General features: G+C 46.0%; 3 protein-coding genes across 4 annotated transcripts in view; 1 reads left to right on the top strand and 2 right to left on the bottom strand.

Annotated features, from left to right (window-relative positions):
• Positions 1 to 755: 755 nt before the first annotated feature.
• On the bottom strand, positions 756 to 6,990 carry hccsb (holocytochrome c synthase b). 2 transcript variants are annotated; one of them, XM_069151224.1, is made up of 6 exons: positions 6,758 to 6,846; positions 6,164 to 6,287; positions 5,774 to 5,895; positions 5,497 to 5,645; positions 1,019 to 1,138; positions 756 to 937 (listed from the first exon to the last, which is right to left on the bottom strand). In XM_069151224.1, the coding sequence occupies exons 2-6, from the start codon at positions 6,279 to 6,281 to the stop codon at positions 847 to 849; spliced, it is 600 nt and encodes a 199-aa protein (XP_069007325.1). In that variant the 5' UTR covers positions 6,282 to 6,287; positions 6,758 to 6,846; the 3' UTR covers positions 756 to 846. The 2 variants fall into 2 exon arrangements, with proteins under 2 accessions (XP_069007325.1, XP_069007324.1); XM_069151223.1 differs by lacking the exon at positions 6,758 to 6,846 and adding an exon at positions 6,870 to 6,990 and having other exon boundaries at positions 760 to 937.
• A 179-nt stretch (positions 6,991 to 7,169) lies between these two features.
• LOC138199274 (protein NLRC3-like) lies at positions 7,170 to 23,871 on the top strand. Its single transcript, XM_069151219.1, has 8 exons — positions 7,170 to 7,207; positions 12,193 to 12,443; positions 12,530 to 14,531; positions 20,141 to 20,314; positions 21,036 to 21,218; positions 21,972 to 22,154; positions 22,740 to 22,922; positions 23,685 to 23,871. Exons 2-8 carry the CDS (start codon positions 12,215 to 12,217, stop codon positions 23,869 to 23,871), a joined length of 3,141 nt encoding a protein of 1,046 aa, XP_069007320.1. The 5' UTR covers positions 7,170 to 7,207; positions 12,193 to 12,214.
• Positions 23,872 to 44,278: 20,407 nt separating this feature from the next.
• Positions 44,279 to 61,434, bottom strand: part of cubn (cubilin (intrinsic factor-cobalamin receptor)) — a 70,492-nt gene continuing 53,336 nt past the window's right edge. Inside the window, exons 55-67 of the mRNA XM_069151214.1 lie at positions 57,924 to 58,080; positions 57,019 to 57,168; positions 56,734 to 56,919; positions 54,352 to 54,481; positions 54,023 to 54,240; positions 53,659 to 53,858; positions 53,195 to 53,357; positions 52,739 to 52,947; positions 52,146 to 52,290; positions 51,633 to 51,814; positions 48,216 to 48,381; positions 47,353 to 47,588; positions 44,279 to 44,386 (exon numbers count right to left, since the gene is read on the bottom strand). Coding sequence (XP_069007315.1) covers positions 44,279 to 44,386; positions 47,353 to 47,588; positions 48,216 to 48,381; positions 51,633 to 51,814; positions 52,146 to 52,290; positions 52,739 to 52,947; positions 53,195 to 53,357; positions 53,659 to 53,858; positions 54,023 to 54,240; positions 54,352 to 54,481; positions 56,734 to 56,919; positions 57,019 to 57,168; positions 57,924 to 58,080 — 2,250 coding nt within the window. The remainder of the gene's footprint in view (positions 44,387 to 47,352; positions 47,589 to 48,215; positions 48,382 to 51,632; positions 51,815 to 52,145; positions 52,291 to 52,738; positions 52,948 to 53,194; positions 53,358 to 53,658; positions 53,859 to 54,022; positions 54,241 to 54,351; positions 54,482 to 56,733; positions 56,920 to 57,018; positions 57,169 to 57,923; positions 58,081 to 61,434) is intronic.

The following is a 61,434-nucleotide window of genomic DNA, read 5'->3' as shown; positions in this document are numbered from 1 at the left end:
GTGGTGTGTGTGTGTGTTGTGTGTGTGTGTGTGTGTGTGTGTGTGTGTGTGTGATGTGGTGTGTGGTGTGTGTGTGATGTGTGTGTGTGTGTGTGTGTGTGTGTGTGTGTGTGATGTGGTGTGTGGGTGTGTGTGTGTGTGATGTGGTGTGTGGGTGTGTGTGTGTGTGTGATGTGGTGTGTGTGTGTGTGTGTGTGTGTGTGTGTGTGTGTGTGTGTGTGTGTGGTGTGGTGTGTGTGTGTGTGTGTGTGTGTGTGTGTGTGTGTGTGTGATGTGGTGTGTGTGATGTGGTGTGTGTGTGTGATGTGGTGTGTGTGTGTGTGTGTGTGTGTGTGTGTGTGTGTGTGTGTGTGTGTGTGTGTGTGATGTGGTGTGTGGGTGTGTGTGTGTGTGTGTGATGTGGTGTGTGGTGTGTGTGTGTGTGTGTGTGTGTGTGTGTGTGTGTGTGTGTGTGTGTGTGTGTGTGTGTGTGTGATGTGGTGTGTGTGTGTGTGTGTGTGTGATGTGGTGTGTGGGTGTGTGTGTGTGTGTGATGTGGTGTGTGTGTGTGTGTGTGTGTGTGTGTGTGGTGTGTGTGTGTGTGTGTGTGTGTGTGTGTGTGTGTGTGTGTGTGTGTGTGTGTGATGTGGTGTGTGTGATGTGGTGTGTGTGTGTGATGTGGTGTGTGTGTGATGTGGTGTGTGTGATGTGGTGTGTGTGTGTGATGTGGTGTGTGTGTGTGTGTGTGTGTGTGATGTGGTGTGTGTGTGTGTGTGTGTGATGTGGTGTGTGTGATGTGGTGTGTGTGTGTGATGTGGTGTGTGTGTGTGTGTGTGTGTGTGATGTGGTGTGTGTGTGTGTGTCCACTCACCCCATCCAGTGACGGAGGCGGGCTCTTGGGGAGAACTCCTTGGCCTTCCCCCCGAACCTCTTCAGGGTCGGCCCACAGGGACATTCACTGAGGACAAAGCAGGTCACGTTTACCTGCCAGGTGTTTGACGGACAGGTGGAGGTGTGACGGGGATGTGCAGAGCCTCACCCGGCGTGTAGAGCCTCCCACTTCAGGATCTCCTGCCAGGCCTGCTCGTTGTTCTTGTTGTGGATGTTGATGATGTTGGTCATGTCCGGAGCGGCGAGGTCGTCATCGCGCCAGCGCCACCTGCAGGACGGGACCACACACGGCGGGACGGGACGGTGAAGTCACATCATTGCAGACAACAGGACGTCACACTGAGCAAATCAAGTCCAAGAGGACATTTAAAACCCCGCCCTCTTTATGATGCGAATGAGACGTCGGTCAAACAAAAACAAATAACAAACACTCGTATGAAACACTCTTCAGTCTGCAATCTGCAAAACAAGCAAACATCTATCAGGACCTTCAGGATCATTACATTTATATAAATAACTGAGATTCAGGATTTAATAGCATTTTCTGTTCATTTGATGTCAAAATTATGATAAAGGACAAATCATATTTTCATAATAAACTCCAGAACAACAAGAGTCTTTTACTGGAAGAAGGCGAGATGATGTCACTCGGGAGTTCCCGTCCGCCATTGTTATCGCTGTGTACATTCCTCCATCAGCTGACGTAGAGGCAGCAGTGGACACCATCCACTCCACTGTGTCTAAACTGCAGAATCAGCATCCCGGTGCATTTTTGTTAGTTACTGGAGACTTTAACCAGTCTGGATAAAGTACTGCCAACTTTGCACCAGTATGTGAACTGCCCCACCCGGAACAATAAAACTCTGGACTTACTGGATGCTAATGCCATGGATGCATACAGTACTACTGCCCCCCCCCCTTGGTAGATCAGACCACAACCTGGTCCTGCTGACTCCCAAGTATGTTCCTCTGGTGCAGAGGCAGCCTGTAACCACCAGGACTGTGAGGAGGTGGACACAGGAGGCTAAAGACGCCCTGCAGGACTGCTTTGAGTCCACGGACTGGGATGTGCTGTGTGGACCACATGGGGAGGACATCAACAGCAGGACGGACTGTATCACAGAATACATCAAATTCTGTGAACACACCACCGTACCATCCTGGACTGTAAAATGCTTCCCCAACAACAAGCCGTGGATCACCAGTGACCTGAAGGTGCTTCTTAATCAGAAGAAAGCAGCTTTCAGGTCTGGGGACAGGGAGGAGCTCAGGAGAGTGCAGCGCCACCTGAAGGAGAAGATGAGGGAGTGCAAGGACTCCTACAGGAGGAAGCTGGAGGCCAAACTCCAGCAGAACAACGTGAAGGAGGTGTGGACCGGTATGAAGGAGATTGCTGGGTTCAAGGGGAGAGAGAGACAACCAGGGAGAACCTGGAGAGGAACGACCAGGGGGAACCTGGAGAGGAACAACCAGGGGAAACCTGGAGAGGAACAACCAGAGGAAACCTGGAGAGGAACAATCAGGGGGCTCCCTGGAGAGGAACAACCAGGGAGAACCTGGAGAGGAACAACCAGGGTTCTCCCTGGAGAGGAACAACCAGGGGGAACCTGGAGAGGGACAACCAGAGGAAACCTGGAGAGGAACAATCAGGGGGCTCCCTGGAGAGGAACAACCAGGGGGAACCTGGAGAGGAACAATCAGGGGGCTCCCTGGAGAGGAACAATCAGGGGGAACCTCGAGAGGTTTGCTGCCTTCCCCCTCCCCCCTCTGCCCCCCCTGGTGAGCTGCACAGAGCCCTCAATCTCAAAGGGCTCTTCCTCCATTGACACCTTGACCCCCCCCTCTCTCTCTGTGACTACTGGCCAGGTTAGGAGACAGCTGGAGAGAATCCACCAGCGCAAGGCTGCAGGACCTGATGGTATCAGCCCCGGGGTCCTGAAGACCTGACGGCATCAGCCCCGTGGTCCTGAAGACCAGCGCCGTCCAGCTGGCTGAGGTCCTACAACACCTCTTCAACCTGAGCCTGAAGCAGGAGGAGGTCCCGGTGCTGTGGAAGACGTCCTGTCTGGTTCCTGTCCCCAAGACGACGACTCCATCTGGCCTCAACGACTACCGACCGGTTGCCCTCACATCTCATGTGATGAAGGTGCTGGAGAGGCTGGTCTTGGCCCACCTCAGGTCGCTGGTGAAATCTTCTCTGGACCCTCTGCAATTTGCGTACCAGCCTCGTGTGGGAGTGGACGACGCCATCATCTACCTGCTGCAACGAGCTCAGTCTCACCTGGATGGAACCGGTGACTCTGTGAGAATCACTTTCTTTGATTTCTCCAGTGCATTCAACACCATCCAACCACTGCTGCTGAGTGAGAAGCTGCAGGTGGTGGGGGGTGGTGGGGGTGGATGCGTCCACCGTCTCCTGGATCACTGACTACCTGACAGGCAGACCACAGTTTGTCCGTCTGGGCAGTGTGCTGTCTGTGTGATGTCAGTGGTACTGGAGCTCCTCAGGGAACTGTTCTGTCTCCTTCCTGTTCACCTTCTACACCACTGACTTCCAGAACAACTCAGAGTCAAGACATCTGCAGAAGTTCTCTGATGACTCTGCAGTGGTAGGATGTATAAGGGATGGACGGGAGGAGGAGTCAATGGACGGTGTATAAGGGATGGACGGGAGGAGGAGTCAATGGACGTGTATAAGGGATGGACGGGAGGAGGAGTCAGTGGACGGTGTATAAGGGATGGACGGGAGGAGGAGTCAGTGGACGGTATGGACGGGAGGAGGAGTACAGGGCAGTAGTGGAGGACTTTGTGGAGTGGGCTGGTAGAAATCACCTCCTCCTGAACGTGGCCAAGACCAGAGAGATGGTGGTCGACTTCAGGAGGAAGACGACGGCTCCACAACCGCTGAGAGTTCTGGGAGAGGAGGTGGACATGGTTGAGGAGTACAAGTACCTGGTGTCTCCATGACAACAGACTGAAATGGAAGACCAACATCAACGCTGTCTACAAGAAGGTGATGAGTCGACTCTTTTTCTTGAGGAAACTTCGATCCTTCAATGTGTGCAGCAAGATGTTGGAGATGTTCTACCATGTGTTGTGGCCAGTGAACTGTACTTCTAGTAGTCTGCTGGGGGGGCAGCATTGGAGCCGGAGACACCAACAGACTTAACAAACTGGTTAAGAAGGCCGGCTCCATCATCGGCTACAAACTGGACAGTCTGGAAAAGGTGGTGGAGAGGAGGACGCTGAACAAACTATTATCCATATTGGATAATCCTGACCACCCTCTCCACCTGCTGAAGGGACAGAGGAGGACGTTCTCCAAAAGACTCCTCCAGCTCCGCTGTCACAAGGACAGATACAGGAGATCATTCCAGATACAGGAGATCATTCCAGATACAGGAGATCATTCCTGATACAGGAGATCATTCCAGATACAGGAGATCATTCCTGATACAGGAGATCATTCCAGATACAGGAGATCATTCCTGATACAGGAGATCATTCCAGATACAGGAGATCATTCCAGATACAGGAGATCATTCCTGATACAGGAGATCATTCCAGATACAGGAGATCATTCCTGATACAGGAGATCATTCCAGATACAGGAGATTGTTCCTGATACAGGAGATCATTCCTGCCGACCGCAATAAGACTGTACAATAACTCACCTCTGGCAAAATCCATCACACAACAATAACACTGTTGTCTGTTTCTTGGTTGTTTGTATATAATATATATAGATATATACTGTACTGTATATACAGTGCATTTTATATTTTATATTTATATTTTATATGTTTACTGCTATTTTATTGCTTTTCTATTGTTCTATTATTATCTTGTTGCTCCTGTATGCTGCTGTAGCGAAAAAAATTTCCCCTCGGGGATTAATAAAGTAACTACCTAACCTAACCTAACCTAACCTAACCTACAAGAGCTTCAGTCAAACCCAACCATCAGTGAGGTCATCAACCATCAGTGACATCATCATCCATCAGTGATGTCATCGTTGGTTTGTGAACATTATGAATCCTCCAGTTCAGATTCTGTCCGTCACCATCTTTACTAGTTCGGAGCGGTTTGGAGCAGGAAGTGACCATATTTGGACGAGCTGGGGGAGGAGCCAGCGGTGGATCTGACCGATCTGATTGGAAACCTGACGATACTACGTCCCGCCCACCGATAGCTGTAACCTGACTGCACCACAGGCCTGTCAATCAAACAGACACGCCCCCAAAAACAGGTCTTCTTGAATCTTCTTTTCTAATGAATGAGGGATTATTTTCAGATGGACCTCCAGAAAACTAATAAGAAGGAGTGACTTTAGCTAACAACACCGAGATAACTGATGGACACATTTTATTCACTTTGGATTTGATGAGAGAAGTTGAATGGGAGTCTATGGAGCCGGAGGCTTTTTGGAGCCGACCTCTAGTGGCACTCGCTGGTATTGCAGCTGAAGACACTTCTGCATCGGAACCATTTTACAGACCTGAAGCTACGAACTCTTTTAGAAACAGTCTGTGATCAAACGTCATCTGTTCGTCTCGTCCAGCTGTTTTATAGACATGAATCAATCCTGATGATGTCAGAACCGTTTTAGGTCTTCAGGTGACTGACCCCTTCCGCAGCATGGCGTTCCAGAACATCTGTTCAGACGGGTAGACCCAGTTCTTCTCGGCGCCGTGACGGGGAATGGTGGACTCTTGTCTGTTGATGGACAGATCGAAGGGCTGGTCTGGAGCCGGCACCTGGTTGGGAGGAGGCATCTGGACACAGGGGACGGAAGACACCATCAACACCCGGAGACGCTTCAGAGAGTGACGTCATCACGGCATGAAAGAGACTGAAGTACAATGTAGCAGAGCCCCCCCCCCCAGTGAATGGCAGCAGGTACCATGTTTGCCGGATCGATGTCGGCCGCAGCTTTCATAGGACACTCCACGAACTCGTAGGCCCGGTCCTGGTGGGCCGGACCCGCCTCGGCTCTGTGCATGGGACACTCCGGGGGGGGGGACGCTGAGAGGACAAGAACACCAGACTGGATCACGGTGAGCGAGACATTCAATCAAACACCCACCTGAACCAGGCTAGAAGGAAAAGTCTTCATTTAAAAACACACCAGCAACAATCTGCAGACCATCAAAATAAAACCAACCTGTGACGGGCTGAGCCTGGTGCATGGGACACTCTGGGGGGGGGGGACGCTGAGAGACAGACAGACAGTTTAAACTCATTCATGAACCAGACATGTTGCAGGACACTGAGAGTAGAGTCACTGACATACCTTTGAGGGGCTGGGCCTCCTGGGGGGGGGCGGTCATCGTGGCCTCCTGGGGGGGGGCGGTCATCGTGGCCTCCGCCCTGACTGTTAGAGAGGCAGGGGTGGACACAGAGGTTCCCATCCTACCCTGATGAGGACACACACACACACACACACACACATTAAGAAGTGGATCATCAACACTTCATTTCAATATTAGATATTTAACATTTAGATGAAAACAGTTGTTTAATCTCATCCAGGAACTTATAGGTGATTATTATTATTATTATTATTATTGTTATTATTATTGTTATTATTATTATTATTGTTATTATTATTATTATTGTTATTATTATTATTATTATTATTATTATTCTCTGTCCCCCCCAGACCTCTCTGTCCCCCCCGGACCTCCGTGTCCCCCCCGGACCTCCCTGTCCCCCCCGGACCTCTGTGTCCCCCCCGGACCTCTCTGTCCCCCGGACCTCCGTGTCCCCCCCGGACCTCCGTGTCCCCCCCGGGCCTCTCTGTCCCCCCCAGACCTCCGTGTCCCCCCCAGACCTCCCTGTCCCCCCCGGACCTCTCTGTCCCCCCCGGACTCAGCCCGATGCTCACATTAGCATTAGCAGCTGTGCTAACAGTAGCTGGTGTTGAACCTCTCCGTCCGTGACGCGTCGTTGAGTCTCACCACCGTTAGTGTTGGACAAGAGACGAACAGCTGACCTACCGGAGAGGAGCGGAGGAGAGGAGGACCGGTCTTCTGTCCTGTTTCTGTCCCAATGTCAACGTGTGGGACACCGCCGGTAAATTACCCACAAGGAGTTGCACAACTCTGCACGTGACTCACATACGTCATCACGCTGCAATGGAGACGACAACGTAACATTTGGTGATGTAACATCCTGCACGGTGACGTGTAGACACCATATTATATATATATTTATCTACACCACCACTTTTACACACAGTCTATGGTTTACACTGCAGACAAATTCATGTCAGAGGAGTTTTTCCAATACGAGGGTGTTTCTGGTATTTGGTCCACCAGCTTCAGGAGACGTTCAGGTAACACCATGAAAGAGCATCTTTTCACTCTGATTTAATACCAGGCCTCAGACTGTCAGTGGAAGAACTGTTTTTAGTCCATCAATCAATGGCCACGAATATCAAAACGTACAGTGAGGTTTTAAATGAATGTATTTTTAATCCTCTACATGGTCAGCCACGAGAGGGCGCCAAACTACCAGGTTACTGGACGTGGAGCAGGGGTGTTCTCCTGGAGGAGGTCTCATCCTTACTGGAGGAGGTCTCATCTTTACTGGAGGTGGTCTCATCTTTAATGGAGGGAGGTGGTCTCATCTTTACTGGAGGAGGTCTCATCTTTACTGGAGGAGGTCTCATCTTTACTGGAGGAGGTCTCATCTTTAATGGAGGGAGGTGGTCTCATCTTTACTGGAGGAGGTCTCATCTTTAATGGAGGGAGGTGGTCTCATCTTTACTGGAGGAGGTCTCATCTTTACTGGAGGAGGTCTCATCTTTAATGGAGGGAGGTGGTCTCATCCTTACTGGAGGAGGTCTCATCTTTAATGGAGGGAGGTGGTCTCATCTTTACTGGAGGAGGTCTCATCTTTACTGGAGGAGGTCTCATCTTTAATGGAGGGAGGTGGTCTCATCTTTACTGGAGGAGGTCTCATCTTTAATGGAGGGAGGTGGTCTCATCTTTACTGGAGGAGGTCTCATCTTTACTGGAGGAGGTCTCATCTTTACTGGAGGAGGTCTCATCTTTACTGGAGGGTGGTCTCATCTTTACTGGAGGAGGTCTCATCTTTACTGGAGGGTGGTCTCATCTTTACTGGAGGAGGTCTCATCTTTACTGGAGGGTGGTCCCATCGGTCCCAGTCGTCCAGACAAACCTCTTTCCTGTCGAGGTCCTGCAGTTTGGCGTCCTGCTGTGGGTGTTCACTCCTGCAGCTGGCGTCCCGTCCAGGCTTCTTCTGCTGGTACCGTTGGATCTTTTTTAGGACCAATGACCAGGGTTCACTGATGCAACAGCTGTCTTTGGCAAAAATGATCTTCTGAGGTTTGTCCAGGTAGAGAGATGACTGGACTTATCCTCACTAGATTATCAAAAACTCTTCTTATGAGCGGAGAGAGACAATAGAACAACGGTGTTGTCTGTTGCAGGCGATAATTGAACTCAATTAAAAGCACGCGTTCTTCACTCGGCTGGAAGTTTACTTAACGTTAATAAAAATATAGTGTGGTAACTGTAACGATCGGAAAGTGTGAGATTAATTTAAAGGGGGAGTGACTCATAATAATAGTAATAATAATAATAATAATAATAATAATAATAATAAAAGGTAGGAAGTGTTGATTAATTCTGGTGCGTTTCATGATGCGAAAGCTTTGGGGAGTTTTTCTGGAGACCAGCGGTGTCCTGCGTCGTCACTTCTTGTGACTTCAGGATGTCCTGATGCTCTGTGTGCTGAAGAGGAGGTCTCGCTACATATCGCAGAAAGATGACTTGAGGAGAAAGTTGATGAATATCTGTGTTGCAATCCTGCTTTTATTTGGTCGTTGACAGAAGCAGAGACATCCCAGAAAAACCCAAAAGAAATAAAGCTACATCAGGTGATTTGTGGGTTCAAGATCTTTAGTGCTCGACAGAAGGAAGCAGCTCATTTCACTAAAAGTAAAGCAGAGCTGGTGGAATAGAAACATCTACCAAGGTTTCACATCTTCATGTTCTGGACTGTAAACTACAGTATTTGTAATCACTGGTGCAGTTCCCATTCAACGTAGTCTGTTTGGCAGCATGATTCCTGGCTTGTGGTATTGCTGTGAAGCTTTCTGTTAAGAGAGTGAAGTTTCACCAGGATGAAGAACAGCCATCAGTCCTCGTTATCAGTCACTACACAGTCTCCGGTCTGTCCTCTGTCCTCCGTCCTCTTCAGCAGAGTTTGTCCAGTTCAACGTTAACGAACGTGAACTCAACAGCTTCACATTTCTACCTTCATCCTCTGCTCCAGGTTCAGTTAGTTCTTCTTCACAGATGTGCTACCTCGGGTCGGTCCCTCTCTGGATCCCAAATCCAGCTATTTTATATTCTCCCTTCTGCTCGCTCAACCTGGTTACTACCGTAGTTTGAGGGTTGATTTGACTTCGGCACTCCAAAGTGAAAGTGCAGCTTCGGGCTCTTCTCCTTAGTGTTGATGCTTCCAGTACAATTAGCAGAAAACGTCTGATGGAGGCCGACCCAAAGGAAAAGGAAAGCTGTTCTTCAACCATTTGTAGTAGAAGCATGAGTTTGGTCTCTTTTAAAGGAAACACTGTGAAGTTTGAACCCCGACAGTCAGAGTCACTACAGGTGTTACTGACACTGACTTCTACAAGGTTGAACACACAAAGGTTTGTAATTCTGGCCTGAATTCTTTTTGTAAAAACGTGCCTGTAAATGACTGAAGCTGTGAGGTATCAGCTGGACAACACAATGAGGCTCCAGTATGAAATCTGACCTCGTCCAGATTCAAAGGTGACAACAATAATACAGAAAGATCATGTTTTACATGTTTTTTTTCTGAGGGTATATGTCCAGTCGTTTCCAAAGAAAATGAAGACATAAATAGTTTGGTGGAAAATGTCATTTACATGAAAAAAGAACGGATCAAACTATTTCCAAAAACACATATGAGCACTATAAAGTTTGTAAAAGGTCCATCTGACATCGTTTTCATGATAAAAGTCTTAAAAATCAGCCATCCAAACATTTCAGCCCAAACACACGACGCACAGGAAGAGAGTGGAGGATTACTATCTTGACAGCCAAAGAGTCAGGAAGCCGAAGAACCGCCCCTGAAAGACAAATATCCTGTTCAGAATCTCATTGGTTATACAAAGCGTCAATCATCGCCGAAGTAGCTTGTGATTGGCTGCAGATGTAAACAACAGAAGAGGGGTGGACACTTTCACTCAACACGCGCTCCGGTTGGCTTCAGGCTGGAGACGGGATTTAGAGGGTCTTATTGGCTCAGTGAGGTGTCAATCAAACGGCGTCGGCCAAATTAGGTAGCGTGTAGATCAGACAAGGCAGAGCTGGCTTTGTGTCAGGACCCCTGCTGTGTTCCTGGACAATCTGGAGATTGATGAACACAACGTGTTGTTCCAAACGACGCCACCACGGCTCGTGTTTCTTCCGGATAGATTCCTGCTTTTTGGACTGAATACTTTGCTGGATTTACTGGACCTTTGCTGACTGAACCAGAACGGTTCTGTTGGACTGTTCCGGGTCAGTGTGGGACTCTGAGGCTGTTTTGTTGAGTTACATCTAAACTGTAATCGTTTGTTAGTTTAGTAGTGGTCTGACAGCTGTTTACTTTCCAAACACAGTCTGAACATATCTATTACAATTTATGATGATCGGACAAATCATTAACGAATTATAGCCAATTTCCTTCTAAGCTCCGCCCCTCTGAAAGTTATTGGTCAATATCTTGAAATCCAAATAAGACATTAAAAAGCTTCATCCAACTTTTAACCAGCTTTGTCTGATGAGCTCCAGATAAGTTGGTGGCATTGGGACCTACGGTTTAGGAGACTTCAAAATGTGTGAAATGGAATTTTTAAACCTTAATTATAGCGTCAACATTTTTCTGATTTTGGTCATCTTTCTTCAGCAAGTCACACACATCATTTCCAGTCATTGTGCCAACTTTCATGTTTCTAGCTCATTCCAGCTCATGAGAATTTGAACTGTGGCAGAAGACAAATAACAACTAGAATGTGCATTTCCTGCAGTAAATGGTGTGAATGCTGCGAGCTGCTGCAGCGTGCCTTAAGCTGCTGGATGCACCGGTTCTGCTGCTGCAGCTGCAGTTGCGTCCTGTTTTGGAGGCAGAAAAAGGGAAAACGCAGACGTGAAAGGTTGGCCCAAGCTGGTATCGAACCTGCGTACTGTTTTAGAGAAGACTTCAACACAAGGTCACACCAATACAGAGACAAGCGTCGTGCTTGGGAGGAAAGAAAGTGGAATAACATTGAAGAAACTGGATCCAAGCTGGTATCGAACCAGACATCTCTGGCTGAGAGTTCTAGTCGTCATGTCTCTAAATCACCTGTCACATCAGATCGATGTAGACATGGACACGTTCAACACGCAAAATGTTCCTGCTCACGTTGTGAAAGGAAACAAATCATAAATGGTGCTCTGCTGCCCCCCTCTGGATTGTAACAGGAACTGAGGTTTGCTGCATTACCTGTCAGCATGGAGGAATGAGCAGCCTTTACCTAGAAGTTGGCTTGTGATCTTCTACTTTAGCTTCACTTTCATAGCACAATACAGGAATATTATATTATAAGAGTTTAGAGAAAACTAGAACAGAAATCAAAAGGCCTGGAAATAAACCACGACAAAGATTTTATGGAAAATGCTTCATATTTTCATATTTATAACTCCTATCCAAATGAAAAGTAAAAGCACCATCGTCCTGAAAGAGCTGAACATTTTGATAGTTTGATTGTTTCTGTAAGTGTACGAACTGTAGCAGCATTCACACTAATAAAGATTGAAAGATCATCATAAACCGGCACAGAAACAACAGTGTTCGGTCCGATGTGGCTTGAACCCTGATGATGAACAGAAACAGGAACCAGAAGCACCACTGCTCTGTGTCCCGGTTTATTAGAGCTCTTCTCCAGTTGAAGGAACCCAGGCTGCTATCACAGCGACTGGAGAACAGGGAAGGACGTCATCACCTGTCTGTGGTGGGATGTTCATGCTGGGAAGTAACTGTCAATCAAAGTGTTTGTATCAATAGAAAGCTGCAGGCAGATCACAGTGTTTAATAAGAGCAGTTCATGAGTTCCTGAACAGTGGAAATAGAAGGAAGCATCATCTTCATCACAGACCAAAGGCTGAATAGCTTCACTTTCACTGTCCTCTGAGTCCTCTGTGTCCTCTGTGTCCTCTGAGCTTCTGACAGAAACCTTAAATCCTGATATTTTTAACAACAACAGCAAAATATTTTACTGATCATGAAATGTGTTGACAGGGTGAGGAAGAGGAGCGGTGTGATGAAGAGGAGCGGTGTCTCTGAGGACCAGCTGTCCTGCTGTGTTCTGTGTCAGGACGTCCTGAAGGATCCCGTCTCCACCAGCTGTGGACACTGGTTCTGCAGACGGTGCATCACCTCCTACTGGGACCAGTCGGCTCCATCAGGAGACTTCTCCTGTCCCACGTGTGGACAAAGATCCAGAACCGGACCTGGACCACAGACAGACAGTCAGACCAGCACTGGACAAAGTAAGACTGTCCATTTCCTCTTCCTGTCTTTGTTTGTGTGCAGCTTCTCTTTCTTTAGTCTGACAGATGTTCTCTTCTTTGTCCAGATGTTGGTCTGCAGCAGGTTTTAGATGAACATAAGATCAGTGTGAGGAGGAGATGTGAACATGTGACTGAAGGAAGTGATGAAAGAGGAAGTGGAACCCTCCTGAAGAGGATCTACACGGAGCTCTACATCACAGAGGGACGGAGTGAAGAGGTTGATACCCAACATGAGGTGATGCAGCTGGAGACCAAGAAGAAGATCCTCCATGATGCTCCAATCAAGTGCCACGACATCTTTAAAGCCTTCCCCGACCAGCAGAGACCCATCAGAGTGGTTCTGACCAACGGCGTCGCCGGTGTCGGAAAAACCTTCTCGGTGCAGAAGTTCTCTCTGGACTGGGCCGAGGGCTCGGAGAACCAGGACGTCAGCGTGGTGATTCTGCTGTCGTTCAGGGAGCTGAACTTGATCCGAGATGAGCGGTACAGTCTTCTCACGCTGCTCCGTGTTTTCCATCCGACGTTCCAGAAGGTCTCAGCAGAGCAGCTCGCTGTCTGGAAGCTTCTGTTCATCTTGGACGGCCTGGATGAAAGCAGACTCTCTCTGGACTTCAGCAGCAGGAAGCTTGTGTCTGATGTCACTCACGAGTCCTCCGTCGACGTGCTGCTGACCAACCTCATCGAGGGGAATCTGCTTCCCTCAGCTCTCGTCTGGATAACTTCCCGACCCGCGGCGGCCAATCAGATCCCTCCTGAGTGTGTGGACAGACTGACAGAAGTACGAGGCTTCACTGACGCCCAGAAGGAGGAGTACTTCAGGAGGAGGTTCGCTGATGAAGAGCGGTCCAGCAGCATCATCTCCCACATCAAGACCTCCAGGAGCCTCCACATCATGTGTGGAATCCCCGTCTTCTGCTGGATCAGCGCTACGGTTCTGGACCACATGTTGACCACCGAGCAGAGAGGAGAGCTGCCCAAGACCCTGACTGACATGTACTCACACTTCCTGCTGGTTCAGACCAAGAGGAAGAAGAAGAAGTACGACGGACATGAGACGAGTCCACAGGAGCTGACGGAGGCTGATGGGGAAGTTCTTCTGAAGCTGGGGAGGCTGGCGTTTGAACATCTGGAGGAAGGAAACATCATGTTCTACCAAGAAGACCTGCAGCGGTGCGGTCTGGACGTCACAGAGGCCTCGGTGTACTCAGGAGTTTGTACAGAGATCTTCCAGAGAGAGTGTGTGATCTTCCAGAAAATAGTCTACTGCTTTGTTCATCTGAGCGTTCAGGAGTTTCTGGCTGCAGTCTACATGTTCCACTGTATCTCCACCAGGAACACAGAGCTGCTGCAGGACTTCCTGGGAGAAGACGACAGAGACTCATCTCTGGATGACTCCCTGGGAGAAGACAACAGAGAATCATCTCTGGATGACTTCCTGGGAGAAGACGACAGAGACTCATCTCATGATGACTCCCTGGGAGAAGACGACAGAGACTCATCTCTGGATGACTCCCTGGGAGAAGACGACAGAGAATCATCTCTGGATGACTCCCTGGGAGAAGACGACAGAGAATCATCTCTGGATGACTCCCTGGGAGAAGACGACAGAGAATCATCTCTGGATGACTTCCTGAAGGGAGTCATGTTAAAATCCCTCCAAAGTCAGAATGGCCACCTGGACCTGTTTGTTCGCTTCCTTCATGGCCTCTTTCTGGAGTCCAACCAGAGACTCTTACGAGACCTGCTGGGTCAGAAAGAGAGCAGTCCAGAGATCATCCAGAGAACCATCAAGAACCTGAAGGAGATGAACAGTCGTAAAATCTCTCCAGACAGAAGCATCAACATCTTCCACTGTCTGATGGAGATGAACGACCTCTCAGTCCATCAGGAGATCCAAGAGTTCCTGAAATCAGAGAAGAAACTCTCTGAGATCCACTGCTCAGGTCTGGCCTCCATGCTGCAGATGTCAGAGGAGGTTCTGGATGAGTTGGACCTGAAGAAGTACAAGACATCATCAGAGGGACGACGGAGACTGATCCCAGCTGTGAGGAACTGCAGGACGTTTCGGTGAGTCCACATGTGATCATTGACGTGATCAATCAGATCAGTAGTTTGGTTCTTCACAGACACACAGGATGCATTTCTTTAGTTCAAACAGCTGATGGTCAGTTGTGTTGTTTAAGAAGCTGTGAGGATTCAAATGTAGATTGTTCTAGCTGGTTGTGATTAATGCTGATCACATGATCAAACTGTTCTTCTGCTGATCTGCAGGTATTTCTACATGATCTGTGAACCTTTCATTTGTCAGTAGATCATTAGTTGGGATGTTCCAGTCGGGTCGATCCATCCTTTTTCAACTGATGGGTATTGATGACACTGAGCTGTATTCAGCTCTGATCCTTTGTGTTACGTCAGCTGTCACATGGTGTCGTGAACAGAGAGCTCAGTTTGTGTCAGGATGGAGAGCTGAACTCTGACATGTGGAGATGTGAAGTCTGTCATGATATTAAAAAGAAAGCAGCACAACAGGCTGTAACATGTGATGCAGCATTTAGTGAGGTGGTAACAGAGCTGCGTTCAGGACCACTACAGCTACGATAGAAACTCTCAGTGAAATCCAGTCACTTCACTCAGGTCACTGATGAAGTGGAAGTGAGGTTTGTATGTGTTGTCCAGCTTGAAGGTGTCTCTTTTGGAGCAGAGGCTTCTTGGTTGGACGGCAGCCTCTCAGTCCTCCGCAGTGGAAAATTTAGCTGACTGTAAGGCAAGGCACGTTCATTTGTACATCACATTTCAACAACAAGGTCATTCAAAGGGTTTCACATAAAACTATTAAAAACATCAAAACATCAGGCGAAAGAAAAGAACAGTTATTAAAACATTAAAAACAATCATTCAAACATTTAACAAACTAAAAATAGAATAAAAGTTACAGTGCAGTTTAAGAAATAAAATACAGTAATAAAAAGCAGAAATGGGAGAAATGAATCAACATCATTCAATCTGGTTCAATGAAAGGCAGCAAACAGAAAAGTCTTCAGTCCAAAAACAATGACTTCTGTTTTATCTTTGTTTAATTGAAGAAACTTCTGGCACATCCAGGTGTTGATTAGTTCAATGCATTTACAACCCTTGTATGGGATTATAGTCCGCTGGCGATATAGTTATGTAGATTTGTGTCGTCTGCATAATTATGATAACACACTTTGTTGTTTTCCATAATCTGTAGATGTTGAACAGAAGAGGCCCCAGAATTGAACCTTGGGGAACACCACATGTCCTTTTAGTGCGCTCTGATGTGTGATTAGCTGCAGACACAAAGTACTCTCACTCCTTCCAGTAGGATTCAAACCAGTTTAGTGCCGGAGAGTCGTACCCAGTTTTCTGGTCTGTCTAGTAGTATTTCATGGTCGATGGTCGACCGTGTCGAATGCAGCACTGAGATCCAGTAATACTCAGACTGAAGTTCTGCCACCGTCTGTGTTTCAGTGGATGTCATTGAAAACCTCAACAAGAGCAGCTTCAGTCCTGTGTTGCTATTGGAAGCCTGACTGGAAGACATCAAAACACTTATTTACAGCCAAGAAGTTGTTCAGCTGTTGAAAAACAACTTTTTCAATTATTTTGTTTAAAAATGGAGGTTTGATATTGGTCTATAATTTTTCATTGTTGTGGAGTCTAAATTATCCTTCTTTAGAAGTGGTCTAATAACTGCAGTTTTTCGGGCCTGTGGGAAGACACCTGAGAAGGTTTGAGTTTACAGTTTGTAAAAGATCATTGGTCATGCAGTTAGAAATATTTTTGAAAAGGTGTGTTGGTAAAATATCCAAGCAGCAGGAGGAGGACTTCAGATGTTGGATAATGTCTTCCAGACTTCCACGGTTGATTGATTGAAATTGTGCCGTGATATTTGAATGGACATTATTTAGAGATGGGGACAACACATATCCTGTGGTTGGTGTGGACACTGACTGCTGGTTTCATTCTCCCAGGTGGAGTGAAGCTCAGCAGCTACTGACTGGAGGTTTGTTAGCCGGTCGACGGGAGCAAATAAGGTGCTGTATTGTTATTGTTTCTGGTTATGATGTCAGAGAAGAAGGACTGCCTTGTATTTCTCAGTTCCAGATTATAACTGCGAAGTCTTTCTTTATAGATGTCACAGTGAACCTGGAGATTTGTTTTCCACCTGCGTTCAGCTTTTCAACTCTCTTTTCTCTATTCTGACCAGCGTGGCATTTCTCCAACGAGATCTTTGGTCACCAGAGACAACCTTCACTTCAGTCAACGCCATCAACATGTTTAACTTTAGAGTTGAAGCTATCTACTAGCTCATTGACTGAGATGCCAGAGATGGCTGGTGTGGAGGAGAACCTCTGAGTAAATAGTTCACTGGTGTTTTCAGAGGTGTAACGCTTCGTCACCACCTCGGTTTGGACATTTGTGTCTCAAGAGATTGAACTCTCAAAGAAAACACAGGAATGATCAGAGAGGCAACCTTGGAGATGTTTAGACCTTTGGTGATGATGAGGTCCAGGTTGTGTCCTCTGTTGTGGGGGGGTCCTGTCACATGCTGAGTGAGATCATAGTTATCAAGGACAGCACATAGTTCTATAGACCTTCTGTCCTGGAGATTATCAACATGGATATTAAAATCACCAACAATAACCACACAGTCAGAATCAATACAGATTAGAGACAGCAGAGAAGGTTGCACAGTATTTAGGAGGTCTGTAAATGTTTAGGAATAAAACTCGAGAGGAGTTCAGAGCTACATATTCAAAAGAAGTCAAATCTGCTTGCATTGAAGAATCATTAAATAAAATAGAAACTCCACCTCCTTTCTTATGAGCTCTTGTTTCACTCATGAAACTGAAGTTGAGGTGCTGATTCAATAAGATCAGCTGCACTGTTATCTCCGTCCAACCAAGTTTCAGTTAAAAACTAAAAGTCCAGTTTGTTCCGAACATTAAAATCATTGATTAAAAATGTTTTTCTTGACAGAGACCTGACATTTAATAAAGCTAAGTTTAATGTGTTTAAAGCTTTATTTGCCCAATTTACTTGGACAGTCTGTGGCTGACGAGGAATGAATGTGAAGTTTGATAAGTTTGCAGATTTACTCGTTTCTTCGCAGCTTCACTTTTCTTCTTCTACAACCTATCAGGACAGGAATTAGTGTCATTGGACCCAGAAGATATCAATTACTGCCTTTATCAGGTGGGGAGACAGAGGATGGTCGTGGAGCCGTAGTGGAGGTCACCGAGACGTCCAGGGAGGACTCCCACTCTAGATTATTAACTGCTACGCTGCCCTCCTGTTTCTTGGTAGGCCTGGTGGTGCCAGCTAGCTGTCTTAGCTTGCTCTTGTCCACTGTTCAGAGTCCACGGTGAAGCGGTGTCGTTCCCACAGTCCGTTTACCTCCACCTTCAACATTGTTGAAAAGTGTCAATGGCTGACTTAACCTCTAAAAATAAAAGGTCAGAGTAATCCGTAGGTTTCCTGGAGTGGCTCCTCAGATGATCACAAACCAGAAACATAAATAAAAGCAGAAAAATGCCAGCAGAAGCAGGAAGTTCTCCGTCTCTGCCTGTAGACGGAGACTCTGGTGTTGAGCAGCTTCCACTTCATGGTCCATCTGGGCCTCGCTGCTTCTTGGCTTGTTCCTCAGCATCCCAACCAGTTTCCTCTCTGCTGAGGGACAGTTGGGTCTTCTTCCAGACCTCGGTGATGTGGCTCCTCCTCCTGGTAACTTGTCCTCATGTCCAGGTGTTTGAACTGATGATCCTGGAGTCTGCAGGTGTTTAGAAATGTCTCCCACACATTGCTGAGTCGTGTAAATCCACCATCTTCTTCCTCAGACCTTCACTGAGTCCTTGAACGTTAGCTGTCAGTGGATCTGATCCAGCAGGACGTTAAGAGGCCTCGGCCACTTCAGAGACAGTTTGGAGATGAAGAATCTCAGGGAGTGTTTGTACAACCTGGTTTCACTTCTTCACTTCCTCACTGCTGCTGGAAGAAATAAGAGATTCTTTTATTCTCACGTTTCAACTCCAATTCAACAATAAGAAAGAAATCTTCAGGAACAGCCGGATCTCCAGATACAAACCCATTTCATCAAAAGTTGGGACGCTGTTTAAGATGGAAATAAGACCAGAAGAACCGGTCGAGGTGGATGTTCTCCACCTCTGGTTCTGGTTCTTTTAACAGATGTTCTCCACCTCTGGTTCTGCTAACAGATGTTCTCCACCTCTGGTTCTGGTTCTGTTAACAGATTTCTGGTTCTGTTAGATGATCTCCACCTCTGGTTCTGGTTCTGTTAACAGATGTTCTCCATCTCTGGTTCTGGTTCTGTTAACAGATGTCTGGTTCTGTTAGATGATCTCCACTTCTGGTTCTGTTAACAGATGTTCTCCACCTCTGGTTCTGTTCGATGTTCTCCACCTCTAGTTCTGTTAACAGATGTTCTCCACCTATGGTTCTGGTTCTAGCTCTGGTTCTGTTACCGGATGTTCTCTGCCTCTGGTTCTGTTAACAGATGTTCTCCACCTCTAGTTCTGGTTCTGTTACCAGATGTTCTCCACCTCTGGTTCTGTTAACAGATGTGCTCCACCTCTGAGTCTGGTTCTGTTAGATGTTGTCCACCTCTAGTTCTGTTAACAGATGTCCTCCACCTCTGAGTCTGGTTCTGTTAACAAATGTTCTCCACCTCTAGTTTTGTTAACAGATGTTCTCCACCTCTGGTTCTGGTTCTAGCTCTGGTTCTGTTACCAGATGTTCTCCACTTCTGGTTCTGTTAACAGATGTGCTCCACCTGTGGTTCTGGTTCTGTTAGATATTCTACAACTCTGGTTCTGTTAATAGATGTTCTCCACCTCTGAGTCTGGTTCTGTTAACAAATGTTCTCCACCTCTGGTTCTGGTTCTGTTACCAGATGTTCTCCACCTCTGGTTCTAATTCTGTTAGATGTTCTGTTAACAGATGTTCTCCACCTCTGGTTCTGGTTCTGTTAACAGATGTTCTCCACCTGTAGTTCTGGTTCTGTTACCAGTTGTTCTCCACCTGTGGTTCTGGTTCTGTTAGATGTTCTGCACCTCTGGTTCTGTTAACAGACGTTCTCCACATCTGGTTCTGGTTCTATTAGATGCTCTCCACCTCTGGTTCTAGTTCTGTTAGATGTTCTGTACCTCTGGTTCTGTTAACAGATGTTCTCTACCTCTCGCTCTGTTAACAGACGTTCTCCACCTCTGACTCTGGTTCTGTTAACAGATGTTCTCCACCTGTGGTTCTGGTTCTTTTAGATGTTCCCCACCTCTGGTTCCATTAGATGTTCTGCACCTCTGGTTCTGGTTCTGTTAACAGATGTTGTCCCACCTGTGGTTCTGGTTCTGTTAGATGTTGTCCACCCCTGATTCTGGTTCTGTTAATGTTCTCCACCTCTGGTTCTTGTTCTGTTGGAGGTTCTTCCTCTTAAAGTTTTTTTTTTCCTTCCAGCTGTTTCTCATGTTGAACTGTTGGGTTGCTCTCGGGGTTGTTCTGCGGTTCTGTAGAAGAACTTTACTGTGTAAAGAACCCTGAGATGAATAAAGTTCTGATCTGGTGCTGAATAAATCCAACTGAATTGTTTATAAGCTGATATCTGTATTTATAATAACACGTTCTTTATTCTCTCATCACAGATTAACAGGATGTAAAGAACTCTCAGAGACTCACTGTGAAGTCGTGGCCTCAGCTCTGAAGTCCAGCCCCTCCCACCTTAAACATCTGGACCTGAGTTTCAACGACCTGGAGGATTCAGGAGTGAAGCTGTCTGCTGGTCTGGAGAGTCCGAACTGTCGTCTGGAGACTCTGAGGTCAGTTCACTGACTGCTGCTGCTGCAGTTCTTCTCTGTTCATGTGTCACACTTTAGTTCATGTTGGAGATTTCTGAGCACAAATCTGAATAAACTTCAGAGCTTCCAGAAAAGTCCAGATGAGCTTCAGACCTTCAGACTGAAACAGAAACCAAATAATAAAGCGTCTGCATGTTTGTCTGAGCACACAGGTTCACACGTGTTTGAACACAACACTCACATGTCCACATGGACAGTAAAAGACGTGTCATGTCAACAGTCCTCCCTCCTGTCCACTCTGTCTGTGGAGAAGTCCTCTGATCACCTGACTCCAGCGGTACCAGATGGACGACATCATCCACAGCCGTGTTGTGTGAACATGTAAAGCTGACAGTGATCCGTGTCCTCAGCAGTCTGATCACAGATCCAGTCGCTGTGTTTCCTGTGTGAGCTGCAGTGGAGGGACAGGAAGTCAAAGAACCAACGTTGTTCTCAGTCGTCTGTCCCTCTGCTGGATTTCTGATGATTTCAAATCTATTGTAACATGCAGAGAAGATCTGTGAAGATCTGCTGAAACTGAAGATACAGGAAATCTTTGACTGGAGTTTGGAAGGAACTGATGATGTTTGTAGAAGGCCGACATGTTGATGATCCACAGTCACAGATCACAGAGGACAGAGTTCCTCTTTGAAGGAACAACTCATCTGTTTATCTTCATCTCCATCTTTTATTCTTTATTCAGATTGAAGAGCTGCAGTTTGTCAGAGATCAGCTGTGATTCTCTGGGTTCAGCTCTGAAGTCCAACCCCTCCCTTCAGAAACATCTGAAACATCTGGACCTGAGTATCAACAAGCTGCAGGATTCAGGAGTGAAGCAGCTGCGTGGTTTTCTGGAGAGTCCACACTGTAGTCTGGAAACTCTGCAGTAAGACTCCATGTTTTAGTTGTGCTGAGATGAACATGATGTGAAAGTTGTGGAGACACTAAACTGCAGACATCAGCTGATATTCTACTGATCCACACTGAGGATCTTCAGGGGAACGTCTGTTTTCTTCTTCTCTGGTTTAGTCCACTGACTGTGGCAGAGCAACGTCCACATTTAAAACCACAGAAGAAGAAAAATCTTTCACTGGATGATCGACTGTGAAACTGTGAAACTGGATTTCCACCTTAAAGTCTGACATTGAAATAAAAAGCTAAATCTTTTCCACAACATCAGACTGCAACAAATAAATGTTCAGTATGTGCTTGTTCACACTGGTCTGGAGTCATGTGATGATGTTGGACTGAAATATTCAAACAGATCACATCACATGTTGTAGATGTAGTTTGGATCATCTGATGGACTTTTCTTCCACATTCAGTCGACATGTTTGTTTTCTTTGTAAACTTGAGGATCTTCAGAGGAATCTGGGATCAGTTTGTTGGACAACATGAGTTTGTATCGATGGAGCCGCTGGTGGAGCTGCAGAGTTTAAGAGCTGAAGTCACTCCGTCTTTATTGAAGCAGCAGCATGTTGTCCTTCATATTAATGAGAGCTCTTCTTCACTGCTTCTGTTTCACTGTTTCAACCTGCAGCTGTTTGGAGTTTCCATTTTATAAACTGGAACATTGTGAAGCTTCTTCAGCTCTGAACACCATGAAACACTCAACTCACTGCTTTTATTCTTTATTCAGATTGATTGACTGCAGTTTGTCAAAGATCAGCTGTGATTCTCTGGGTTCAGCTCTGAAGTCCAACCCCTCCCTTCTGAAACATCTGAAACATCTGGACCTGAGTTACAACAACCTGCAGGATTCAGCAGTGAAGCAGCTGTGTGGTTTTCTGGAGAGTCCACACTGTAGTCTGGAGACTCTGCAGTAAGTTCACTGTCTGTTCCTGTTGTAGATCTTCTCTGTTTAATCAGCAGCTGCAGCTCCTTCATGTACAAACAGAACCTCCATCTTAAAGCTGTGAATGCTTTTCTGTTCTCTGGTCCTGAACTCAGTGAGTCATCCCAACAGACGAGTGTTTGTTACAGAAAGTGTAGAAAATGTTCTCTGATGTTGTTAAATGAATGTTTGTAATGTGTGTTAAAGAGTCTCAGCTGGAAACAGAAGATCCTCTGAACTCTGATCTGTTGAAACTCAACGATTTCTTTCAGTGTGACCTCACAGATAAAGTCTGATCACTGATATTGATCCTTCACAACACACTCAGATGAAAGCACATCATCAGCTGCAGCTGTTTAAAGTATCAGTAGAGTAGTGATGGTGTAATGAGACCTGACGGAGGTGAGCAGCATCTTGTTGACCTGTGTTGACATGAAGAGGTGGATGAATGTTGTGCTGACATTTGGATGATGTCAGTAGAAGGCTGACATGATGAAGATCCTCAATAACAGAAGGACAAAGTCATTCAAACTGATCACATGATTTTATCTCCATCTTTTATTCTTTATTCAGATTGATGAGCTGCAGTTTGTCAGAGATCAGCTGTGATTCTCTGGGTTCAGCTCTGAAGTCCAACCCCTCCCTTCAGAAACATCTGAAACATCTGGACCTGAGTGAGAACTACCTGCAGGATTCAGGAGTGAAGCAGCTGCGTGGTTTTCTGGAGAGTCCACACTGTAGTCTGGAGACTCTGAAGTAAGACTCCATGTTTTAGTTGTGCTGAGATGAACATGATGTGAAAGTTGTGGAGACACTAAACTGCAGACATCAGCTGATGTTCTTCTGATCCACACTGAGGATCTTCAGGGGAACGTCTGTTTTCTTCTTCTCTGGTTTAGTCCACTGACTGTGGCAGAGCAACGTCCACATTTAAAACCACAGAAGAAGAAAAATCCTTCACTGGATGATCGACTGTGAAACTGTGAAACTGGATTTCCACCTTAAAGTCTGACATTGAAATAAAAAGCTAAATCTTCTCACAACATCAGACTGCAACAAATAAATGTTCAGTATGTGCTTGTTCACACTGGTCTGGAGTCATGTGATGATGTTGGACTGAAATATTCAAACAGGTCACATCACATGTTGTAGATGTAGTTTGGATCATCTGATGGACTTTTCTTCCACATTCAGTCGACATGTTTGTTTTCTTTGTAAACTTGAGGATCTTCAGAGGAATCTGGGATCAGTTTGTTGGACAACATGAGTTTGTATCGATGGAGCCGCTGGTGGAGCTGCAGAGTTTAAGAGCTGAAGTCACTCCGTCTTTATTGCAGCAGCAGCATGTTGTCCTTCATATTAATGAGAGCTCTTCTTCACTGCTTCTGTTTCACTGTTTCAACCTGCAGCTGTTTGGAGTTTACATTTTATAAACTGGAACATTGTGAAGCTTCTTCAGCTCTGAACACCATGAAACACTGAATGATCCTCAACTCACTGCTTTTATTCTTTATTCAGATTGATTGACTGCAGTTTGTCAAAGATCAGCTGTGATTCTCTGGGTTCAGCTCTGAAGTCCAACCCCTCCCTTCTGAAACATCTGAAACATCTGGACCTGAGAGACAACGAGCTGCAGGATTCAGGAGTGAAGCAGCTGCGTGGTTTTTTGAAGAGTCCACAATGTAGTCTGGAGACTCTGAGGTAAGCTCACTGTCTGTTCCTGTTGTAGATCTTCTCTGTTTAATCAGCAGCTGCAGCTCCTTCATGTCCATGTCTCATGTGTCATGTCCATGTCTCATGTTCATGTCCCATGTTCATGTCTCATGTTCATGTCCCATGTTCATGTCTCATGTTCATGTGTCATGTTCATGTCCCATGTTCATGTCTATGTCTCACATCTCATGTTCATGTCCCATGTCTCATGTCTATGTCTCACGTCTCATGTCCATGTCTCAGGACTGAAGTCCTGCTGCTCTTTATTCTGATGTGCTGCATCACTGACTGACAGCTGATGGAGGAAGTTTCTGCACACGCTCAGTTCACCTCTGTTCTCTCTGTTCTCTACAGGTGGAGGTGATCAGTGGAGGAGGACAGGACGAGGTGTGTGTTTGTGTGTGTGTGTGTGTGTATGTGTGTGTGTGTGTGTGTGTGAGACAGTGAAAGTGAAGCTATTCTTCGGTCTGTGATGAAGATGATGCTTCCTTCTATTTCCACTGTTCAGGAACTCATGAACTGCTCTTATTAAACACTGTGATCTGCCTGCAGCTTTCTATTGATACAAACACTTTGATTGACAGTTACTTCCCAGCATGAACATCCCACCACAGACAGGTGATGACGTCCTTCCCTGTTCTCCAGTCGCTGTGATAGCAGCCTGGGTTCCTTCAACTGGAGAAGAGCTCTAATAAACCGGGACACAGAGCAGTGGTGCTTCTGGTTCCTGTTTCTGTTCATCATCAGGGTTCAAGCCACATCGGACCGAACACTGTTGTTTCTGTGCCGGTTTATGATGATCTTTCAATCTTTATTAGTGTGAATGCTGCTACAGTTCGTACACTTACAGAAACAATCAAACTATCAAAATGTTCAGCTCTTTCAGGACGATGGTGCTTTTACTTTTCATTTGGATAGGAGTTATAAATATGAAAATATGAAGCATTTTCCATAAAATCTTTGTCGTGGTTTATTTCCAGGCCTTTTGATTTCTGTTCTAGTTTTCTCTAAACTCTTATAATATAATATTCCTGTATTGTGCTATGAAAGTGAAGCTAAAGTAGAAGATCACAAGCCAACTTCTAGGTAAAGGCTGCTCATTCCTCCATGCTGACAGGTAATGCAGCAAACCTCAGTTCCTGTTACAATCCAGAGGGGGGCAGCAGAGCACCATTTATGATTTGTTTCCTTTCACAACGTGAGCAGGAACATTTTGCGTGTTGAACGTGTCCATGTCTACATCGATCTGATGTGACAGGTGATTTAGAGACATGACGACTAGAACTCTCAGCCAGAGATGTCTGGTTCGATACCAGCTTGGATCCAGTTTCTTCAATGTTATTCCACTTTCTTTCCTCCCAAGCACGACGCTTGTCTCTGTATTGGTGTGACCTTGTGTTGAAGTCTTCTCTAAAACAGTACGCAGGTTCGATACCAGCTTGGGCCAACCTTTCACGTCTGCGTTTTCCCTTTTTCTGCCTCCAAAACAGGACGCAACTGCAGCTGCAGCAGCAGAACCGGTGCATCCAGCAGCTTAAGGCACGCTGCAGCAGCTCGCAGCATTCACACCATTTACTGCAGGAAATGCACATTCTAGTTGTTATTTGTCTTCTGCCACAGTTCAAATTCTCATGAGCTGGAATGAGCTAGAAACATGAAAGTTGGCACAATGACTGGAAATGATGTGTGTGACTTGCTGAAGAAAGATGACCAAAATCAGAAAAATGTTGACGCTATAATTAAGGTTTAAAAATTCCATTTCACACATTTTGAAGTCTCCTAAACCGTAGGTCCCAATGCCACCAACTTATCTGGAGCTCATCAGACAAAGCTGGTTAAAAGTTGGATGAAGCTTTTTAATGTCTTATTTGGATTTCAAGATATTGACCAATAACTTTCAGAGGGGCGGAGCTTAGAAGGAAATTGGCTATAATTCGTTAATGATTTGTCCGATCATCATAAATTGTAATAGATATGTTCAGACTGTGTTTGGAAAGTAAACAGCTGTCAGACCACTACTAAACTAACAAACGATTACAGTTTAGATGTAACTCAACAAAACAGCCTCAGAGTCCCACACTGACCCGGAACAGTCCAACAGAACCGTTCTGGTTCAGTCAGCAAAGGTCCAGTAAATCCAGCAAAGTATTCAGTCCAAAAAGCAGGAATCTATCCGGAAGAAACACGAGCCGTGGTGGCGTCGTTTGGAACAACACGTTGTGTTCATCAATCTCCAGATTGTCCAGGAACACAGCAGGGGTCCTGACACAAAGCCAGCTCTGCCTTGTCTGATCTACACGCTACCTAATTTGGCCGACGCCGTTTGATTGACACCTCACTGAGCCAATAAGACCCTCTAAATCCCGTCTCCAGCCTGAAGCCAACCGGAGCGCGTGTTGAGTGAAAGTGTCCACCCCTCTTCTGTTGTTTACATCTGCAGCCAATCACAAGCTACTTCGGCGATGATTGACGCTTTGTATAACCAATGAGATTCTGAACAGGATATTTGTCTTTCAGGGGCGGTTCTTCGGCTTCCTGACTCTTTGGCTGTCAAGATAGTAATCCTCCACTCTCTTCCTGTGCGTCGTGTGTTTGGGCTGAAATGTTTGGATGGCTGATTTTTAAGACTTTTATCATGAAAACGATGTCAGATGGACCTTTTACAAACTTTATAGTGCTCATATGTGTTTTTGGAAATAGTTTGATCCGTTCTTTTTTCATGTAAATGACATTTTCCACCAAACTATTTATGTCTTCATTTTCTTTGGAAACGACTGGACATATACCCTCAGAAAAAAAACATGTAAAACATGATCTTTCTGTATTATTGTTGTCACCTTTGAATCTGGACGAGGTCAGATTTCATACTGGAGCCTCATTGTGTTGTCCAGCTGATACCTCACAGCTTCAGTCATTTACAGGCACGTTTTTACAAAAAGAATTCAGGCCAGAATTACAAACCTTTGTGTGTTCAACCTTGTAGAAGTCAGTGTCAGTAACACCTGTAGTGACTCTGACTGTCGGGGTTCAAACTTCACAGTGTTTCCTTTAAAAGAGACCAAACTCATGCTTCTACTACAAATGGTTGAAGAACAGCTTTCCTTTTCCTTTGGGTCGGCCTCCATCAGACGTTTTCTGCTAATTGTACTGGAAGCATCAACACTAAGGAGAAGAGCCCGAAGCTGCACTTTCACTTTGGAGTGCCGAAGTCAAATCAACCCTCAAACTACGGTAGTAACCAGGTTGAGCGAGCAGAAGGGAGAATATAAAATAGCTGGATTTGGGATCCAGAGAGGGACCGACCCGAGGTAGCACATCTGTGAAGAAGAACTAACTGAACCTGGAGCAGAGGATGAAGGTAGAAATGTGAAGCTGTTGAGTTCACGTTCGTTAACGTTGAACTGGACAAACTCTGCTGAAGAGGACGGAGGACAGAGGACAGACCGGAGACTGTGTAGTGACTGATAACGAGGACTGATGGCTGTTCTTCATCCTGGTGAAACTTCACTCTCTTAACAGAAAGCTTCACAGCAATACCACAAGCCAGGAATCATGCTGCCAAACAGACTACGTTGAATGGGAACTGCACCAGTGATTACAAATACTGTAGTTTACAGTCCAGAACATGAAGATGTGAAACCTTGTTAGGAAAAACAGTAGCTCATTGTCAGTGTGTAAATTAAGTACTACCATGTGTGCAAAAGTTTCCTTTGGTCTATGTAGGTAGCAGTTGAAAGGTCACTACTACATGCATAGATAACGAATTCCTTTCTGACAGCACACATCATCCCGGAGGAGGAGGAACTGGCTTTAATTTAGTAGAGCACATAGGTTAAAAGAAAACATACCCATAAGGTATGAAGAGCATTGAACCCCTATGCACTCAAGTTATACAACATGTGCACATACTTATAGGAATATAATCACGTGATGTTTTGTAACCCCATGTATACAATAAAAGGAGCAAAGAGGGAAGTCTGATTCGGAGTTGGCTGATGCCAGGTGAAGAGCTTACAACTCTAAGACCCTGCACGGACTTCCCTTGCTGCAAGTAAAACTCAGATATCGTGTCAAGCTTTGTTTTTGTCTGACTGTGGGTTTGATTCTTATCCTATCAGCGCTATGTTACGGTTCTGAACCTAACATACAACTTGGTCCTTCGAGCCGGATCCCAAGATATCGCCGCCCAGTGAGGAGGGAGAGGACACACCGGAGTCTGTCGACAGCCAGGACATCTAGGATGCCTGCAAAAAGACCTGGGGCGTGAATTCGTGGCCAGGCCGGTGCTTTAATGTCTGAACTCCCCTTGGTGGACGACGATTGACGGGATCCTGAATCACCCAGGGAGACAGAAACAACGCCAAAGTAAGGAAAGAGTACGGCTCTATAACCGTGAATGCGCAATTAGGTAACTCCGCCGTAAGGGAGGTAAATTAGGTAACTCCGCCGTAAGGGAGGTAAATTAGGTAACTCCGCCGTAAGGGAGGTCAATTCGGTAGGTAACTCCGCCGTAAGGGAGGTCAATTAGGTCACTCCGCCGTAAGGGAGGTTAACAGAGAGCTCGAGTGAATGTGTGTGTGTGTGTGTGTGTGTGTGTGAGAATGCCACTAGTGGAAACAACAGCACAGGAGGAAACCTAACGGTGTAAACGTAATCCTGTGGTCTGTTAAAGTACACATAGTAGTGGATTAAGGAAAATAGGTCCTGAAAAAGACACGTAGTCTGTAAAGGACACAAAGAATATTGACATAATGGGGAGTGAAAACAGTAAGCCTGCCTTAGAGGGAGACGCCAAGTTTATGGAACGGGCATATCCAGGCAGCACCAGATTCCTAGACAACTGGAAGAAAAAGTTTGATTTTGACGGAAGATTAATGGAAGGGCAATGTAAGAAAGTAGTAGAAGGATTGATACTGAATGTGTCGGGAAAGACAGGGAAAAACAAGCGGCGAAAGGAAGAACAGTTAAGTGTAGCTAGAAAATGGTTAGAGCAAGTAAAAAAAAGGAAAAAAGCAGGGAGAGATAAGCGTACTACACTGCAAGCCACGGCAGTCGTAAATCAGGATGAAGAGACAGGACCCCCGTCTGATATACATAGACAGCGGAGGGAAGAAGCAGAGAGAGCAGTTAGAGCGTTGGAAAGATTAGACGCAGAAGAGGAGCGCCAGAGACAACAGGAAGAAGAAGAGGAACAAAAAGTGATAAACGAAATAGGCCCGACTGCAGCTAGACTAACTAGTCCCATAAGAACTAGAAGTCAGACAGCTAGGGCAACTGGCACGTATCCAGTGTTGACAGCCTATAAAGAAAAATACGGCATAACGAAAAAAAACAACGAATGTGAAGGCTGTGGCACAGGACCCGACCCCCCACCAAAATATAACACTGAAACATACCCCCTAATGGCGGTGGCTAACCCTCATTTCGGCATAAACGGTGACCAAGAACGAACTATTGACGTATACAGACCATGGACGGAGAGCGAATGTGCGGAAGCATGTAAAAGCTTAGGAGACTATGTCACTGATGTGGAGGGATGGATAGAGAGACATAAACAGTTAAGAGACTCCTACCGCCTAAATGGCATAGAAGTAGAACAAACGTTTAAAAGATGTCTCACATATAATTGGAATAGAGTAAGAAGAGTGTACACAGGGAAAGCAGCGGATGGTAACGTCCTAGGCTACGGTACAGCAGAACTAAATGCCCAGATACAACCCGTGTATGACAGCATGACCGAAGTATTCCGACGGAGACCAGACTACGCTAAAATAGCACAATGTAGACAAAAAGAAGGAGAGGACGTACATGAGTACAGGACAAGACTGGAGGGAGTGTTCAGACAGAACAGCGGACTACACGACGACGGTAATCCAGATGGCCCATATCAACAACAATTAAAACAGGCTCTGATGTCAGGCCTCCACCAGAGCATAGCTGACTTTATCAAAAAACACAATGTTAACCACCCGACAGACGGACTCGTCCCATGTATGAACTGGGCTCAACACGCCCAAAGTATTATAAAAAAGAAAAAGAAAAGGACGGCAGAAACAGCAGCCACATACTTATTAGACTATGAGGAACCATCACAAGTCTTTTTCCTCGGCCCGCCCAGAGGCAGGGGGCGTGGAGGAAGGGGGAGAGGCAGAGGAGGATGGGCTCCACTGCGCTACCCCGGAGATAGGGATGACAGCTGTTGGAGGTGTGGCAAAAAAGGACACTATGCACGAGACTGCAGAGCAGAAGACAACTCTGACCAACATGACGAAGAATACGAGCAGTCACTCCCACACAACCCATTTCACAATAGATGACTAGAGAAGGAAAAGGGAGGAAAGGATCAAGGTAGTGTGGACGAGACACCCATACTAGATCTTACAGAAGTATTATTAAATTTCTCGGGAGATCATGAAAAACCCACAAGAGAATTAGAAGTAAACGGAAAACCCATCACATTTTTATGTGATTCAGGTGCAGACAAAACAGTTTTAAAACAACACGTACCTGGTTTAACACCATCAAATGGACGGATTTTTGTGAAATCCGCAAATGGACAGCTTAACTGTCATCGCACATCCAAACCGGTATGGATACGAGACTCACAATCAGGAGAGGAAACCCGAAGTTCAGTGGTAATCTGTCCTGAGTGTCCAGTCAACCTGTTAGGGAGAGACTTACTCTTAGCTATGAAAATATCTATAGTTCCTACCTCTAAAGGAATGGTCGCAGTGGGGAAAGGGGAGGCTGTCGACACACTAGTGGTGCAGAATCATAGCGAACCTTGTTACTACTGGTCCCTCGACATGCCTCAACCAGACCCTACTCACACTGGAGAACAACTCCTAAAGTTTGCAAGGAAAAAACAAACAGGCCAGTATCAAGAACAACACGCAGACCAGATGCACGTGACACTGAGGTTCAAGCACACCCCAGGGCCAGACCTACCATACAATGAGAAAGTTCAAAAATTAGGACCTCAGAGAATCACACTCAAAGCAATGTACACTGATGGGAAGGGAAAAACAGGGTGTAGCGTCGTGTTGTCAAAACCAGCACAAGAACTATACATAAACTATGGAATCGTACCACACGTCTCTATTACCAAACCTAAAAAGTTCGAATGGAAAGAGATAGGCCCATTTATAACCAAAGGAGAAAGAACCCAGACCTGGGAAAGAGCGGAAAAAGGGTGGGAAGTAAATGAAACTGGGACGATGTACAGGAAAGTGTTGGGCTGGGTTGTAGCTGTGTCACCCCATGTACATCTGTCCGCGTATGAGGACGATGTAGTTGAATGATATATAACTGATCTAAAGAACTATCCTGAATTGACGCAAGTCCCATCGTCATTCTGGTCAAAAGGGAAAACAGATGTAGGATTAATGACTACAGTAAAACCGGTAAAAATTAAAGCCAAAACAAATTATAGGCCAAGAGTGCGTCAATACCCATTAAAACCGGATGCCGAAAAAGGCATCAAACCAGTAATAAAAGACATGATAAGAGCAGGAATCTTAATAGAAGCCCCCGAAGCTACATGTAATACACCTATTTTTCCAGTTAGAAAGGCAGATTCAGACAATTGGAGGATGATTCAAGATTTAAGAGCGGTCAATGAAGCTGTTGAGAGTATGGCCCCATGTGTACCAGACCCACACACATTATTGAATCAGTTGAAAGCAGATAAAAAGGTGTTTACGGTAGTAGATCTAAGCAACGCATTTTTCTCCATCCCAGTGGACAAAGATTCACAGGGGTGGTTCGGATTTACAATAGAAGGAAGAAAATATACGTACACCAGGCTCCCACAAGGGTACTGTGATAGCCCCACTATATTTTCAATGGCAATACAGAACTGCTTGGCAGATTTCCCTACACCTGAACATTCACAGGTGATAGTGTATGTCGATGACATATTGATTGCAGCAGACACCAAGGAACACTGCATACACACGTCCATAGCATTGCTGAAACACCTCGCTCAAACAGGAAATAAGGCATCACTGTCTAAACTACAGTGGGTGCAAGAGGAAGTGACCTTTTTAGGTCATGTGGTCAGTGGTGACGGAAGACGCATACAAGAAGAAAGGAAACAAGCTATAACGCAGACACCAAAACCACAAACTAAACGACAAATGATGCAATTCCTAGGGTTATGTAACTACTGTAGATTATGGATCCCAAACTACGCAGAGCAGACTCAACCCCTGCTAGATCTCATCTATGCAAGTCCAATGAACCTCTCTGAAAAGATTAAATGGTCACTGGAAGGAGAAACAGCATTAGTAGCCCTTAAACAAGCATTAACCAGTACCACGGTTCTGGGACTACCGGACTATGATAAACCTTTCACACAAACAGTGGACTGCAAAGGTCCGTTTATGACATCAGTACTGACACAAGAATATGGAGGAAAAATGAAGCCAGTAGCTTTCTACTCTAAAAGATTGGACCCAGTGGCGTGTGCACTACCCCCGTGTGTAAGAGCAGTATGCGCAGCAGCACAAGCCGTACAGTGCTCCGCGGAAGTGGTGTTGTTTCACCAATTAACACTACTAGTCACACACGAGGTGGATGTTCTGATGACACAAACTAAAATGACATTCTTATCACCAGCAAGACATCTTGCTATAATATCGTTACTGCTATCACAGCCACACATAACTCTGAAGCGATGCACCACATTAAATCCATCCACACTCATGCCCACGCCAGAAGATGGTACACCACACAACTGTAAAGCCTTGACAGAACAAATGTGCAAACCCAGACCAGACTTAACCGACATACCCCTAACAGAGGGTATGACATTGTATGTTGATGGTTCAAGCTCAAAGTCACCAGATGGAAAAACACAAACAGGATTCGCTGTAGTCACAGACAAAGAAATTGCACAGGCGAAAAAATTAGCCTCGAACCTCTCAGCCCAGGCGGCTGAAGTTATAGCCTTAACAGAAGCATGCAAAATAGCACAAGATCAGAGCGTCACTATATATACTGATAGTCAATATGCATTTTCTACACTGCATTTATTCGCAGCCCAATGGTCACGGAGAGGAATGACCACATCCACAGGAAAACCTGTCGAGCATGCGGACTTATTAAAAGAACTCCTTAAAGCAGTCCTGTTACCAAAAAGAATCGCAGTATGCAAATGTGCAGCGCATACAAAGAAAACGGACAGAGTAAGCAAAGGCAATGCATTTGCCGATAAAACAGCCAAAGAAGCAGCAACAGGACAATATGGCATATACACCATAGTCCATCAGAAACCAAACGAGGAAATCGAACCAATATCTAATGAAATTTTAATAGATATGCAAGCGAATTCACCAACAACAGAAAAACAGCTATGGTTAAAAAATGGAGCACAAATACAAAACGGCATACATCACATAAACAACAAACCTGTACTACCACGAAACCTATACAAAACAGCAGCCATTTTGAGTCATGGGCCTTGCCATGTCTCAACAGGAGGGATGGTTGAAGGGATACATCAACATTTCTATACAATAGGATTCAATTCATACTCAAAAAATTTTTGTAGATCATGCTTAATCTGCTGTAAACATAACTCCCAAGGAAACGTCAGACCAAAACGCGGTGTATTCCCGAGAGCTGAACACCCGTTTGAAATAATACACATGGATTTTATTGAATTAAATAAAAATAATAACTTCCAATATTGTTTGGTTCTGATATGCCCATTCTCCAAATGGGTGGAGATTATCCCAAGCAGAAAGGCAGATGCTATAACAGTAGCTAAAGCTATATGCAAAAACATCATCCCACAGCATGGCATTCCTAGAATAATATACAGTGATAATGGCTCACACTTTGTAAATGATGTGATAACATACCTAGCGCAACACTTAGGAATAACATTAAAAAATCATTGCTCGTACCATCCACAAAGTGCAGGGTTAGTGGAAAGAGCAAACGGTACGGTGAAATTAAGGCTACGAAAAACTATGGAGCAAACAGGAAGGACCTGGCCAGAATGTATAGATCTGGTAAAAATGTACATGAGAATAACCCCAACTGAAAATGGACTAACTCCATTTGAAATAGTAAATGGTAGACCGTTCAAATTACCATTATTTTATGACGATGAAAAAAAAAGAACAAGAAGAAAACACATTAACTGATTGGATGTGTAAAATGATGAAAGGAAAAGAAATAATGAGTGCAAATAATCTGCCAGACCACGTTGTGTCCCCACAGGAAAATCCAGTCAAAGCCGGTGATTGGGTGCTGATAAAGGTCATCAAAAGGAAGTGTTGGTCCAACCCCCGCTGGACTGGACCATACCAAGTCCTCCTGACCACACCAACGGCCATAAAGATCGCGGAGAGAGGCACCTGGATACATTTGAGCCACTGCAAGAGAGTGACCCCCTTGACTGCTGCCAACAGCGGGTAATGGTGGAAGTCTGGTTACAAAGGGTGGGTGTAGCTCTAGGCTCCCTGGTCTCAACCCAGTGAAGAAAACAACTGATCCGCGCCCATAGTATCCTGTCAACAATGGCATGCAGGTGGGTCCTCCCCCTTGTGGTAACAACTTTTACAGGACTCTGCCTCCTGTCACTCCGCCAAGATGACGAAGGCACGATAAGAAGGAAAAGATGGACCGATCAGCAACCAGACAAATGGACATGGATGGACGAAAACCCAAAACATTCGTGGGATACCAACATGTGGTACAGCTATGTAAAGGCCCTCGTCAGGTCGTATAATAAAAGTGATTGTTTCGTATGTTCCCACATGCCACACTCATCTACACAAGTGACCTTACATGCAAAACCTATGAACTGGACAGAAGCTAAATGCTTTTCCAGTTTCGCTGGGGTGGGGTACCAACATGAAGACATAATCATCAATGTCACCCTGGTAAAGGAAGGTGAGTCCGGATGGCTTGAGTTCACTGGACTTAAGAATGGGACATGTGACACCATGTTCTGGGTGAATTTTAACCGTACTAGTACAGGCCCTGTTGTTCCTCAGAAGGTATTCCTGAAAGATAACCCGACATTTCCCCTGTGTTTTGAGCAAACAAAGGGCACCGTCTTCTTAGGAAATTCCAGCAAACAATGTCAACATACGTATTATGGCGACTGGCAAGGGGCACCTGTGCACCAGAAAAGGCCATCCAATGGTACTTATTTAGTACAAGGAGGATGGTGGCTGTGTGGCACTAATGCATATATTACCTTACCTGTTAATTGGATTGGAGTATGTACCCCAATATTTGTAACAGACCACACGTTCATTGTAGACAAAGAACAAACCTCAGTAAATAATGTTCGTCGTAAACGATCAACTGACCAGTGGATGACTGAGAATGGAATTAAGCCTCATGACGGTATATGGGGAACTGACGTACCAAAAGAACATAAACTCTGGACTGACGCATCAAAAGTAATCCTAGCTTTCTTCCCACAGTTAGGGGTAGGTAAAGTGATGCTACGCTTGGAGACTGTTGACTATAGATTCCAAGTGTGGGCAAATGCGTCTATAAAAGTAAATGAAGGCCAAAACCGAGAAATCAAGGCACTCCGCCTCATGGTGCTCCAGAACAGGATGGTATTGGACCTCCTGACTGCATCTGAGGGAGGTGTCTGTGTGAAAATAGGAACTACATGTTGTACTTACATCCCTGACGAGGTTAACACCAACATATCCAAAGCCATGAATGTCCTGAAACAAATGCAATCTGTTATGACCAAAGACCACCTTGGCATAGGGAGCTGGGATATATATTCCTGGTTGACTACAGGCCCATGGTGGCATATGTTACTGAAGATATTCATGCCTGTACTCATGGTGTTGATAATATTCTGTGTACTCATAAGTTGTGTTATTCCTTGTCTACGGATGATGATGCAGAAGATGGTGGCAAACACATTCTTTAATTATATGCTCCTACAGCAATATGAACGAGATCCCCCTGAAAATGAGTGAAATGATTCCAAGGTCTAAAATGATGCATACATTGAAAATGTGAAAACAAGTGATGTTATGTTGATGTCACAATGATCTAAGGAATTTACAAAATGACAAACAGGAGGGAATGTTAGGAAAAACAGTAGCTCATTGTCAGTGTGTAAATTAAGTACTACCATGTGTGCAAAAGTTTCCTTTGGTCTATGTAGGTAGCAGTTGAAAGGTCACTACTACATGCATAGATAACGAATTCCTTTCTGACAGCACACATCATCCCGGAGGAGGAGGAACTGGCTTTAATTTAGTAGAGCACATAGGTTAAAAGAAAACATACCCATAAGGTATGAAGAGCATTGAACCCCTATGCACTCAAGTTATACAACATGTGCACATACTTATAGGAATATAATCACGTGATGTTTTGTAACCCCATGTATACAATAAAAGGAGCAAAGAGGGAAGTCTGATTCGGAGTTGGCTGATGCCAGGTGAAGAGCTTACAACTCTAAGACCCTGCACGGACTTCCCTTGCTGCAAGTAAAACTCAGATATCGTGTCAAGCTTTGTTTTTGTCTGACTGTGGGTTTGATTCTTATCCTATCAGCGCTATGTTACGGTTCTGAACCTAACAAACCTTGGTAGATGTTTCTATTCCACCAGCTCTGCTTTACTTTTAGTGAAATGAGCTGCTTCCTTCTGTCGAGCACTAAAGATCTTGAACCCACAAATCACCTGATGTAGCTTTATTTCTTTTGGGTTTTTCTGGGATGTCTCTGCTTCTGTCAACGACCAAATAAAAGCAGGATTGCAACACAGATATTCATCAACTTTCTCCTCAAGTCATCTTTCTGCGATATGTAGCGAGACCTCCTCTTCAGCACACAGAGCATCAGGACATCCTGAAGTCACAAGAAGTGACGACGCAGGACACCGCTGGTCTCCAGAAAAACTCCCCAAAGCTTTCGCATCATGAAACGCACCAGAATTAATCAACACTTCCTAATTTTAATTATTATTATTATTATTATTAGTAGTAGTAGTAGTAGTAGTAGTAGTATTAGTAGTATTATTAGTATTACTATTCATCACTCCCTGTTTAAATTAATCTCACACTTTCCGATCGTTAGAGTTACCACACTCTAGTAAAGGTGAGACCACCTAATATTTATATATTTATATATTTATATCCTTGGTGTAAATATTGTTCAATAAATATCCTTATTTAGACCAAGTCCTTGTTTTGTATATTTCCTGGAAGATATTGAAAGAGATCCCTGAATGTAGAAGTCACGGTTCAGACGATGTCCACTGATCACATTTTAATAGTTTGATATTAAATTTAAATCTGGAGTCTTGTGATTAATAGAAAGTGGTGCCCCGAATATGAATCTAATCTTTACAAATAAAAGTCTCTTACTGTGAGTCTGAAGGTCCTGGTTCACCACTGAAGACTGGAGGATCATCTTTGGACCAGTCACTCTTCATGGACAGACAGATGGATCCTGGAGACTCTTGTCTCCGTCTGTAGAACTGATCTCTGCAAACACAAACATGTTTCTGTCTTCATGTGTCCACTGACTTTAATCAATCTGTTCTAGTTTCCTCTCAACATGTCTAATAAGTGAATCATTAACAGTCTCTTACTGTGAGTCTGAAGGTTCTGGTTCACCACTGAAGAATGGAGGATCATCTTTGGACCGATCAGTCTTCATGGACAGATAGATGGATAATGGAGACTCCTCTCGGTCCTCCTCTTCCTCCATTAAAACATTCATCTTCAGTCAGTCTGAGAAGTAAAGCAGCAACACTGACTGTGAGCTCAGAACATCAAAATCATCAGAAACCTGAGGAGGTCTGGTTTCTTCTGTTTCTAGAGGTGTTCGCTGGTTTAGAGGCGACGGTCATCTGATTAAAAACTACTCACATCTCCTCATTTGGACCGTTATCATGACCATATTTATTTAAAAACGTAAAAACATGAAAAACATATTCTCATTGTGAATCTGATGTCAGCAACACGTCTCTATAAAGTTGTTCCAGGATCATGTTCACCACTGAGCTGCATCAACTCTTCTTTTAACAACACTCTGTAAATGTTGGGGAACTGAGGAGACCAGTTTCTAGAGTTTAGAAAGCGAAATGTGGTCCCATTCTTGCCTGATAGAGGATTCCAGCTGCTCAACAGTTCAGGGTCTCCTTTGTTGTATTGTTCATGTCCTGATGCTCCAGATGTTTTCAATGATTGACAGGTCTGGACTGCAGGAGGCCAGTTTATCAGCGGACTCTTCTACTAGAGAACCATGCTGTTGGAATACGTGCAGAATGTGGTTGGACGTTGTTCTGCTGAAATAAACAAGACCTTCCCTGAAAGAGACGTTGTCTGGATGGCAGCATATGCTGCTCCAAAACCTGAATATATCATTCAGCATTAATGCTTCCTTCCAGATGTTCAAGCTACCCATGCCATGTGCACTAATGCATCCCTGTACCATCACAGATGCTGGCTTTAGAACTGAGCTGATAACAAGCTGGATGGATATTTTTCATAAAACAATATTATTTCTCAGTTTCAACATCTGATATGTTGTCTTTGGTCTATTTTTAATTAAATATGAGTTTGTGATTTAAAAATCTTCCTTCTGTTTTTATTGATATTTTCCACAGCGTCTCTACTGTTTCAGAAACAGGGTTGTATATAGTCGCTCTTGACTGTAGTTCGATGACTTTATTAATTTACGGTGATGATTCATGATGAATGTTTTCACCATTTGGAGATTTACTGACTGATAGTAATATTGATGCCACAACAATGAATTAGTTGAATTAATTTTGCTGATGTTAATTAATTCTTTTCCACTTATCGTCCTTGTTTGTGATTATTTGTGCACCTTTATTGTGCCAATAGCTGCTTGAAGTTTGTTCACTTCAAGGAGAACAAACTTGAGCCGGATTGACTGATTTTACAGTTCGGTTCTTGGTCTCTGCTGCTTGGACTTTACTTTTTGCTTCTTCCATGTGATCAAGCACGTTTTTTGTTATTTGTTTGAAGAGGAATGAAATAAAACTGTGTATGTGATTGAAATGTTATTATTATTATTATTATTATCAAATCATATTTAATAAACAGAAGCATCATTCCCTCCTTCTCCTTGTTGTGTTTATTGAAGCCTGGTTACCATGACAACATCCAGTACACCTGTGATGTTGTGATCCCCTGTGACAGTTAACTGTTGGTACTGTGAGCCTTCATGTGAAGCTTCTTCCTCCTTGTCTGTAATAATAATAATAATAATAATAATAATAATAATAATAATTATATGTTTCCAGACCTTTGTGACAGCATGACGTTTACAGAGTATCAATAGAAGAAATATTAATACGATGTCACGTCAGCTGTTTGGTTCCTTTCCAGCTGTTATCTTCAGGAAACAATGAATTTGGCAACTGAGACTTTCATTTTGATGTCAGTCTGAATTCGAACACTGTGACTCATAAGAAGATCATTGTCTCCGATTAATGAGGTGAACAGTTGATCCATTTCACTTCTCCAGATCATGTTCAGAGAAGACCAGGCAGGAGCCACGATAACCTCCAGAACAAGCAGCTCCACAACATGTTTGTGGGCAAGTTTTACATTTAAACTACAGATATCAAGTTAACCTCTCATGTTGGTTTTAGCTTTCTGTTTTCTACTTGATTTTCTTTTAAATTATGACAGACTAGACAAACATTAGGTTGTACTGAGTATATTATAATAATATAACAATAATAATGTTGGACTAATGATAGTAAACAGATGTAGTCAGGTTCAGTTCAGTCTTCTGAGTCCACAGACCACGTGGTGCATTTATTTTAAATCTATTGAACAATCAGGAGAACGTGTTTCTTCTGCCTAAAGACCGGAAGTAGACACCTGTAGTGGTGGGATGTTTACATCCAGGGTGTCACAGGGTATTTTATTTTGAAAATGGACGTTCCTCTATCCGACTTCCTGTGGATGACGTCAGACTGGACTCGACGTGGCCTGTTTATCTCCAGTCAGTGAAGCAGCCCATCGGCGGGCCGCAGCCGGACCTTACCGTAACTACACTACTGCAGGCGCAACGACAATCACACGGCGGCAACCGTTACCGGCTTCCGTTCACGGTAACGCGGTTATTTTACGATCTGCGGCTCCTCTATGATCAGAGCTTCAGTGGTCACATCCAAAAGTTTACAGTGAACAAAGAGGAGAAGGACTCGGTGGGATTCAGGTCCTGAGTTGAACCTGGTAACTTCTGTGACGCAGTTTCAGAGCAGCTGATCAGCTGGAGCCTCTGAATCCACAGATCGATCCAGATGATCAGCTGGAGCCTCTGAATCCACAGGTCGATCCAGATGATCAGCTGGAGCCTCTGAATCCACAGGTCGATCCAGATGATCAGCTGGAGCCTCTGAATCCACAGATCGATCCAGATGATCAGCTGGAGCCTCTGAATCCACATGTCGATCCAGATGATCAGCTGGAGCCTCTGAATCCACAGGTCGATCCAGATGATCAGCTGGAACCTCTGAATCCACAGATCGATCCAGATGATCAGCTGGAGCCTCTGAATCCACAGATCGATCCAGATGATCAGCTGGAGCCTCTGAATCCACAGATCGATCCAGATGATCAGCTGGAGCCTCTGAATCCACAGATCGATCCAGATGATCAGCTCATTTTTCCCTCCGACAGTAAAATAATCTTCATGTTAAAACTCACCGTGAATCCTCCAACTTTCTTCCGTCTGTTCTGTGGACTCCAAATGGAGGTTGAACTTTGTACTTTCACTTTCATCAGTCACTCCCTTATCTAACGGTGCGTGTGCGCATGCGTGTGTCTGTCTCGTCCATTTTGATCTTGCTGAATGTCCCTCTTCCAGGAATCCATTAGAAGGCAGCTTTTACCAGGTGGATCGGCTTCCTGCAGTAATCACTTGATTGTGATCACCTTCACATGGTTCTCTCAGGAACTGCAGTCTCCTGGAGCAGGGCAGCCTGGACATTAGTGTCACAGTCACTCCATGAAAAATGATCCACATCTTCATCCTCACTCTTCTTCTCTTTATAGGTCTGTTTATTTCATTTAGGATGTGTTCTCTGGTCATTCCCAGAAAAACTGGAGAAAAGCCGCCGGCTCATCGTCCAGAGGCTCACAGCAAGTGTAGATTACCAAACCATCAGATTATTGACTTCATTTACTCTGTTTGATTTACAAAGTAATGCTACCGGGTTACTATCTTCAATAAATGATCTCATTCATGAAATGTGGAAATAAAAAAGGCCGATTAAAGAAATGATATGAGCATTTGGAGAGCCCAAAGAAGTAGACGAGGGTTAACGTGGACCTCCACAGCTTGTCTCTGTCTGATGTTAACAACATCCACCTACCAGCACCTCCAAAGACGAGCACCTCGAAGCTAGGCTAACAGACAGCTTCACATTTGGCTGGTAGACGTGAGAGAGGCTTTTATCTTCTCATCAGAATCTGGATTTAATAGGTTTCCCTTCAAATGATAACAATCCTAAACGTGTCTCTCTGCAGATGAATTTGAAGAAAAGTATTTAGAGCTTCACCAGATTGGTGACGGTGGATTAGAGGACATATATTCAGGCTCCCGTAAAGAAGACCAAGTAAGAAGAAACGTCACCAAGCTTCCAACAGCACCTTCACAAGGAGGTGACCTCTTGTCTGATGGACATGAAGTCCAGCTCCACTCCCCTTACTCAGCGTGTTTCACTGCTTCTATCACACATCATCCTCAGGCAGATGGTGGACGCTGCCATTGACCTCCACTCCAAGGGAGTCTTTCACTGGGACATAAAGACCGAAAATGTCCTCATTGAAAGTGGACCTGATGGCCCTCGAGTCCGGATTGTAGATTTTAGACGTGGCTGCCTGGTGAGGAACGGATTTAACAATAATTAGAGGGAAGATATTTGATTTTTCTCCTGCACTTCACTCAATATTTGAAAGACACAACTTTGATGTTTAAACAAGACTTGTGCTCCTTTACTGACCATTATGTCCTCCCTCCATCTTTATGTCTGCATATCGTAGGTACCTTCTCGTTAGCCCCTCCAGAGTGGAAGTTCCAGAGAAAACACCGGGCCGGTCCAACAACAGTGGAGCACCTGGGGGCGTTATACAACCTGCTGGATCTTACAGGACCTACAGCTCCACCCTGGCTCAGCTGAGGATCAACCATCCAACCACATCCAGCCATCAACCATCCAACCACATCCAGCCAGCCATCAACCATCCAACCACATCCAGCCATCAACCATCCAACCACATCCAGCCAGCCATCAACCATCCAACCATATCCAGCCAGCCATCAACCATCCAACCACATCCAGCCAGCCATCAACCATCCACCACATCCAGCCATCAACCATCCAACCACATCCAGCCAGCCATCAACCATCCAACCACATCCAGCCATCAACCATCCAACCACATCCAGCCAGCCATCAACCATCCAACCACATCCAGCCATCAACCATTCAACCACATCCAGCCATCAATCATCCAACCACATCCAGCCATCAACCATCCAACCACATCCAGCCATCAACCATCCAACCACATCCAGCCATCAACCATCCAACCACATCCAGCCATCAACCATCCAACCACATCCAGCCATCAACCATCCAACCACATCCAGCCATCAATCATCCAACCACATCCAGCCAGCCATCAACCATCCAAACACATACAGCCATCAACCATCCAACCACATCCAGCCAGCCATCAACCATCCAACCACATCCAGGCAGCCATCAACCATCCAACCACATCCACCAACACTAAATTAATCAGCCAACAAACCGACCAAACAACCAACCGACCGACGAACCAATTGAACATCTGATCAACCAACTGACTAACTGTGTCTCGAGATGACTTGTGTTGTTATTTGATGACTTGTGTTGTTATTTGATGACTTGTGTTATTGTTAATTGAGCCACCTCTACACCATTTAACTCAGGAAAAAAATAATAAATGTGTAACAAATAATTCAAATACATTTAAAATCAAAATAAATGAATAAATATATGAAATAATAAAACCAGAAATGTTGTGGCAACCCATCCATCCACCCATCTGCTGGTTTGGCCATCTCAATGTGAAATGTAAAAAGTTGACAACCAGGGTCAGAAACAGAGAGGATCATAGGAAACAGACTCAGGAGCAGCAGGGTCTCCGGACTCGGTGGAGATGAATGGTTCAGGTGATCATGTGTAGCAGGTGGCAACTTGTGGCTGTGAGCAAAGATAACATTGTGGAAGTATGTCAGTCCTACTTTAGATGTAGAACCGGTTGAGCAATGCTACCATTCCTTCAGTCTGCCAAATGCATTTTCAACCTCTACTCGGCCATTGCAGATTTTCTTGTTGTAGATGTGCTGTTCTGTTGCCAACCATCCAGTGTTACCAATTAGTTTTAACAGCCAGTTATACAAGTGATCTCTCCGATGATGTAGTCGTCAACATTCATCCCACCAATGTTCCTGGTGTAACCTGGAAAGTGTTTCCACGGCCGGCTGACTCTTTAGAGTCTCAAAACACTAATCAAGTAACTTGCCAGCTCCCTGACAGAAAAAAACCTTTTCCAGCTTCACCTTGAAGGATGATGAAGTGCCAGCCTTCACGGTTAAAATAGTCAGAGTGGTACTCCTGTGGTACCAAGATGAGTATATGTGATCCATCAATAATACCAACCCACTTCAGAGGTCCCACGTGTCCAGCAGCTATTTCTTCAAACCTGTTTGGGAAACAAAATTGTTCCTTTACCAACAACATATCTGCCACAGCAGAGAGCGGCCAACCAGCAACCAGCAGTGACATCACCTGTTGGTTTGTGAGCGTTATTAACGTTGTTAATACGAGGCGCTGTCCAACATCGAGAGAAAAGAAATACTACTTTAACATGTGACACATAAATTAATGATATAATAATAGTTTGCTGGTAAAATGCAGCTGGTAAGAATTCAGTGAAAACTGTATACAGATTGTATTTAGTGGATTTCTGTGTAAATACATCTACTTCCTGGTGTGGGGCTCCACTGAATATATCTTCTGAATGGGTAAATATTACATTTCACTTCTAACCAGAAACTCTCAGAAAGAAATGTGGTTAGGAGGATCACTGACAACCAGGTTGACCTCCTCAGCAGGTCAGCAACAGTGAAATGACAAACCACCAACCGAACTCCTCGTTGTACTTCAATCATCATTTTATTATTACAGGGTTTAGATTTATCCATTACATTGGTTTACATAAGAAATATATGCACAGCAGATATGTTTTGTGTGTCTCTCTCTCTCTCTCTCTCTCTGTGTGTGTGTGTGTGTGTGTGTGTGTGTGTGTGTGTGTGTGTGTGTGTGTGTGTGTGTGTGTGTGTGTGTGTGTGTGTCTCTCTCTCAGCTGCTCCAGGTCAGCCTGAATCCTGACGGCAGGGTGGAGTACTGCGCCTGGAAGACGACGAAGACGTGGTGGGAGGAGGCGGTGAACGGAGCGATGTTGGTCTCCTGAACACACGACACAGAGAGGATACACTGGTAACACTCCATTAACACTCTGGTAACACTCTGGTAACACAATGGTAACACAATGGTAACACCCCATTAACACTCTGGTAACACTCTGGTAACACAATGGAAACACTCTGGTAACACTCTAGTAACACTCTGGTAACACTCTGGTAACACAATGGTAACACAATGGTAACACCTCATTAACACTCTGGTAACACTCTGGTAACACAATGGTAACACTCCATTAACACTCTGGTAACACACTGGTAACACAATGGTAACACAATGGTAACACTCCATTAACACTCTGGTAACACACCATTAACACTCTGGTAACACTCCATTAACACTCTGGTGACACTGGTAACACCCCATTAACACTCTGGTAACACACCCTTAACACTCTGGTAACACTCTGGTAACACTCCATTAACACTCTGGTAACACACCCTTAACACTCTGGTAACACACCATTAACACTCTGGTAACACAATGGTAACACCCCATTAACACTCTGTTAACACCCCATTAACACTGGTAACACTCCATTAACACTCTGGTAACACACCATTAACACTCTGGTAACACTCTGGTAACACACCATTAACACTCTGGTAACACACCATTAACACTCTGGTAACACTCAACACCCCATTAACACTCTGGTAACACTCAACACTCCATTAACACTCTGGTAACACTCTGGTAACACTCCATTAACACTCTAGTAACACTCCATTAACACTCTGGTAACACCCCATTAACACTCTGGTAACACTCAACACTCCATTGACACTCTGGTAACAATCCATTAACACTCTGGTAACACTCCATTAACACTCTGGTAACACCCCATTAACACTCTGGTAACACTCAACACTCCATTAACACTCTGGTAACACCCCATTAACACTCTGGTAACACTCAACACTCCATTAACACTCTGGTAACACTCAACACCCCATTAACACTCTGGTAGCACTCAACACTCCATTAACACTCTGGTAACACTCAACACCCCATTAACACTCTGGTAACACTCAACACTCCATTAACACTCTGGTAACACTCAACACCCCATTAACACTCTGGTAACACTCAACACCCCATTAACACTCTGGTAACACTCAACACTCCATTAACACTCTGGTAGCACTCAACACTCCATTAACACTCTGGTAACACTCAACACCCCATTAACACTCTGGTAACACTCAACACTCCATTAACACTCTGGTAACACTCAACACTCCATTAACACTCTGGTAACACTCCATTAACACTCTGGTAACACTCAACACTCCATTAACACTCTGGTAACACCCCATTAACACTCTGGTAACACCCCATTAACACTCTGGTAACAATCCATTAACACTCTGGTAACACACAAGTAACAGTGTAATACAGTGTAACTTTAAACTGTTATTCATTGTACTCAAACCAGAAAACAGTCACTCATCATGTCCAGTGGAATCATTTATCAGGAGTTCATACAGGAAGTATATATGGGACTGGTTTGGATAGATGAAGACTTTGGGAAAATAATAGGTGGTGGCTTTTATATTTTGGAAACACGTCTGCATAACAAATGAAAGTTCAGATTTTGAAATCACCATCTTGCTAGTTTTCAGATGGACCTCCAGAAAAGTGTCTGTGATGAGTTGGTGGCCCAGATGTCAATCTCATAGACTAAAGTGATTGAAAAAGTGTTTGTAGCTTCCAGGTCTGAAACATTAGGCCACCATCAGTGATGTCATCAACCATCAGTGATGTCATAAGAAGGAGTGACTTTAGCTAACAACACCGAGATAACTGATGGACACATTTTATTCACTTTGGATTTGATGAGAGAAGTTGAATGGGAGTCTATGGAGCCGGACTCATTTTTCAGAAGCTACGTTCACTTTTATATCCAGTCTGTGATCCTCTCTGAGCTTTAAGGAACATGATGGTGAGACAGCACTGATGAAATATTGAGCAGAATTTGACTTTAAATTTTGGTATATCTATTTCTTTTACAACTGAAAGATGCTTATGGGAAAAATGTAAAACTACACTTCAGGTTTGAATGTTTATAATAAACTGGATCAATATAATGTGATATGAAGCGAGGTTAAATGTGTGAGAGGCTTTGTTCTACTTCAGTTCATCACCTCACTCTGCGTCAACAAATCATCTCCAACACACGACTCAGTTTCTGAACATTTCACTGGAAAGGTTCTTTTCCTAAATCCTGACTCCGCCTCCTCCAGGCCCCGTTCTGTGGTTGACACTGGTTATGACTACGGCCGTTGGTGTTTGCAGTCGCTCCATCCTCGTGGGCGTACACCTCGGGTTCATTTTAACCAATCAGGCCGAAACTGGCCGACACTCTGCCACTGCAGCAACGACCTACCGTGTCCAACAAAGTGTTTTTTCCTCAGTACAGCATATTTTTTTATTTCCTTGTGGCATTTATTCTGCGCTGAGCACTGAATGTTCAGCGTTTTTTTGCCCTCACCAAGTTGTGCTCGTCACTGTCACCAGTCGACCAATCACAGTGAAGGAGAGGTGGGACATGGAAAATGGGTCTAAAATATGAGAGAATGTTTCATATTGTTGACAGCAGGTGTTTTGTGTACCTTCAGAGAGGAACAGGAGGCGAGGTGGAAACACTGGACAAAACACTGACTCTTTCACTGGGATTTGTGTTAAAAATCATATCAGACTGGATTATTTTTGACAGAAGTGAGTTTGATTGGTTACTCTGAGTGAATCTTCTGTTGTATCTGCTCTAAAGTGTTCAGTAGAAAGTACGTTCCCTGACACTCTTTTTTTTTCAGCCCTCCAGCACGGAGGTCAGTGAGAGTGAACACACCTCATTCACACCTCCAGTCTGTAAATCAACCTGTACGTGTTTGTGTGTCGGTGTCGGGCTGAAACATCCCGTCACCTCTGATCACCGATGAGTTACGTACCGCTCCACAGTACGGTCCGACGGGCTGGGAGGACGCGTCCGGGCCGTCGTACAGCTTCAGGAAGTTGTTCTGACAGTTTCCCGGGTCGTCGATGCCGATCTGGGCGAAGGTGACGGTCACCACCCGACCTGGGGGGGCCCTGATGCCCCACTCACAGTGCGTCCCGTTGGGGTAGCTTCCCGGGTAGTTGGGACTGGAGAAGGAGCCGTGGTCTCCAAACAGTGTTCCACCACAACCTGGGACAGAAATATGTCCAACAGAGAGGGTTCAGATCAGCTGGGGTAAATAAACAGGAAGAGACACTGAACACGTTCATCTTCCTCCAACCAGAGTTTCATAAAAGCAGTAATAATCAGAAAAAGTACAACAAAAAATGTAAATAATATAAAATAATAATTACATCTGTAAACCTACGTGAACTGAACTACTATCTCTGAATCAGTTCCATAAATAAAGGTAAAACTAGCAGAGCATCATGTTGACTTCTCTCCATCAAACAAAATAGCATTTCATGCGCATGTTTATCTTGTGGCCATAATTTATTTTTTTCTCTCTCTGTGGCTCCGCAGTTTATAGAAGGACAGAAGGATGATGACTGATTATTTTTCACGGTAAATAACTGGTAGTTTGTATTTGGCCTCCATCTTGTTTGTTTTCATTCAAATCATAAAGGAGGACTTTAAAATGAGGGTCAGTAAAACATCCCTTCAGTCTGTGTACGAACGGTCCTCCAGCAGCTGGTTGCTGCGCTACCTTCACACTGACCGGCTGGAAGCTCGTTGGTCACATTTGGATGTTGGATTCATGTTCTTCATGTTTCATGGAATAAAAGGATGTTCTGTAAACCCGCTCTGAGCTCTGACCGTGAGGGGACGAAGTCCACGTGGCCTCGAAGCCGTCTCGCGCTGTCGAGAAGTCGCTCTTGAAGTGCAAGTAGAGCAGGTTCGATTGTGGGAAGACGGGGTCGGGCAGGGCGCTGCCACAGAACCGACCAATCAGGGGAGAGTCCACCGTGCTGCCGTTACGAACCTGAGACACAAAGGTCACACAGAAAACTCACAGATCATATATGAATAATAACGCTACTGTCACAGATAGCACATGTAGGGACACACGTCCAAGGTTCAGGTGTGATGGAGATGAAGACGAGCCTGCAGGATGTGGATGAGGAAGGTGTGAGGAGGTGTGTGAGGGCGTGTGATGGCGTGTGAAGGCGTGTGAGGGCGTGTGATGGCGTGTGAGGGTGTGTGAAGGCGTGTGAAGGCGTGTGAAAGCGTGTTAGAGTTTGTGATGGCGTGTGAGGGCGTGTGAAGGCGTGTGAAGGCGTGTGATGGCGTGTGAAGGCGTGTGAAGGTGCGTGATGGCGCGTGAAGGCGCGTGATGGCGCGTGATGGCGTGTGAAGGCGTGTGATGGCGTGTGAAGGCGTGTGATGGTGTGTGAAGGCGTGTGAAGGCGTGTGAAGGCGTGTGATGGCGTGTGAAGGCGTGTGATGGCGTGTGAAGGCGTGTGATGGCGTGTGATGGCGTGTGAGGGTGTGTTAGGGCATGTGATGGCGTGTGATGGCGTGTGAAAGCGTGTGAGAGCGTGTGAGAGTTTGTGATGGCGTGTGAAGGCGTGTGATGGCGTGTGAAGGCGTGTGAAGGCGCGTGATGGCGCGTGAAGGCGCGTGATGGCGTGTGAATGCGTGTGAAGGTGTGTGAAGGCGCGTGAAGGCGCGTGATGGCGTGTGAAGGTGTGTGATGGCGTGTGATGGCGTGTGAAGGTGTGTGAAGGCGTGTGAAGGCGTGTGATTGCGTGTGAAGGCGTGTGATGGTGTGTGAAGGCGTGTGATGGCGTGTGATGGCGTGTGAAGGCGTTTGAAGGCGTGTGATGGCGTGTGATGGCGTGTGATGGCGTGTGATGGCTTGTGAAGGCGTTTGAAGGCGTGTGAGGGCATGTGATGGCGTGTGAAGGTGAGTGAAGGCGTGTAAAGGCGTGTGAAGGCGTGTGATGGCGTGTGATGGCGTGTGAGGGCGTGTGAGGGCGTGTGAGGGCGTGTGATGGCATGCGATGGCGTGTGAAGGCGTGTGATGGCGTGTGAAGGCGTGTGAAGGCGAGTGAAGGCGTGTAAAGGCGTGTGAGGGCGTGTGATGGCGTGTGAAGGCGAGTGAAGGCGTGTAAAGGCGTGTGAAGGCGTGTGATGGCGTGTGATGGCGTGTGATGGCGTGTGTAGGCGTGTGAGAGTTTGTGATGGCGTGTGATGGCGTGTGAGAGTTTGTGATGGCGTGTGATGGCGTGTGATGGCGTGTGAAGGCGTGTGAAGGCGTGTGATGGCGTGTGAAGGCGTGTGAAGGCGTGTGAAGGCGTGTGATGGCGTGTGATGGCGTGTGAAGGCGTGTGATGGCGTGTGATAGCCTGTGAAGGCGTGTGAAGGCGTGTGAAGGCGTGTGAAGGCGTGTGATGGCGTGTGAAGGCGTGTGATGGCGTGTGAAGGCGTGTGATGGCGTGTGATGGCGTGTGAGGGTGTGTTAGGGCATGTGATGGCGTGTGATGGCGTGTGAAAGCGTGTGAGAGCGTGTGAGAGTTTGTGATGGCGTGTGAAGGCGTGTGATGGCGTGTGAAGGCGTGTGAAGGCGCGTGATGGCGCGTGAAGGCGCGTGATGGCGTGTGAATGCGTGTGAAGGTGTGTTAAGGCGCGTGAAGGCGCGTGATGGCGTGTGAAGGTGTGTGATGGCGTGTGATGGCGTGTGAAGGTGTGTGAAGGCGTGTGAAGGCGTGTGATTGCGTGTGAAGGCGTGTGATGGTGTGTGAAGGCGTGTGATGGCGTGTGATGGCGTGTGAAGGCGTTTGAAGGCGTGTGATGGCGTGTGATGGCGTGTGATGGCGTGTGATGGCGTGTGATGGCTTGTGAAGGCGTTTGAAGGCGTGTGAGGGCATGTGATGGCGTGTGAAGGTGAGTGAAGGCGTGTAAAGGCGTGTGAAGGCGTGTGATGGCGTGTGATGGCGTGTGATGGCGTGTGAGGGCGTGTGAGGGCGTGTGATGGCATGCGATGGCGTGTGAAGGCGTGTGATGGCGTGTGATGGCGTGTGAGAGTTTGTGATGGTGTGTGATGGCGTGTGATAGCCTGTGAAGGCGTGTGAAGGCGTGTGAAGGCGTGTGAAGGCGTGTGAAGGCGTGTGAAGGCGTGTGATGGCGTGTGATGGCGTGTGAAGGCGTGTGATGGCGTGTGATAGCCTGTGAAGGCGTGTGAAGGCGTGTGAAGGCGTGTGATGGCGTGTGAAGGCGTGTGAAGGCGTGTGAAGGTGTGTGAAGGCGTGTGAAGGCGTGTGATGGCGTGTGAAGGCGTGTGAAGGCGTGTGAAGGCGTGTGAAGGCGTGTGAAGGCGTGTGAAGGCGTGTGATGGCGTGTGATAGCCTGTGAAGGCGTGTGAAGGCGTGTGAAGGCGTGTGAAGGCGTGTGAAGGCGTGTGATGGCGTGTGATAGCCTGTGAAGGCGTGTGAAGGCGTGTGATGGCGTGTGAAGGCGTGTGAAGGCGTGTGAAGGTGTGTGAAGGCGTGTGAAGGCGTGTGATGGCGTGTGAAGGCGTGTGAAGGCGTGTGAAGGCGTGTGAAGGCGTGTGATGGCGTGTGATGGCGTGTGAAGGCGTGTGATGGCGTGTGATAGCCTGTGAAGGCGTGTGAAGGCGTGTGAAGGCGTGTGATGGCGTGTGAAGGCGTGTGAAGGCGTGTGATGGCGTGTGAAGGCGTGTGAAGGCGTGTGATGGCGTGTGAGGGCGTGTGATGGCGTGTGATGGCGTGTGAAGGCGTGTGAAGGCGTGTGAAGGCGTGTGAAGGCGTGTGATGGCGTGTGATGGCGTGTGAAGGCGTTTGAAGGCGTGTGATGGCGTGTGAAGGCGTGTGAAGGCGTGTGATGGCGTGTGAAGGCGTGTGACGGCGTGTGAAGGCGTGTGACGGCGTGTGAAGGCGTGTGATGGCGTGTGACGGCGTGTGAAGGCGTGTGACGGCGTGTGAAGGCGTGTGATGGCGTGTGATGGCGTGTGATGGCGTGTGATGGCGTGTGAAGGCGTGTGAAGGCGTGTGATGGCGTGTGATGGCGTGTGAAGGCGTGTGATGGCGTGTGAAGGCGTGTGATGGCGTGTGATGGCGTGTGAAGGCGTGTGAAGGCGTGTGATGGCGTGTGATGGCGTGTGAAGGCGTGTGATGGCGTGTGAAGGCGTGTGATGGCGTGTGATGGCGTGTGAAGGCGTGTGAAGGCGTGTGATGGCGTGTGAAGGCGTGTGTCTCTGCATGTGTTCTGTACCTCCAGATAGTCGTATCGACAGTTTCTGTGGTTCTCCAAGTCAAAGTTGTTGAAGAAGAAGGAGATGTAGCTTCCCGGCGGTGCCTTCAGGAGGACGATGCAGTCCATGTTGTGCGGGTAGATGTTCGGCCAGCCAGGACTCATCAGGTAGCCGTACTCCTGCTCGTAGGTCCGGCTGCAGCCTGGAAACCAACGCAACCAGAGTCAGAGCGCTCACTAGAGACCGGCTTCACTCACTGCTCGGTATCTCAACGTTCGGATCAGGTTGCACCAGGACAGGAAGTGACTTCTCCTGGTGCTGTGGTGTTGTGGGTTTCCCGACACTGGTTATCTCCTTCAGTCGGTTAAAATGTGCTGACTGGACAACATTCAGCCTCCTCCGGCAGCCGCTCGCTGCTTCATATGACCTCCGTTCTCTTTTAAAGGAAACTTGCACATTTCTAAGTTGAATTCCCAACAATAAGTAAATACAACGATGTTGTGTTTGCTCTGTTTCTCATCCTGTTTACTTACTGGCGACCTGATAGGTGAGACTGAGGCCGTTTCCTGCCATGAAGGAGTCCGACTTGAAGTGCATGAGGGCAGTTCTGCCGTGACTGTAGAAGTCCGGTGGACGGCCGTCCAATGCACAGAACTTATGGGACTGACCGTAGTCTCCCTGGAAGCACAAGAACCTCGTCAGGATGAAGATCACAGCACAGTGATGATGACCTTCACCTTTCTACGGGACTCAAACGGACGGTGAACCCGGTTACAGTGGAGAGGCCGTCGGTCAGAACCGTCCACAGCCAGCAGACGGTTTGTCTGTTTTCTTTTGCTTTGTTTGTTGATAGTGAGCAAAGAAAAGGATTTTGTGAGAGCAGACATATTTAAATACTTTTAAATCTGACTGTAACTGTTGAAGGTTGTGAAGCTGCCTGTCCGTCTGTGAGGACAGAAATAAAAGTGAACAAACAGCATTTTATTGGAGTTTCATGTAAAAGAGCTGGAAATACCACGAATTCTTCATTTCAGAAAGTGTTTGAGACAGAAGTGCTCAATATAACTGTTTGTGTGCCACCGGTAGGTTTTGTGTTGTCTGGTTTTGGTGCAGTCTCTGAACTCACCATGGGCCAGTCCTTCATCTCAAGGTAGTTTGTGGAGCAGCTCTGGTTGGGCTGGAGGACGAAGGTCTGGACCGACACTTTGATGGTTTCCTGGGCCGGAGCGTCCAGGGTCCAGAGACACGACGTGAAAGGAGGATAGTTACCGGGGAAGTAGGGGGAGGTCAGGGTCTGGATGGTGGTTGTGGCATTCAGGGTCCCACCGCAAACCACTGAGGAGGAAATACAAGTGTAGTACAGCAGCAAGAAATAATATGCGTATGAATATGCTCGCTGTGTGTTAGCTGAGTGTTAGCTGAGTGCTAGCTGAGTGCTAGCTGTATTGTAGCTCTCATGAACAAGGAGGCAGCTGCAGACAGATGTTTGGACACAGCGGGTGTGTTTAAAGTTCCTGGTATATGAATGGAGCTTTGTTTTTTGTCGTGGAGGGTAGAGGGTGGAGGGTGGAGGGTGTCTTACGTGGAACTGCTCTGTAGGTGGCGTTGAAGCCCCGCCTCTGTGCGGTGCCATCCGTCACAAAGTGAACAGACAGGAAGTTTCCACTGGAAACAAAGTAAGCCGGGATGGAGTTTCCACAAAACGTCCCGACCAGAGGGACGTTGGTGTTGTCACCATCATACATCTGATAGTGGCAACAGGAAGTCCATGTTTGTCACAGTATTATTATCAGTTTTATTATTCTAATCAATATTCTACTATTAGCATCAGTGTTTAGCACATACCATTAAAATAAGAATTTGGTATTATGACTTCATTTATCACAAATCTAAATGAGCGTTATTTATTTCCTTACGTAATGAGCCATTAATTCACACCAGCAGAACACAAATGAAAGCACGATGCCTTCACTGTACTGATGTGTCACAGATTCGTGTTGAAGTGTTTTCAATCACGACGTGGTTAATGTTTCAGAGGATCTTTACTTTGATGTAGTCATAGCGGCAGGTGGAGGAGGTCTCCAGCTCGAAGGAGCTGAAGGTCAGATTGATGACTTTGTTGACCGGCGCCTCGATGGTCCACAGGCAGTCCATCCACGGCTCATAATAACCATCCAGGTTTGGATCTGGAGAACCCAGCATGCCCATGGGCATGGACAGATAGCCCCCGCAGCCCTGCGCCGGACCTGAGGCAGTTCAAGGACAAACAACAATGAATTCACAAATACAAAGTCCCACAAATGTACATAGTTAATAAATAACTCTGGAATGAGCTCTTGGTTTATGAACCCCAGTGAATCAGGCCCCTCCCTCCTCAGCTGCCGTCATTCATACGATCATCCCGACCTACCGAGTGTCTCACTGTAAACAGCTCTCCATCCCATCCCATTCACCGAAGCATCTGTCCTGAAGATGATGAACAGCTGGTTGGAGGAGGACTTCAGGTCAGGAGGCAGCGCGGTACCACAGAATCGACCCAGCAGGGGGCCAGAGGTGTCCCCTCCATCATAAACTGCCACGTAGTCGAAGCGACAGGAGGAAGATGCCTCCAGATGGAAGGTGTTGAACCTGAGGAGAGAGCAGATGAGAGCGTGGACGGCTGAAAGGAGGTTGTTCAGTCCAACCTGAGACGACCGGGACGGATCACAATGGTTCTGTTCTTCTGTTTTGCAGTCCTACCTGAGATCCAGCACTCTGTTGTCCCGGACCCTGATGTGGTAGGTACAGTTGATGTTGTGGTGGTAGTTGGTCATGGAGAGAGTGGGACTGCTGACTGTACCCATGGTGCTGTTGAACAACCCACCGCACGCTGTAGAAACACACTCTGGATCATTACATGCACAGTATGGAGAGCAGACGGTCGGATTCAAACATTAAACTTGCCGAACCGCCGGATCCCTGACGTGCAGCGTGCGAGGGACCGCAGATCACTGCTTGTAGTTTTAATTCACTTTGGATTTGATGAGAGAAGTTGAATGGGAGTCTATGGAGCCGGAGGCTTTTTGGAGCCGACCTCTAGTGGCACTCGCTGGTATTGCAGCTGAAGACACTTCTGGATCAGAACCATTTTACAGACCTGAAGCTACGAACTCTTTGATATCCAGTCTGAGGTCTGATTTCTCACCGTGCTCATGTCCTTTAATTCAACTGCTGGGACACAAACATGAGAATGATTCGATAAGGCTGCACTGATACCATGTATGTGCTGTAAAAAAGAATAAACCGCAAACCAGCTCAACACAAATACGTGAAAACGTTTTCAATGATGGAAGCGAAAAGGTTATTTGACACCAAACGGGCCTGTGTATTGTCCCATCTTCATAACTGAATCCAAAAATGATCAAATCTTCACTGACTTTTCTGAAGCATGAAGTTGTCTGAAACGTTTCAGCAGCAGCTTCCAGTCTGAAGAGAATCTGAGCAGCTGAAGTCACGTAATGTTTGGAACGAGTCTCCTTCAGCTTTCTGCTTTAGTGATGGTGATGTGGACCACATCAACTTAGTACAACACTTTGCACTCTGAACTGACTCTTCTTATTTCAGGAAAAGCACGTCAGTTCGGTTTTCCTCCGTGTGTCCGTCTGACCTCATGACCTTCACACCTTTTTCCAGATTTCCCCACAAGTTCAGCCGCCATTTATTTTCAACAGTCGGATTCCTCTCAAGAAGGTAGGTCAACTAAATCATGTTATGAGCCAAATCTATGATGTTCGATATGAAATGATCACCTGAAAGGGTTTGGTGTAACGCTGGAGAATTCAGGGACTTAGCTAAGAGCTAACAGAGCTAAGTATCAGTTACAACCAGTTGGTAAAGTGAACTGAACGTTTGTTCAGCTGGTTGTTTACGGCCGGATTCTCGTTTCTTAATATCATAACTGGAAGTTGTATATTTATGTTGTGTACTGCTTCATGCTTATGAACATGTTAGCAGCAACATGTGTGTGTGTGTGTGTGTGTGTGTGTGTGTGTGTGTGTGTGTGTGTGTCTGTGTGGTTTAGTGTGTGTGTGTGTGTGTGTGTGTCTGTGTGTGTCTGTGTGTGAGTGTGTGTGTGTGTGTGTGTGTGTGTGTGTGTGTGTGTGTGTGTGTGTGTGTGTGTGTGTGTGTGTGTGTGTGATTCAGAAAGAGGGGGAAGGAATACAAGAGCCACCTGAAGACATGAGATAGTGATGGAGGGTGTGGAGGTGTTGAATGGACTGACCTCAGCTTGTGACCTTCTTCTAGGTTTCATATATGTACTCAATCTAGTTTATCCCAAAGCCTTTCGTTTCACTTTTGAGGTTCTCCAGAAAATCTTCATGCAGCTTGAGCAGCACAAGCTGTCCCCCAAAATCCAAAGTGTATCTGGCAGCCTTCAAAGCTCACAGTGAGGATAGTCTCTGATTCATTGCTCCTCTGGGCCACAAACTGTCTCCTACCATGTTACAGCAGCACACTCGTGTTTAGGAAGCTTGGAACAATTTAGTTTGGACTCATGGCCAAATTCTGTTGCACACTTTTTTGGGCCAAAACGTTATGTATTAAGAGTGTTGTGCATTATTTGCATATTTGTTTGTCTTTGTGACCATCAAGTTAATAAAGTCTTAATATTAACAAATTCAAGTCTATTTTTTGTCTCTAGCCAACTTAAAAAAACTTTACATTTTAAGTTGACTTGCTTTAAATTTAAGTTGCACGGATGTAAACTGTTGATTTGAAATGAATCCAGTTTTTAAGTAGTTCTCACTTCAATCAATTGTGTTCATATAACTTGATAAATTAAGTTGAACAAACTTAATTCAATTGTGTGTTACCAATTGAAGTGATTTTATGAAGTAGGTCCAACTATTTTCTTTTTAGAGTACGATGCCAAAATCAAAAGAAATTCCAGAGGAGATGATGAAGGTGCAGACCGTCCACAATTCAGACTTTCATTATAAAATTATAATAATTTGCCGTAATTGTTTGTGACCAACAAACACACATTTCAGCCACATTACATCAATTCGACTGTCTTTTTTGAAATGTCGATGGCCTCCTTTGCTCATCAGTGTATAACAGTAACTGGTCTTCATTACTTACGGATGGCTCGGTATTCTGCCATGAAGCCGCTGCTGGAGATCATAGAGTTGGAGTAGAAGTGGAGCAACATGGGGCCGAAGGTGGAGAGGGATCCCGGGAGGCTGCTACCACACAGAGTGGCGATCGCAGCTCCGCCCGCAGCCAGGTTGTAGATCTTCAGACCGTCGTCCTGACAGGTGGAGTGAGCTGGACAGCAGGTCAAACACTCAGCAGCTGATCACACCACAAACATTCTGTTTCTACCTCCTGCAGGTGTTGGTCCACAGCACCGATGCTAACTCTTACCTTCTACCTGAAAGCTCTTGAAGATGAGTATGACCACCGTCTGTTGTCCAGCGTCCACGGTGTAGTTGCAGTTGGAGCGGTCGGGGTAGTTTGCTGGATAATTTGGAGAAACCACTCGACCGCTGGAAGCCGTGAAGTTTGCGCCGCACCCTGATGAACACAACATATCAGTCTTTCTTTTTGTTGGACACCTCAGTCCAGTTCAACCTCAGCTCACACTCGGTCTGATGTGAACTGAAGATGGACGCTACCGTCATTTCAGAAAGTATACTATCGCTTTACTTTTTGCACACTTCATACGGTTGTAAATTTAATCTTCAATCGAAAACTTTTTTGATTTTAAGTAGAAAACATTTTTTCCATCAATCTACACGAAGGGTGTTTTCACATTTAGTCCTTTTTAAATGGATGAAACTTGTCCTCTGAAACTAGACTTGAAGTGGACCTACAGAGAAGTGACTCAGTTCTGTTTGTGGTCCACTTCAGCTCAGATGAAGCCTCAGTTCTGTTTCTGTTCACCCTGAACCAATCATCATCCATCAGTGATGTCATCATCCATCAGTGATGTCATCAACCATCAGTGATGTCATCAACCATCAGTGATGTCATCGTTGGTTTGTGAACATTATGAATCCTCCAGTTCAGATTCTGTCCGTCACCATCTTGATAGTTCGGAGCGGTTTGGAGCAGGAAGTGACCATATTTGGACGAGCTGGGGGAGGAGCCAGCGGTGGATCTGACCGATCTGATGTTTACTGGGTAACATGTCTGCTGCTGCACTCTCATCATGGTGAGATTGATTGTGATGATTAAATTCTGCTGATTCATTCATTATTACAGTCAGTCCGTCAGAGCAGTCGTATTAAAACTGGAAGATCAAACCAAGCTGTCTTCTTGGTTCTTACTGTTTCTGAAGGAGAGAGAGAATCCTCTTCCAGCGGTCTCTGTGGACTGGAATCGGGTTGTAATGATGTTATATGGAGCAACGACGGGGCCCGGGGCCACAGAGCCACAGCCCGTCATCAACAGGTCCTCGGTGTTTTGGGTTGGTCCCGACCACACCTGCAGAAATATACACACTGATTTAGAAATCGTTGTAAAGTTAAAAAGGCTTCTACCCATTCGAAGGAATGTAACGACTGCAGGAGGCCAGTTTATCAGCGGACTCTTCTACTAGAGAACCATGCTGTTGGAATACGTGCAGAATGTGGTTGGACGTTGTTCTGCTGAAATAAACAAGACCTTCCCTGAAAGAGACGTTGTCTGGATGGCAGCATATGTTGCTCCAAAACCTGAATATATCATTCAGCATTAATGCTTCCTTCCAGATGTTCAAGCTACCCATGCCATGTGCACTAATGCATCCCTGTACCATCACAGATGCTGGCTTTAGAACTGAGCTGATAACAAGCTGGATGGTCCCTCTCCTCTTTAACCTGGAGGATGCAGCGTCCATGATTTCCAAACAGAATCTCAGATTGTGGACATATTTCATATCTCCTGTAATATGTAATATAATATAATATGTAATGAGTAATATGATAGCAGCTTATGAGCAGTCTCAAAAAAACACATTAGTATATATTCCCTCTGTTGGGAGACGACACGCTGATACTCACACTGGAACTCTGACCGGACATGTAGCTGACGTCCACGTAGGGACATGTAGCTGACGTCCATGTACGTCCCCCCCCACCTCTATGTAACCGGAGTGGATAAATGCTGTACTCTTTCTGTAACGAAGTCGAAGAAGTCTGCAGTCCAGCAATCTGTCCATCTCTTCCCAGGCTGCATGTCCAATAAAGAGTCCTGATGAATTGATGTTTGACTCCAACCTCATCTGTGACCAGTCTGTTCAAAGAAAATCTACCACATGATCCATCAGACCTCAGGACAGTTTTCCACTTCACCTCAGTCCATCTTAAAGTCCTTCCCCTCCTCCTCACAAAGGTTGGAACCACCTGGACTATATTTCACCACAAACTGCTCCACATCTAACCTCACTGTAACTCCACTTCATGTCTCCGACCACTTCTTTATCTCTGACTCTCTAACTGACAACCTGACCACATCAACAGACTCTGGACCTGTCAGTCACAACATTCACTCCTCTCTCTCTCTCTCTCTCTCCTCTCTCTCTCTCTCCCTCCTCTCTCTCTCTCTCTCCCTCCTCTCTCCCTCCTCTCTGTCCTCCTCCTCTCTCCCTCCTCCTCTCCCTCCTCTCTCCCTCTCTCTCACTCTCTCTCACTCCTCTCTCCCTCCTCCTCTCTGTCCTCCTCCTCTCTCCCCCCTCCTCTCTGTGCTCCTCCCCTCTCCCTCCTCTCTCCCTCCTCCCTCTCTCCCACCTCCTCTCTCCCATCTCCCTCCTCTCTGTCCTCCTCCTCTCTCCCTCCTCTCTCTCCCTCCTTTCTGGCCTCCTCTCTCACTCCTCTCTCTCCCTCCTCCTCTCTCCCTCCTCTCTCCCTCCTCTCTCTCCCTCCTTTCTGGCCTCCTCTCTCACTCCTCTCTCCCTCCTCCTCTCTCCCTCCTCTCTCCCTCCTCTTCTCTCCCTCTTCTCTCCCTCCTCTCTCTCCCTCCTCTCTGTCCTCCTCCTCTCTGTCTCCTCTCTCCCTCCCTCCTCTCTCTCCCTCCTCTTTGGCCTCCTCTCTGGCCTCCTCTCTCTCTCCCTCCTCTCCCCCTCCTCCTCTCTGTGCTCCTCCTCTCTCCCTCCTCTTCTCCCTCCTCCCTCCTTCCTCTCTCTCCCTCCTTCCTCTCTCCCACCTCTTCTCTCCTCTCTCCCTCCTCTCCCCCTCCTCCTCCCTGTCCTCCTCCTCTCCCCCCCTCCTCTCTCCCTCCTCTCTCCCCCCTCCTCTCTCCCTCCTCCTCTCTCCCATCTCCCTCCTCTCTCCCCCCTCCTCTCTCCCCCCTCCTCTCTCCCCCCTCCTCTCTCCTTCCTTTTCTCTCCATCTCATCAACTCTTCTCTGTCAACGGTCTGTTTCCTGAACTCTCTGAAGGAGAGAGTGAACCCTCTCCTGAAGAAACCCCCCCTCAACCCATCTGAAGTAAACAACTACAGACCGTCTCTTCTTTCCTTTCTTTACAAAACTCTGGAGCGAGCTATCTTTAACCAACTCTCCTCCTATCTCCACCATAATAACCTTCTTGACCACCAGTCTGGTTTCAACAGAGACGGTCCTCCTTGTTGTCTCTGAGCAGCTTCACACTGCTAGAGCAGCCTCTCTGTCCTCTGTCCTGATCCTTCTAGACCTTCTGCTGCATTGGACACAGTGAACCACCAGATCCTTCTTTCCTCCTTCAGGACCTCGGTGTCTCAGGCTCTGCTCTCTCCCTGTTCTCATCCTACCTCAACGACCTCACCTACCAGGTAACTTGGAGAGGATCTGTGTCTGAACCTTGTCCTCGCACTACTGGTGTCCCTCAAGGCTCCGTCCCGGGTCCCCTCCTCTTCTCTCTACACCGACTCTCTCGGCTCTGTCCTTCACTCGCATGTCTTTTCCTACCACAGCTATGCTGATGACACCCAACTGATCCTCTCTTTTCCAGATCTGAAACACAGGTAGCAGCATGAATCTCTGTCTGTCTGACTGACATCTCTCAGTGGATGTCCTCACACCACCTGGAAATCAACCTCCACAAGACCGACCTGCTCTTCCTTCCAGAGAAAGACTCTCCCACCCTCGACCTGACTACTACCTTCAACAACTCTGTTATCTCGACCCTGACTGATAAGAACCTCGGAGACACTCCACAGTCAACTCTCTCTTACTGCCAACAACACGTTCCTGTAGATACATGCTGACCAACATCAGGAGAATACGTCCTCTTCTCACTCAGAAGGAGGTGCAGGCTCTGGTCCAGGTTCTGGTCCAGGTTCTGGTCCAGGTTCTGATCCAGGCTCTGATCCAGGTTCTGGTCCAGGTTCTGGTCCAGGTTCTGATCCAGGCTCCGGTCCAGGTTCTGGTCTAGGTTCTGGTCCAGGTTCTGGTCATCTCACATCTAGACTACTGTAACTCCCTCCTGGCAGGTCTACCTGTTAGTACCATCTGACCTCTGCAGCTCATCCAGAATGCAGCAGCTCGGCTTTAACCTCCTAGATTCACTCACACTCCTTCTCCTTCTCCTCCTCCTTCTCCTCCTCCTCTGTCCCTGCTCCTAAATGGTAGAATGAGCTCCCCAAAGACATCAGGACAGCAGAAACTCTGTACATCTTTCACCACAAACTAAAAACATACCACCTCCTCCTCCTCCTCATCTCCTCCTCCTCTCCTCCTCCTCCTCCTCTCCTCCTCCTTTACCTTGAATAGTAGAACTTTAGTATCTTAACATGGAACTTACTGATAGAACTTTGTAGTTTGACTTTCTTGAAGAAATTGTATTTTTTCTTGATTGTTGTTGTTCTTTTTTGAACCCTCATG

The sequence above is a fragment of the Embiotoca jacksoni genome, unplaced genomic scaffold (genome assembly GCF_022577435.1).
Source record: "Embiotoca jacksoni isolate LCO1_2020_lvr unplaced genomic scaffold, fEmbJac1.0.p SCAF_17, whole genome shotgun sequence".
NCBI classification, from domain to species: domain Eukaryota; kingdom Metazoa; phylum Chordata; class Actinopteri; family Embiotocidae; genus Embiotoca; species Embiotoca jacksoni.
The sequence above is the reverse complement of the archived record's forward strand: the minus strand, read 5'-3'. Positions and strand labels throughout refer to the sequence as shown.

Excerpts from the sequence above, each read along its gene's own strand:
- hccsb (XM_069151223.1), bottom strand. The coding sequence starts at position 6,281 with ATGGGAACCTCTGTGTCCACCCCTGCCTCTCTAACAGTCAGGGCGGAG. Across the intron at positions 5,896-6,163 it reads GGAGGCCCAGCCCCTCAAAG|CGTCCCCCCCCCCGGAGTGT; the intron begins GTATGTCAGTGA and ends TTGTCCTCTCAG. Across the intron at positions 5,646-5,773 it reads ACATCGATCCGGCAAACATG|ATGCCTCCTCCCAACCAGGT; the intron begins GTACCTGCTGCC and ends CCCTGTGTCCAG.
- LOC138199274 (XM_069151219.1), top strand. The coding sequence starts at position 12,215 with ATGAAGAGGAGCGGTGTCTCTGAGGACCAGCTGTCCTGCTGTGTTCTG. Across the intron at positions 14,532-20,140 it reads AGGAACTGCAGGACGTTTCG|ATTAACAGGATGTAAAGAAC; the intron begins GTGAGTCCACAT and ends CTCTCATCACAG. Across the intron at positions 22,155-22,739 it reads TGTAGTCTGGAGACTCTGCA|ATTGATGAGCTGCAGTTTGT; the intron begins GTAAGTTCACTG and ends TTCTTTATTCAG.